The sequence below is a fragment of the Castanea sativa genome, chromosome 4 (genome assembly GCF_040712315.1).
Source record: "Castanea sativa cultivar Marrone di Chiusa Pesio chromosome 4, ASM4071231v1".
Classification (NCBI taxonomy): domain Eukaryota; kingdom Viridiplantae; phylum Streptophyta; class Magnoliopsida; order Fagales; family Fagaceae; genus Castanea; species Castanea sativa.
In genome coordinates this window covers 1,133,959-1,206,047 of record NC_134016.1, presented here as the reverse complement: position 1 = coordinate 1,206,047, position 72,089 = coordinate 1,133,959, and the positions used below count along the sequence as shown (strand labels likewise).

The 72,089-nt window shown below is 33.0% G+C and overlaps 3 protein-coding genes, 1 long non-coding RNA gene and 1 pseudogene across 6 annotated transcripts; 1 reads left to right on the top strand and 4 right to left on the bottom strand.

Moving 5' to 3' along the window:
* Positions 1-17,006: 17,006 nt before the first annotated feature.
* Positions 17,007-20,654, bottom strand: LOC142630813 (polygalacturonase-like). Its single transcript, XM_075804865.1, has 4 exons — positions 20,214-20,654; positions 17,940-18,229; positions 17,607-17,832; positions 17,007-17,228 (listed from the first exon to the last, which is right to left on the bottom strand). The coding sequence occupies exons 1-4, from the start codon at positions 20,652-20,654 to the stop codon at positions 17,007-17,009; spliced, it is 1,179 nt and encodes a 392-aa protein (XP_075660980.1).
* Positions 20,655-28,768: 8,114 nt separating this feature from the next.
* Positions 28,769-44,343, bottom strand: LOC142630811 (probably inactive leucine-rich repeat receptor-like protein kinase At5g48380; annotated as a pseudogene).
* LOC142630814 (uncharacterized) lies at positions 34,503-44,701 on the top strand. 3 transcript variants are annotated; one of them, XR_012843442.1, is made up of 4 exons: positions 34,503-34,642; positions 35,732-35,897; positions 43,577-43,749; positions 43,827-44,701. It is a non-coding gene; the product is annotated as an uncharacterized LOC142630814 (long non-coding RNA). The 3 variants fall into 3 exon arrangements; XR_012843444.1 differs by having other exon boundaries at positions 43,824-44,701; XR_012843443.1 differs by lacking the exons at positions 43,577-43,749; positions 43,827-44,701 and adding an exon at positions 36,889-38,145.
* Positions 44,702-54,634: 9,933 nt separating this feature from the next.
* On the bottom strand, positions 54,635-56,967 carry LOC142630603 (FT-interacting protein 3-like). Its single transcript, XM_075804623.1, has one exon. The coding sequence runs from the start codon at positions 56,965-56,967 to the stop codon at positions 54,652-54,654; it is 2,316 nt and encodes a 771-aa protein (XP_075660738.1). The 3' UTR covers positions 54,635-54,651.
* Positions 56,968-65,648: 8,681 nt separating this feature from the next.
* LOC142633109 (polygalacturonase-like) lies at positions 65,649-68,215 on the bottom strand. Its single transcript, XM_075807381.1, has 4 exons — positions 67,760-68,215; positions 66,527-66,816; positions 66,178-66,406; positions 65,649-65,867 (listed from the first exon to the last, which is right to left on the bottom strand). Exons 1-4 carry the CDS (start codon positions 68,195-68,197, stop codon positions 65,649-65,651), a joined length of 1,176 nt encoding a protein of 391 aa, XP_075663496.1. The 5' UTR covers positions 68,198-68,215.
* Positions 68,216-72,089: the final 3,874 nt, after the last annotated feature.

Genomic DNA, 72,089 nt, shown 5'->3' with positions numbered 1-72,089 from the left:
AAACTTCTGAGCGAAGTACGTGGTTTAAGTCAGCGACGTTGCAATGGCTCAAGTGTGGACAAACGTGCTGTTTGTTTGCGAAAAAGACACCCAAAAAGGCAAATGTGGTCAGATTTGCAATGCATGTGACAAATCGGAGTTAGACAGGTTGTGAAAGTAAATAAACATTCAAGGAGTTTGAGAGGGAATCACAGGGTTGGGAAATTAGATCCTAAGGAGTCACACCTGGATCTCCCCATACGACTGGGCAGTGAGGGCCGTCGTGCCAGTTGCCTAAGGCGATGAGGTAGTCGTCCTTCATGCCTTTATTAGACTTGGGCAGATAAGAAATTAATCTAACTACACTAGACCTGGATTTGATGTAATAGCCTACGCTTTTAAGCTTGTGGCATTCGTACATGAAGACAACGTCATGCCAAGTAAGGTTCAAGCCCATCTGCTCGTTCAGGGCGTCGACGCTTCCTAAAACTCTAAATACATTGGGTGCGCACTGGTCAGGGCACAACCTGTGGTTGCGAAGGTATTCCCTAGTTACGCTTCTCATAAGGAGGGTCATTCCCCCTTCTATGAAGGCAATCATGGGGATGATAACCTCTCCCGTTTTCCTAGAACTACCTATGGCTTCTGCCGGACAATATTTCAACCTTACGTCGTTGGGAATATGGTATTTGGCCCTAAAGCCTTCCATCCCAGCAGCGGTGTCGACTAAACACTTAAATCTACCCATCTATGAGAAAGAGAAGGTCAAGTTTTAAGAAGGAAAGTGGTTAAGAAGGGAGCCGAGGATAAAATCCGAGGAGAAAGGAGTAAAAGAAAAAGTAGGAACTTACGAGTTTGTAGTTATGCGAGTTTCCACGGGTTTTTGGAGGAAAAAAAAAAAGAAAAAAAAAAAAGCAATGACTGATGTTTTGATGTGATTAAGCTCTGAAGAAATAAATGAAGGCGCAGATCTCCAAGCGTCATGACATGCGGGAAGCGGCCTCGAAATTGGATTCGTCCCGCCAAAATTTCAAGAGGCAACGCGGACCGTTGGATGTTCATCTCACCGTTGAACGTGGGGAACAAGTTGTAACTTGCGGTCATAAATGCGCGCGTCGTTTTGAAATTCGAAGCGCCAGACGGCATCTTATGAGGAACAAAACGATTTCTACACGTGTGGTGAAATACGAAATGTGTGGGGGAAGTTCTGGTCGGATCAAAACCCTATTTTTCTCCTCGGAAGGGGAAAAATAAAGTTTTGAGGGGGTATTATGGGGAGTTAAAAGACCTGGGTAGGTATTTGGGTCTTTGGGCTCTGTTAAGAAGGGTCAGTTCGTTCTTGACTAAAGGCCTTTAGGACTGCAAGTTGGCCCGCAAGCTGAGGGTCCGAGGATTCATCCGAGGAAGAATCTCTCCTTGGACAGACCCGTGATGGCTTGGAGATTCGCTAGAAAGATCAAGGCAGAGTTCTGAAAAGACTGTAGGTTAAAGAGGGGATCCAAGAATCCTCTGGACGCACTGGTGTGAGAGAAATATCTCAGAAAAAAGCTGCTACCTCCACATTAAAGACCCTGCACCTACCTCCCTGGCCGCATTAATAGGGAAGTGACCCCTGAGCAGTATAATTAAACCTTCTGGCTATTATTTAAATATTTGAAGAAGGTGGCGGAAGGGGATTGGAGGGGACGCGTGGACAAAGGAAAAAGAATAAGTATTTAAAAAGAGAAGAGAGCAAAGAGAAGGGGGGGGGGGGAAAGAAGGGCCAAGAACTATAACCTTTAAGAAAGAAAGAGAGATAATAGAGAAATAGTCCTCGGCTTACGTCCAAGGAGGTTCATTTGTTATAATCGTTTGCTATTAGCAAATACTATAACACTTAAGCCTATTTGTCAAGTCTCCAACACCCCTACAGTTAGATTTCAAATCCACACTCTACAAATTTTATTGTTTAAGGCTCATTGGGCCTGAGCCCGCTTTGTCTTTGGGTCCAGGTGCAATTGTGCACTTACATTACATATTTTGTATATACCAATATATACATCACACACATAACATTCATATGTAGTTAACTATTCTTTTGCTATTTTGCTTGAAAAAGGTGAGCAAAATTTTTTATATTTTGCGTGGAAACTAACTAAAATTTATAGAAAAATTTTTATTCAATTTTTTTACAAGTTATAACAACATAAATTTATATACTCATTTCTTTTATATAAAATTAAATGTGTCATAAGTTATTAACAGTTTTATATAAAAACCTATAAAAAAAAAAGTAGTATATATAACATATTAAATTTAAATTGAACATATTTGTAATGTATTTTAGTTTTGCTTTAGTAATATTTTTAAGCATTTGAAATTTTACTTCAAAGAAATAATTTCATCTATCACTAACAATATTAAAAAATTCGTGGAATAGACTAAATGCTGTGTATATATATATATATAACAATTATTTGAGCCCCAACAAATAACAAAGCAATACACTAATCACGAATCACTGTAAGAAACTGTCATTTCAACTAATTTCTCAAAAAAAAAAAAAAACTGATTTTTCTCTACAATCAATATCTCATGTAACTTTGCACTCCTCCTTATTATATAATGGAGTGAGAAAAAGTACCTTCATCAATTGGGTAACTTGATCAACTTTTTCAGCGATGTTCTTCCTGGTCGCTATCAATTCTGTAGTATTTGTTGGCATTATCTTATTCCTCTTGTTTGATCCCACACAAAGATTAAAATAGTAGGTAAAAAAATGCTGAAAAGGCAAAAACCACAAAACCAGCTACAAACCCACTCCTGAAAGAAATTTCAAAGCTCCATCTATGCTTTTTACGGCAATATTCCAAAGGCCCTCCACATAGTCCACTGTTATTTACATAGCTCTCCGGCTTGATTGTAGTGATGTTGACAAAGTCTGGCACTGGCCCTGACAACAAATTGTTAGCAACAAACAAAATTCTAAGCCTTCGGAACTCGCTGAGTTGCTGAGGAATTTGACCAGATAACCTGTTGCTGTTGAGTTTAAGAACCTCCAGATTAGAGCAATTACCCATACTCCACTACAACAAAATGTATTTTTAGTGACGAAAATTAGTGAGGAAATATTTTTCGTCGCTAAAAATATAGCTTTAGTGACGAAATATGAATTTCGTCACTAATAATGAAAAAAATTATAACATTTAGTGACGAAAAATAAATTTCGTCACTATTGTGATCTGAAAAATGGGCACCAAGGGAGGGAAACTTTGGCGTGAGTTTAATTAATCTATAGTGACGAAATATTTCGTCACTAAAAGTTGAAATTTTTAGTGACGAAATATTTTGTCATTGTAGGTTTTGCACTTACATGTTTTTAGTGACGAAATCACAATTCGTCACTAAAAGTATGCTTTAGTGACGAAATATGAATTTCGTCTCTAAAAACCTTAACAAAGCCTTGGTTCTGTAGTGACAAAACTGACATTCGCCACTAAAAACATAAAAATCTAATACCTTTAGCGACGACAAAGTAGGCATTAGCGACAGAAAAGGTTTGTCACTAAAGAGCTAAGTATATTAGGTCACTTAACCCTTTCATTTTGTCATTTCTCTCTTTTATTTTAGCTCCCAAAAGCCTCCCACACAAAAGAACCTTCAGACCAAATATGTCGAACCTTCAGATCAACACACAATCGGTGACGGTTCCTATCGACGATGGCGACGCTTCCATTTGGCGGTTTCTATCGGCGACGGTTCCCATTCGTCGCCGATTTCATGTCCATCGCGACGATTCAGATGCCAGCGATGCTTCAGCTAGCAATCGCAACGATTCAGACGCCAGCCCCGATCGCGACTCTTCAGCTCGCCGGCGACACTTCTCTCCCAATCGCGACGATTCAGACGCCGGCCCCGATCGCGACGCTTCAGCTCCCAATCGCCAGCGACGCTTCAGTTCACACCATCCAGCGACGCTTCCGGCGACGCTTCAGTTCACGACGCTTCCAAGTATTTTTCTTTCTTTTTTTTTCGTTTTTGAGTTACTTTTTTTTTAAATTTTTTTTTCTAAATGCTTGATGTTAATTTTTCTGCTTGATGTTAATTTTTTTTTCCTTTTTGTTTTTTTTTCAAGAAAATAGGAGAACATAAAGTTTTAGAAATAATAATAATAATAATTTGTTTTGTGATTGTATTTCCTCTACTATCTAATTACTTCTATAGTTCTATAGAAGATTGGGGGTTTTGTTATTGTCTTATTGATGATGTTTTCTTATGGTTGATGATTATTTGTACGATCTCAGTTAATTATCTTATTCTTTTCAATGACTACATGATTGTTATATGATTAGAGAATCACTCTGTGGGAAAAATTCTTATGGAGTTAGGATCACTTTTAATCCAATCTCTCTTTGGTTCTTGAGTGAACATGGGAAATTTAGATGTATGACTATGATGTTAGATTGTTAATTAGATAGTTAAAGGACTCTCCTTTGTCTTTTTGTTTGGGTAAGCAATTCTATTTTCAAAAAAGTGGAGCTGTGTTAACTAAGCTGATAAATTGAAAGAACTAGACTTAGGAGAGTGGATGATTCTGTTTGATGGCTGAAACACTGAATAAATTCAGTCAATATTTTCTGTTAGAGATTTGTTCTCTATGGTGGGACGGTTTGTCTAAGTTTGAATAGAGACCGTTCTCATTTTATATAGATTGTTTTGGATAAGGGATGTGCTGTTGTTGTTTGTAAACTGGAATGGTGGTTGTGGTTGTGGAATGGTGATTCTTTTAGCATTTTGGTGACTTTGATGGTACCCTTTTTGGATTAGCTGAAATTGTTGTGAAATGTTTTTGGGTCTCAGTTTTGGGTCTTCACTTTGATAAAGCCAGATTATTGTTTTATGGTTTAGTTAGTTATTTTAGATTATTGTTTGTGTTCCACAATTTTCAATTTTGTTTCTCTTTCTGTAGGAAAGCATTTCAACAGTAAGTGTCCCTTTGGCAAAAACTAGTGATTGATCACTCCTGGCCTGGTGCCTTCGCTTCTTTTTATTATGAGAGCATCATTTTCAAGATTGAAGTACTTATAAATTTAACTTTTCTTTTGCAGGCTAAATACACATTATTTGCAATAACTTTGGATTTTTTTCTGAAAGTTGTAAGCTTAGCTTGAGCAAAGTAAGTAAATTTTAGTTGAAAACCTTCTAAAACTCTATACGTGTGATGTTGGAAATTATATTTGTGGTGGTATGTTGTGTTGGGGCAAGTGAGTGGCTTGCATGGTGCTATAAGGTGGGTTAAACTAATATTGGGAGTGTTTTTCATTTCTTGCAAATGTTAATGAGTATTGTTGATTAGATGTGATGAATAATATTTTATTTGATTTAAATACTTGTAAAACTCTATACTTGTGATGTTTATGATTGGTTTTGTGGTGGTATGTTGTGTTGGAGCAAGCAGATGGCTTGCATGGTGTTATAAGGTGGGTTAAACTATTATTGGGAGTGTTTTTCATTTCTTGCAAATGTTAATGAGTATTGTTGATTAGATGTGATGAATAGTATTTTATTTGATTTAAATACTTGTAAAACTCTATACTTGTGATGTTTGTGATTGGTTTTGTGGTGGTATGTTGTGTTGGAGTAAGCGGGTGGCTTGCATGGTATTATAAGGTGGGTTAAACTATTATTGGGAGTGTTTTTCATTTCTTGCAAATGTTAATGAGTATTGTTGATTAGATGTGATGAATAGTATTTTATTTGATTTAAATACTTGTAAAACTCTATACTTGTGATGTTTGTGATTGGTTTTGTGGTGGTATGTTGTGTTGGAGCAAGCCGGTGGCTTGCATGGTGTTATAAGGTGGGTTAAACTATTATTGGGAGTGTTTTTTATTTCTTGCAAATGTTAATGAGTATTGTTGATTGGATGTGATGAATAATATTTTATTTGATTTAAGTACTTGTAAAACTCTATACTTGTGATGTTTATTATTGGTTTTATGGTGGTATGTTGTGTTGGAGCAAGCGGGTGGCTTGCATGGTGTTATAAGGTGGGTTAAACTAATATTGGAAGTGTTTTTCATTTCTTGCAAATGTGAATGAGTATTGTTGATTAGATGTGATGAATAGTATTTTATTTGATTTCAATACTTTTGCATTCATGAATGAGATAAAAGTTTATCTAAGTAGCTTATAGACTTAGATGTTAGAATACATTATGCATGAGTTATTCTTATTTTACTAAAGTAGCATTTACCTTATTGTAGTCAAACATGGATAAAAGTTGGATGTCAATGGCTAAGACACTTGATGGCAGATTAAGTCGTGCATATATTGAAAGGGTCAATACATTTATTAATTTTGCGAGATGGGTTGTGGACTTGAGTGGTAATATTCTGTGCCCGTGTATTCACTAAGTGAGTTGCTATCGACGATCTCTTCAAATTGTGCGTATCCATTTGCTTCATCGTGGGATTATGCAATCTTACATTAATTGGTATAATCATGGAGAACCTCGTGTATTGAACAAGAACATTCATGATAATGAAATGTCGGATGGTGATCATATGGATGGTATCGATGCCTTGGTAGGTGACCGAATTAGAGGGGAACCAAGAAATGCAACCGAAGATGAGGAGGTGTGTCATTTTGACAAACTTAAGGAAGATGCAAAGCATGAGTTGTATCCGGGTTGCACTGATTATAGTATCTTGAAGTTTGTTATTGAGATGTTGAATGTAAAGGTAATGACCAACTTGAGTAATAAGGGACTTGATATGATGCTAGAATTGTTGACAAAAGTTTTACCAAAAGATAACTTGGTTCCAAGGTCAACTTATGAAGCAAAGAAGATATTATATGACTTGGGCATATCATATGAGCATATAGATGCATGCAAAAATGATTGTGCACTATTTTGGAAGGAAAATGAAAACCTTGATAAATGTCCGGTGTGTGAGACGCCTAGGTACAAGGATACACGTGCCCAAGGTAAAAAGATTCCTCATAAGGTATTGCATTTCTTCCTTTTAACACCGAGATTGAGGAGATTGTACATGTTAGGCAAAGAGCTAAGGACATGAAATGGTATATAGACAAACGAGTGGATGATGGGATAATGAGGCATCCGGCTGATAGTGAGGAGTGGAAGGAGTTTGATTTGCAACATCCTGATTTTGCCCTCGAACCTCGCAATGTAAGGTTGGGGTTGGCTACAGATGGATTTAACCCTTTTGGGAATATGAACAACAACTATAGTATGTGGCCTCTCATACTTATCCCTTATAACCTACCGCCTTGGCTAGTTATGAAGGAGCCATATTTTATGTTGTTCTTGCTTATTCCTGATCCCCATCAACCAGGAAATAAGATTGATACTTACTTGAAACCATTAGTTGACGAGTTGAAGGAGTTGTGAGAAGAAGTTGTAGAAACTTATGATGCTTATAGTAAAGAGCATTTTTAGATGCATGCAATTTTGTTGTGGACAATACATGACTATCCTAGATTTGGTAACGTGTTTGGGTAGAGGACAAAGGGTTATCATTCTTGTTACACTTGCAACGATGAACCATATTCAGAAGCTTTGGAAAATAAAATTGGATACATTAACCATCGAGCTTATTTGCCTATGGAACATCGTTGGAGACATAATTGGTTGCATAATGGTTTATCGGAGAAACGGAAGAGATCTTTAGAGTTACAAGTGGGAAAGATACAAGAGCAGTTAGATAGAATGCCAAATATCCAAGTAATAAGAAGAGACAACTTATTGGGGAGCCAAATTGGTCAAAGGTAAGTATTTTGTATAAGCTTTCATATTGGAAGAATAAGAAGCTTAAGCGCAACATTGATGTCATGCATGTGGAGAAGAACATTAGTGAGAGTACTTATGGTACTTTGTTGGGCATTGAGGGGAGAAACAAGGATACTGGCAAGGCACGGATAGACTTGCAAAATATGAACTTTAGGCACACGTTGCATTTGAAACAACGTCCTAATGGATCATATGACAAGCCTCGGGCTTTTTTTTCATTAAGCCCAAATGAAAGGGATGGTTTTTATGACATTTTGAAATCAGTTAAGTATCCGGATGGCTATGCAGCCAACATATCAAGCTCAATGAATGCAAAAAATGGTAGATTATCTGGTTTGAGAAGCCACGACTGTCATGTGCTACTACAATGAATTCTTCCAATTGGGTTGCGAGGGTTTGCACATAAAGATATTAGTATTGTATTGTTTGAGTTGGGCAGCTTCTTTCAAGACTTATGCTCAAGGACCATAAAGCGGAGTGAATTGGAGAAACTAGAAGAACGTATAGTTCTTATACTATGCAAGCTTGAGAGGTTCTTTCCTCCAGCATTCTTTGATGTTATGGTCCACCTTGCTGTTCACTTGCCTCGAGAAGCAATTCTAGGAGGCTCGGTACAATATCGATAGATGTACCCAATTGAAAGGTAATTAGACCATTTAATGCATCCATCAATTGTATCTTTCTCACGTGGTATAAAATCACATAATGTGTGTATTTTTTTCTTCGTAGGTACCTTGGAAAATTGAAAAGATACGTTTCGAATCGAGCTCGACCAGAAGGTTCGATTGCAGAGGCTTACATTCTCAAAGAATGTATTAACAACTGGTCTTTGTATATTGATGGGATCGAAACTGTGCATAATCGAAGAGAAAGAAATGAAGATTTTGGTGAATCTAGTAAAGGATTGATAGTTTTTTCACAGACTGCCCAACCTACAAGTGGTAGGCGAAATGATGGCAACTTGTCTCGTGTATTGCTTGATACTGCTCATTGGTACTTATTGTACAATAGTCCTGAGCTAGAGCCTTATTTAAAGTATGTGATTTCATATGCATGTATTGTTTGATCAAGTTTTGAATATTATTTGCAATGCTTAGCTGAAAATAAATCACCTTATTTTTAACAATGAACACAAAAGTTCATTGCATAATCCTACTGGAGAAGCCATAACTCAAATCCAACGACAAGAGTTTCCCAAGTGGTTCAGAGAACGTGTAAGACATTTGAAATTTAATCACACACTAATAAAAATTAAACATTTAAATAGTTTCATCATTACTTATTACTAATTAATATCACTTGTTGTATGTCATTATATATGAATAGATTGAAAGTTAACGAGTCACCAGAAGCTACTAAAGAGTTATGGTCATTAGCAAATGGTCCTAAGTTGCATGTGAAGGATTACACAGTTTGTATGGTCAATGGTGTAAAGTTCTATACAAGGGACTTAGACAATCGTCGTGTAACCCAAAACAGTGGTGTATGTACTGAAGGGAACCATGAGGGAGAAATGCACGACTTCTATAGTCATGTGTGCAAAATTTGGGAATTGAAGTATGTGTTTCGCCATAAAGTTGTTTTGTTCCAATGTGAATGGTACAATACTGGTACCAATGGCTGAAGGAGAACGATAAGAACCGATGCACACTGCACAAGCATTGATGTTACAAGTCGGTGGTATGAAAATGACCCTTTTATACTTCCTAGTCAAGCGAGACAAGTTTTTTACCTTCAAGATACCAAATTGGGTGAACCTTGGAAAATTGTGCAATCCATCCAACATAGGGGAGTGTTTGATGTCCCGAAAGTCGGGGGTGGAGAATCCAATGACAATACAAAAGATAGTGACGCATTTCAACAAGAAGCGATTGTTGATGTTGTCTCTATCAATGTTAATGACAATATTATTGACTATTGTATGGGTAATGTTGAAACTGAAGTTGTTCTTGAAGGTGGAACTTAAAGAGATGCTAATCAAAATGAAGAGCATGACATACCTGATGTTGATCTTGATATGGATTATGATATCTAGAGTTCATAACAATTGTCTTAAATGTTGTGTGCTTATCTTAAAGTTTTATGCTTGTCTAAGTAGCAATTGTTTTGTACTTACCTTGAACTTGATATGGATATTGATGTGGTCATTTGTTGTGTTGAGTTAGTAGTAATTGTTTTCAAATTTTGCACTTGTGAATTGCTTGATATGGATAATGGCGTAGACTATGATATGTAAAGTTAGTAGTAATTGTTATTGAGATGTTTTGTACTTATCTTGAACTTGAAGACATCAATACATAGTTTCAAAAAATGCCCAAAAAGGTCAAATACACTTATAACATACCGAGGTATGAGATGGCAAGATTGGATAAAATGAGGCAAAACCAAGAGAGAATTGATGCTTTGGGATTGAAGCACATCTCAACTTTTCTAAAGCATACTGCTCAGTCCAATTGTGCAAAAGGGAAAAGAAGTAGAGCTAGTGTTGTGGTAGATGATGATTATGTACCACCTATTGGTGATGATGACAATGATGATGAGTCATCTAATTCTGTAATCCATAAGGTACAATAGATATTCCAAAGGATACAATAGATGATAATAATTTTATTATTCCATTACTTGTAATGACTTTTTTGTTCCATTATATGTATGTTTGTTAGTTACAGATGGCACCAGGACGACTTACACACTCACGAGGTGAGGCATCTATCCCGGTGGTCCAATCTATGGAAACACCTCCTAAAGCAAATCTTCCCATCCAAAGTTCTTCTAGTGCGGAGGCGCAGACTACTAGCGCATTAACTAGCACAACTGGTAATTACATAAAACATACTTAATTACAACTGCACCCTGTTTTTACTATTGAGATTATACTTCACTTAATTTAGTTATAATATACATGGAATGTATAATTTCTTAACATTAATAATGTTTAAATAGGATCTGCCAGCAGAAATACCCGTGGAACAACACGTGGTATAGCAATACGGGCACTTGTTGAAAAAAATGGTTAAGTTGCCAGTACGTATAGCTACAGAATATGATGTTCCTGTTTGGAAGAATACGTGCAAGCTTGTCAATCAAACTGGCTTACAAGTGCAAAGTAATTTGTCTAGTAACAACGTGAAAAATTGGAAAAATGTTGATGCTGCTACTAGAGATGTGGTGCTTCAAAATATCGCGGTAAATTTACATTGATAACGTCTTACTCGTCTTTGTTGTCACTAAACATATTAAATTCATATAATAGTATTTTTATAATACATATACTCTTCATTTTACAAGATTAGTTTGAGCTACAACGGGATTCCAACTTGGTAACGAAAACATTAAATACAAAATGTGGAAGATTATTGAGTTCCAGCTCCTACAAGTTGCATCAAGCTTATAATACAATCTCATGGTACTGACTATGCAAGAAGCCACCCGCCAAAGAATGCCAAACTTGAGCTGTGGACTGAACTCATTGATGAGAGATGGACCAATAAGGATTGGCTGGTAAATTATTTATGCATATATTATTATTATCCGATGTTTACTATATTATGTTGTAAACTAATTAGATTAATACTTAGATAAAGTAAATGTATATTGTTTTATTCATGATCTAATAGATATCTTGAATGTTATTTATTAGGAAAAATCAATAAAGAACTCTAAAAATAGGAAGAAAACTTCACATAGATGCAGGACAAAGGCACTTGCCGTTAGGGTTGATGAGGAGGTGCGTATTTTTTCATTTTTCTTAAACTTTAGTATATTACATATTGTGATTAATTAAGTATAACTATCTAACACTTGAATGTTAATTAATTAGACAAATAGTAATGACAGTCAAGTTCCTAAATTGGCAAAAATCTTCAAAGATGTTCATTTCAATCCAAATACAAATATGTGGATACACCATGAGGATGAAGCGACATATGTATGTATATCATTCCATCCTTATCATTCCATCTCTATCATGTTTGTAAAGCTATAACATATGTATTATTAATGTTGTGATTGTTTGTTTCTTTCTCTTTTTCAAATGATAGGAAAATATTCTCAAAGTGCATGAGGATCACTGTCAAGATCCTAATGCAATTCCCTTTACACAAGAGGAGATCTCAAACTTGGTTTTTAAGAAGAAGTTCGGTATTGTAAAAGGACTTGGCATGAGACCTTCCTCTTCTCTAGTAACCACCGCCTCATATAAATCCTCGATGGAGTATATTCAACGGTTAGAAAATGAGATCATTGAGCTCAAAGAGGCAAGAGTTAGGGACCAAGAGGAGCAAGCCAGGGACCAAGAGGCACGAGCTAGGGACCAAGAGGCATGAGCTAAGCAAGGAAAGGTCCAAAAGAATATTCTTAACTTTTTAAGGAGGAATGGTTATGATGATGCTCTTACCTATGGGGGGGCTCAACTTCAAGTTAAAACATTTTTTGGTTAGTACTTTCTTTTAGCAATTGACCCACATTACATGGTGTGACTACTCATAATGCATTGTTAGAAATGTTTCTTCTAACATAATTAATGTTTTTACTTTACGATTTTAATGTAGTATTGTTTTTATATTTGTACAGATTTCTTATTGGTGGTTTTAAGGAGATTTACTTTTGGCATTACTTGAAGACATATGAGGACATCTTCCGTTAATTTTAATTATATTATGCTACACTTTTTGTATTGTTATAAAGCATCTTGAGTTATTGTATATGTTGAAAACAATTATTGTATGGAAGGAGTTTGAATTAGATACTTGTTTTATTTTTTACTTGTGGAATGTATGGATCTTTTTTTATAAATGTGTTGTTGAAATAAATGTATTATTCAAATGTGAGATTTTAGTAATGTAATAACAGGTTACAAGTTAATATCAAAACCATGAAAAAAATAAAAACAGAAAATAAGTTATAGTGACGAAATATTTCGTCACTAAATGTAACAAAATTTTGTAAGAAATGGTTTTAGTGACGAAAATTTTTGTCACTATATGTGCATGGATTTTCTTAAAAATAGTTTTAGTGACGAACTTTTTTGTCACTATATGTACCCAATAAAAAGTTTTAGTGACGAAATTATTCGTCACTAAATATGATTTAATAAACTAAAGTGTTTTTAGTGAGGAAAACATTTAGTGACGAAACGTTTTTGTCTCTAAAAGTTTTTTTTTTTAAATCAAATCGGACTTTTAGTGACGAAATTTTTCGTCACCAGGACTTTTAGTGACAGGGTTTCAGTGACAAAATGAATTTCGTCACTAAAAGTCCAATTTCGTCACTAAGAACCTTTAGTGACGAAATACTGGACTTTTAGTGACGAATTTTTTCGTTACTGAAAATACATTTTGTTGTAGTGCTCGATGGGATTTCTCCAGACAAGTTATTGTTTGAAAGGTTGAGCACTTCTAAATTCGACAGTATTTCATTGATATACTGTGGGATTGATCCTGAAATTACATTACCTAAAAGGTCTAAGATTATAAGTTTTCTACATCCCACAAGGCCCCTAGGGAACTTGCCCCTGAGCCCCATGTTGGCCAGTTGTACACCTCAAACCCTATTCACAAATGTGTACCAATAATTGACCCCGTACATATCCACAGATAGAACCTTCTGTGAGGTTGTTAAAGGTCCAAGAAGTGGCTATGTGATTTTGAGGGTCTTCCAAGGAATCTCTAATAGATTATTTTGAGGGTCTTCCAAGGAATCTCTAATAGATTTCAAGCAAGAGATATCGCTCAGGGTACCAGAACTTAGGCTAAATGTATCTGGCAATGACCAGACAAGAATGTAAAGCAAAACCAGAGCTCTTGAATTAAGAACCATTTGGGTTTGAGATTTTAGCAACATGAGTATTGACACGTACAAAATAAGATGACAGGAATTAGATGGAATAATAAAAGGAACTAGATTGTAAAATCTTTTGCTTATGTAATCAATACTCAAAGAAGTAAGACCAATGTGAACCACTTTACGCTTATTCTTGGCTATAATAATAAAAGAGACAGCGCGTGGTCCCTTGCATCTTGAAAAAAGGACAAGCCTCTTACATAAGCTAACAACATTTTCTTCTATCAAATGGTCAGTTACAGAGACAATGCGGGTCACAATCTTTATAGTTACAAAGAAATGAAGCCGGTGTCTAACAAAAAGATCCGTGTGGACCCAAATTTCTCTTTATTGAGTGAAGCCCAACACATGTTTAGCAAAACATATATTCGAGCCTAACACAAAAAAAGTTGTTAACTGTTTTTTTATTTATTTTTTAAAAAAACATCAAGTTCTTAACTTTAAAAGGGAATTATAAAATAAAGTATAACATATCAAAGACCAACGCTAGTAAAAAATGATGGTCCATTGGCAACTAAGTACCTAGGAGTTGAAGGTGGAGGGGAGGGGTTTGGATTGTGATAGGAATTTCCAATCATTCTTAAAAAAAGAAATTTTAAAATGGGTTTATAATTAATGATATATTTAATCTTGTCAGAAACACGCTTAATTAAGTTTAGCTATTGAGATAATGGACAAGTGGGCATCCTAACTAACCATTTTTTTTTTCATAGCCAACTTGAAACCATTCAAAAATACATTTACAATTCTATCTCAAATCCTAGTAAAGATAGACCTTGTATCATTTTCCACAAGCTTGTGTCACCAAGGTCTTGCCATTGGATATCCAAAAAAAAAAAATCCTTCCCTACCTATGCAATCCTAAGGCCCTCCACAAAGTCCACCATTATTGATGTGGGGGGTAAAAGTGCTTGAATATGCGTTTGGGCTTTGAGTCTGATTAGTTGGTACAAATCTGTTCAATCAGAGTCCCTAGGCCCATAGGTCCGTTCGCACTATAGTGATTCGAGGAGTTGTCTGAGGAGGAGTATCTTTTCAGATGGGCTCGGCAAAGGCCCTGGGACTTGCTAAAAGGTTTAAAGGCAGAATTTTGGAAGATTTATTGGGTAAAGGTGTAATCCAAGCACCCTTTAGAAGCAGGAACGTGTGAGAAATATCTGAGGAAAAAACTGCTACCACTGCATTAAAGGCCCTGCATCTACCTCCCTAGCCGCATTAATGGAGAAATAACCTTCGAACAGTAAAATTCAGCCTTCCAGCTATTACTTGAAGACTTTAAGAAGGTGGTGGATGGGACAAGTATCTAGGAGGAAGATTTGTTTTACACGTAGATGAAACAGGGAAGGAGAAGGATATAAGAAAAGGAGAGGGGAAAGAAAAGGGGGATCTCTCTTCTTCTTGGGAAAAGAACTAAAAATTGTAATATTTTGCTTAGAAAAAGAAATACTATACAAATTGTCCTCGGCTCACGTCCGAGGAGGTTTTTTTTGTTACGTCCATCTATTACTTGCATAGACAGCGGCATTCTAGCCTGTTGTTCAATCTTCCAACATCCCAAACCTAAGTTTCAAGCCCATACTCTACAAATTTCATTGTATAAGGCTCTTTGGGCCTGGGCCCATCACTTGTTTTTGGGTCGAGGTACAAATTGTGCACTTACAATTGACATATAGTTCTCGGGCGTGATTGTATTCATATCCACGCTAACAAAGTCTGGTACTGGCCCTGACAAGAAATTGTTAGCAACATTAAAAATTCTTAGCTGTACGAGCTGGCCGAGTTGCTAAGGGATTTGACCCTTAAGCCTATTGTTTTCAAGTTGCAGGATCTCCATAATAGAGCAATAAGAGCAACCACATCAGTCCCTCTATTTTACACATCTATTTTTACACTAAAAACCTACTTTTTCTATTTTACACATCTATTTTTACAAAACCCCCCACATCCGTTCATCTATTCTATCCCCTCTTTTAATTAAATAATCAATTTCCTCACATTTTTTATTATATCTCTCAACTACCTATATACGCACGCTCTCTTTCTTTCTCTCTCTCTTTACCCATATCTGATTTGTTGCTCTCTCTCTATACCCATCTCTCCCTCTCGTTCAACTCTCACTATCCCTCTCTATACCCCACTCTCCCTCTCGATCAACTCTCCCCAACTTTGATCAACAATCACCGAGCTACGATCCACGATCTCTCCCTCTCAATTAACTCTCCCTAGCTCTAATCAACAATCATCGAGCTCCGATCCGATCCAATCCACGATCCACGAGCTTCGAGCTCCGATCCAAGTTCCGATCCACGAGCTCCGATCCACGATCTCTCCCTCTCAATCAACTCTCCCCAGCTCTAATCAACAATCATCGAGCTTCGATCCACGAGCTCCGATCCGATCCGATCCAATACACGATCCACGAGTTTCGAGCTCCGATCCAAGTTCCGATCCACGAGCTCCGATCCGATCCAGTCAAGCACCGATCTGTGTTTGTGTATCTCTATTTTTTTTTTGAGCAAGTGTATCTCTGTGTTGATTCTTTGTGTTGATTTGTTTGTGTGGATGTATTTTTGTGTGGGTGTGTTTGTGTGCATTTGAGGAAAAAGAAGAAGATGAGAAGAGACTGAGTTTGATGAGCATGGAGAAGAGAGAGAAAAAAAGGAGCGAATGGAAATCAACAAAATAATGTATGAACGAGCTACAATAGCCGTGTAAATTTACACGGTTACTGTAGCTCGTGGATAGATTTGCACCATTTTAGAAAGTTTTACACCCACTGATGTAGGAGTTTTTTTTTTATACCAAAATGTGTAAAATGGAGGTTTTTTTGTATTATAGAAGACTTTAAAGGGACTGATGTGGTTGCTCTAAGCGAGAGCATTTCTATAGAAGGTAATATTTCGTTGATATCTTCTGGCCCTCTGGGATTGACCAAAATTCTTGAAAAATGTGCCTTGAGGTTTCTTCTATACTTAGCTTGAAAGGCATAATGGGTTTCTCCAATAGACTCAATATTGTGTTTTAAAAATTACAAATAAAGTATATATGGAGAATTTCTCTAAATTAACGATTAGCATTTTTTTTCCAGAAGAATTAAAGATGAACCATTAGTGCAAGCAAAAAAAGTTTAATTAAGCAACATGTAATTTGAACTAATACATTGGGTTAATGTATTTAGTTAAATATTTGGTCATATGAAATTTGAAGATTTAAATTATATGTTTGTAAACATATAACTAAGTAAATACATACAAACATATAAATATGTATGTATGTATGTATATAAATAGCTCTAACTTTGAAATAGTACACTGCTATTAACCAAGACTAAAATATTTTATTTCTTTGACAAAACCAAAATTGTCTTTAATGCAAAATTGACTCCCTTGCTCTATAAGCAATTGATCGCAGGTTGAACACTACCAGAAGATGTGACAGATGCATGGTTACATGAAGATTTGGCTACTTGATTCTTGTAAGTGAGCATTATGCTCTCCATTATTATTATGGAGCATGGGTTTCTTGAACTACAATTTAAATTCACAGCAACCTCTGTTGCTGAAGTTCCATGAATGTCTTGGTATGTCACATTACTAATTTTTACACCAGAAGCCTGTTGAAATGGAAAAAAAATTCACACATCAATTTTCTACTTATTAGTAGTGGTAGTATGCAACCTCTAACCTATAAAATTAAAAAACTAACATCACAACTTTTTATTTATCTAAATTTTGAAAGATGTATTATAAAGATAAAACTGAAAAATTAAAAATTTTCTTCTTCCAGAGAAGAGGGGTTCAATCAGGGCCCAAAACTAATGTGCATGAATAGTTTCTAAGGTCTAAGTCAGGGGCCAACGAAACTGAAATTTACAAGAATCTATATTGTGCAATCTTCTTGAATATGTTAAGGATTTTCATAAGTATACTAAAACATATTATAGTTTAAAATTTAAACAACATTTGCATAAATATCCTTCAAAATATCGTACCTGATTAGGGCAACCTCCAGAGGGGCAGTAATTTTGATCAATTATAATGGGATTTTGGACATTCATCATATTTACATGTTGGAAAATAACGTTCCTAGCAAACCCATTACTAGGCCTTGCCCAAGACTTAATCCTCACCCCATTCTGTGTATCGGTAAAATTAGTTGTTTTAACTGTCACGTTCTGGACACCAGCCTCTTGCTGATTTTGGCCTAAACTCCCAATGCTGCACCAACCAATCACACCCATGACCAATTTGGCATCACCATATAATATTTTTATTATAGTCACATAATATTTTAATAGATAAAAAAATTAATAAAATTTCTTTACCTAATTCCATGTCCAGGTCCACATGCTACATTTTCAATCCATAAATTAGTGGTACCGGGGCCAATTGAGATGCAATCATCACCAGTTTGGATATTAGAGTTAAGAATTGTGACATTGGAAGATGATTCAACATGAATGCCATTGGTGTTTGGGCTATTTCCGGCGGCAATGATCCTGACACCTTGCATATTCACATTATTGCAAGCATTGACGACAATGTGAAACATCTGGCTGTTTACGGAAGTTAATCCACTAACTACAACGTTGTTTGAGTTGGTAAATTCCAATGTCTGCTTACATACACAAAAGAAAATGTTCTAATTATTATTGTTTTTTTTTTTAAATTACAAATAAAGAGTATATAGAGTATTTCTCTAAAATTGAAAATGAACATGACTATATAGGGCTATTCAATTCAAAAGTTCAAGCCAGACATAAATAAGTGTTAGCAAACATCGTAGGCACATTACAAATCAATATTGAGCAAGGAGCTTTCACACAAAAACTAAGTCAAAATAGAAAATACACTTAAAAAGTATTAAAATGTGCAATAAATGACTATAATGGGAATATTCTTGGGAAGAAAAGAAATAAGCCTACAAGAGTCCATAACTCCTAAGTTTCATCTAAGAGGAAACCAAATGTAATCTCAATTTTTTTTTCCCTTACGATTCTTCAATACAACGTTTTGCTTACTGCTTGGATTCCCTTCAAAAAATCTGGAATTTATCTAAAAAATGATCATCTTTGAATAACTAATGGAAAGGAGAATGGTGAGTCCAACTCTAGAATCCAAAATGGGAATGCAGTAGGAGATGGGGGTGGGCTTAATCTTCCTATCAAACTATATGCCAAGCTCCTCTTAGCTCTATTGTCTTTCTCCTTCCCAAATTTTGCCAAATGATTTAAGACCTGAACTGAAAGAGACTCTTCAAACAAAGCTTACTGACTCGACCTTAAGAAGCTTTTATCCTTGGTTTATTTGGACCTAACGGTATTCTCTAAATTAACGATGAACATGATTATATAGGGCTATTTAAGTAAATATGTGGACCTTATGGGATGGCCCGTTAATGTAAGCAACAAAAGCTTAAGCTTGTTGTTTGACCTTTGACATTCCCATAAATTTTTAAGCATGTTTACTTGTACACAAAAATAAATATTATACTCCAGAACAAGTGATTATTGTACACTTCAAGAGTATACTTCTTCCCTTTCACAAAGGGATAAATATCATGATTTGTGGGATCTATCCCTCTGTGAGAGAGAGGGAGTATATTCTCAAAGTATACAATAATTTTCCCTCCCGATCATAAGATTATTTCCAAGTGTCCTATATGTGATTTTCTTAGAAATGGTTTATTGTGGCATTATTGAAATATTTCAAATGTGACCAAAATCCCCTCCAAAACCTGGAAGAACGAAAACAGTTCATAGTCTAAACCAAAAATCAAATGATAAAGCACACCACTTTCCATTAGAAAATCCAAACGAGTCCCAGTTGGTTACCTAGAAAATAGAGGAAATTTATTTTAAAGACTAAAAGGGAGCAAATCAAGATATCTTAGGACCTAAAAGATCACCATAGATTGGGTCAGGTTGGGTTCAGGTCCAAAACTTGTCAACTTAAATGGGTTGCAAGTGGGCTAGGTAGATCAGATTAGGTTATACCCTTACAGGTTGATCCATATTTTTTCACAAACAAAAAATAAATAAGTAAATTAACAAAAAGTTACTAAGGTTTTGTTTGAAAACGGCTTATTTAACTGAAACTGAAAACTTTTTGTTAAAAGAAAGCAAATCAAGATATCAGAGGACCTAAAAGACCACCATAAAGACCTGGCAAATAGATTGGGTCAGGTTGGGTTCAGGTCAAAAACTTGTCAACTTAAATGAGTTGCAAGTGGGCTAGGTAGATCAGATTGGGTTACAGCCCTACAGGTAGATTCATATTTTTTACAAACAAAAAACAAATAAGTAAATTAACAAAAAGTTACTAAGGATTCATTTGAAAACTACTTATTTAACTAAAACTGAAAACTTTTTGTTAAAAATATGCTAAAGTATACTTATATCTTAAAAAAATTTTGAAAATGTGAAAAAACATGAGAAAAAGTGAGGTTTTAAAAATCTATACAATAAAGCTAAAAACTGAGCTTATAAACTCATACCAAACACATGCTAAATGTCAAAAAAAAATAATAATAATAATAAAAGTTCAATAACACTCATATTCTTAATTTTACGCTGTTTATTGTGGCGTTAGTCACATACCGTGGCTCCCAAAGGACAACTTTTGCCAGAGGCCTTGCAAGCCCACAAGCTAGTACCTTGCCCATCAAGAATCCCATTACCAGATACTGTAAGCCCATCAACATGCTGAAACAATACCCAGTATGTTTTATTTCCGAGGACTGTATAGTCCGATGGGGCCACAAGGGTCCCATTAAGCATAACATTAACTTTGTTGCTGCAAGGTCCAATAAAAATCACTTGCCCGAGAGCGAACTTTCCTGCTGGTACATAAATAGTGGCAGGCTGCATAGAGGCACAAGCTTTTGTCCATGCACTAAGGAAAGCCTGAGCTGAGTCTGTTTGCCCATCTGGTTTGGCTCCAAAACTCACTACATTGTATATCGTTGGAGCAGATAGCACTAAGGAAATGAACATAGAGAGAAGTGTAAGGACAAGACAGCTTATGGCAGGGAATGCCATTTTGGTTTTGTTTGGATGTGAAACTAATGTGTGTTTGTGACTTTGTGTGTGTCAAAGAGAGAAGAAGTGCCTTGGGCAGTTTAGCTGTTGAGGGAGTTTAAACTTGAGAGGGTATTTATTGCATTTGAATGCACATTTGGTTTTGAGAAAGTATATACATAAATTAAAATTTTGACAACAAATTTCCACTTGGCTAATGTGATAGATTGTTAGTAATTGGTAAACAAAATGACATCAATGGTAGGTTTAGATAAGAATTAATAAAAAATTACCAACTCAAATTTTGTGAAAAATATTTTGAAAATTTTTGTGTTGGTAACATTGCTCTTTAATTCTTACCTTTTAGAGTGTTAGTCAGCAAAATTTCAATAAAATATTATTTTATCTATTAAAAAAATGATTCTTTTTTTCTTATAATTCGATAGCTACAATAAGAGAGGTGCTAATTGAACTACGAAGATCCGAAAAAATTTCTCTCTTTTATTTTGTATATAGATATGAAACGTGATAATCATGATAGTTATTTATAGACATTTATTTTGGTTGTGATTGTATATGTAGTATTAATTTGAATTTTGATAATTATTGTAGTCATTAATAAGTGTTTTAACTACACTTCTTAATCTCTCTTTCCCCAACTCTTAATTATTGTAGTCATTACCAACTATGTTCTTCCTTTCCTAATCTCTTTCCCCACTTCTTAATTAGTATATAGGTTTGGTTAATATATGTCTTTAAGTCATTCATTAATCATTTATTTTAGAAAAATGTTTTATGAAAAATTGAAAAAAATGTAATAAAAAGTTAGTCACTTTTTCAATTTTTCATAAAAGATTTCCAAAAATGGTTTACATATATACCATAAATTATCTACTATAAAAGATGATACATATGCTTTCTTTTTTTTCTTTTTTCTTTTTTTGAGAACATATGCTTTCTTAATATCATTATAACAATCATTAATTTCTTTTTTTTAGCAAAAATATTAATTAATTTCTTTTTAAAAAAGTGATCATTTATGTTTTTTTTTCCACTCTCTCTCTCTCTCTCTCATTACTATATACCATTATTTGATGAAATAAATTGCTAAAGAATGATATTTTATATTATTTATTTTGCTTAAACCTTATATATCTATCTATCTACTACCTAACTGTATTTTATGATAGGATTTTTATATAATTATGATAGTTAATCTAGGCTCAATTTTAATTATATAGTATATATAATTTATTTTGGTGATTATTGTTAATAGATATTTCTCATGTAATTAATAAGAAGTATTTATTATATTTTTTCAATATATAATTACAAAAATTAGTAATAGATATTTATTACAATTGTGTTTGTATATAGAACTATAGATTCTATCAATAAAGAAAATATGATGTTGCTTTTCTCTTTCTCATAAAAAAAATAGTTACTTTTATCTTATGTGTGACTTTGTTTTAGTTATTTTCAATGCAACTAAATTTGAGTAAAAATATCATATCCTAAATTAATTTTTTTTATATAAATCTTAGAAAATTAAAATGTAACATTTTTAAGTCGTGATTACAAGTAATTTTTATTCGAGTATAAAATTTGTTTCCTAATTTTATGAAATTTGAAATTGACTTCCAAAATTTTAAATTTAACTTAATATCCATAAAATTTCTTATTTACCTAGTTTTTATGGAATTGGATTTTAAATATTAAATGTTTTAGTTTAAATTTACATCCATAATTTGTTTTACTATTAAATTATTTTCGACTATATAGCTTCTTCTTTTTTGGAGAAGATAACTGAGTTAATTTTGGAAGTATAAAAAATTGGACACAAAAGAAATCTATTCTAATTTTATTTATATTAATAATTATTCTAAGATATTTAAAAGATGATATTAAACGAATTTATTATCTCATTCAAAAAAATTCATTAGTAATATTTTGACATAAATGTAAAGTTGGTGAGATGGAAATGAAAAGAATTCTAAAAAATGCATCATATGGTAGAACCTTTTACTCTTCCAAATGACGTCTCACACACACACACACACACACACACACTAGTAGAATATTCATGTGTTCCATGAATTAATTAAAAATTCTATATTGAAATATACACACACACACACTAGTAGAATATTCATGTGTTCCACGAATTAATTAAAAATTCTATATTGATATATATATATATATATATATATTCTAAAACAATTATCAAAACTTTATTGGTCCACTAAAGATTTTAATAGGGTTTGATCTATATTAAGGGCACGTTTAGTATACTAATTGGAGATTACGATAAGAATGCTAATTTTTATTATTGGGAATAGAATGTATTGTAATGGAATAACTAAATTTATTCATAAGCTTAGTATTGAGTTGTAACATCAAGATCAAACTAAAGATATATTTTAGGAAATATTTTACTCAAACAATCATATTTCCAAACCAAAAATAATTATATTTCCTAAAAAAATATTTTTAAAATTTAAGAGGGAGATTGGTTATTTTTGATGATTTTTTATTTTCATAATTTTTATATGCATAAGGAAATTTTTTTATTTGAAATTAAATAAAAATTTGAAACAATTTGAAAATATTTTACTCAAGAATAACTATTACAACCCTATTAGAGAGTAATTTTTTTTAGAAACAATTTTACATAACCAAATTACCACCGAGCACCATTGGTGTGATAATCACTACTTATACACTTAGATTAGGTTAGAGCAGAATTTCTATCTTGTATTAAAAAAAACACAACCAAATAATTAAACCATAGGAATAAATACTATATTATAGTGTCCATTACGGTCTACCAAATATATCCTAAGCTATCAATATGCAAACATATATTGAGCTACTTGGAATAAGGATGACATAAAACATGTAAAGTTTGTTATATTTAAATACATAATTATCACATATGATTAAAATAATTTTAAATTTTATTTTGAAATTCCTAAAAATTTTGAAATAGAATTGTTGTTGGAGTAGAATTTTAAATATCTACCAACTCATATTTACTTAACTTGAGCCATAGTGAGAGTAGAATTCTAAATTCTTGAAACTTTGTTTATAACTTTTTACCTAATTCCCTAATTAATGAGAATTTAAACATTTTTCCTAAAGAGTATATAATTAAGAACTTGGCACAGTGCATTATATAATAATGTATGATATATTACAAATTACTATGCAAAAATAATTAATACTTGATAAGAATTTATCTATACCATTAAAACATAATAATTAATTAGTAATAGTTTGATATAAATGCAAGGTTTGGTGATGTGAAAGCTTAAATAAAGAGAATTTAATAACAACATTGATTTTTTTTTTTAGATAGAAAAGCGGTCGATGACAAAATTGATGTTAAGGTTGATGAACCTAGGGTCTTTGTTCAACAAAAAAAACAAAAAAAAATAACAATTGAGTTTATTAAAACCCATTATGATGAATAATTTATTAATTATTAAAAAAAAAAGATAATAACATAACACTAATACCATTAATGATAAAAACATGAAAAAAATTTGTATCGATTACTTAAATTAATTAGTGGAGGAGATTAAACATCTCCAAAACCAGCTTGATAGACTAAATAGGGCTGACACTATGGATGAAAGTAAGGCTGAGTATTTGGAGGTTAGTAAAAAATTGGATGATCTTTTGTTAAAACAGGAGATTTACTGGGCACAATGGTCAAGAGTTGCTCAGCTGAAACATTGGGATAGAAATACAAAATTCTTTAATTCAAAAGCATCACAACGGCGAAGACAAAACCATATAAAGGGTATTAAAAATTCACAGGATCATTGGGTAGAGAAGGTGGAGGATATTGCCAAGGTAGCAATTGATTACTTTGATAATCTATTTTGTGTAGGTTCATGCAATCAAATGGAGGAGTGTTTGAATAGTTTCGGCCAAAGTAACACCAGATATGCAGGATATCCTATCCAGGGATTTTAATGCTGATGAGATCAAGGTAGCAATGTTCTAGATGGGACCAACAAAGGCTCCTAGCCTTGATGGTATGAATGCTCTATTTTATCAAAAATTCTGGTATATTGTAGGTGATGATGTTGTGAATGCTGTGTTAGAGTTCTTAAATGATGGAATTATGTTGTCTGCTTTAAATCATACCAATATTGTGCTCATTCCTAAAGTGAAGAATCCAGAGAAAATGTCTGAGGTTAGACCAATTAGCCTATGTAATGTTATTTATAAGACTATTTCCAAAGTCCTTGCAAACAGGTTGAAACAAGTGCTCCCTGATATTATATCCCCCACTCAGAGTGCATTTGTGCCAGGTCGTCTTATTATAAATAATGTTCTAGTGGCATATGAGACACTGCATACAATGCATGCCAGGAAGAAAGTCAGGACAGGTTCTCTGGCTTTGAAATTAGATGTTAGCAAAGCTTAAGATGGGGTGGAATGACTTTTTTACAAGGCATAATGTAGAAAATGGGTTTTCTAGAAAAGTGGATTGATAGAGTGATGACTTGTGTTACCACTCCATCATTCTCTATCTTAATTAATGGAAAACCATATGGGAATGTGCTTCCATCTCGAGGAATTCGTCAAGGAGACCCTCTTTCATCATATTTGTTTTTGTTGTGTGCAGAGGGTTTTAAATCTCTTTTGGCAAAGATAGAGAATGATGCAAAAATTCATGGAGCTTTCATTTGTAAAGGAGCACCCACAGTCTCTAATCTATTATTTGCAGATGATTCTCTTGTGTTTTGTAGGGCAACACAAAATGAGATGGAGGCCGTTTTTGAGATTCTTCAGACCTATGTCAATGCTTCAGGACAGTGCATAAATTTGGAGAAGTCATCGGTCTATTTTAGTAGTAATACTTCAGATAGTCAAAAGCAAGATATTCTGAGGATTTTGGGGGTTTAGGAGGTAAATAGATTTGAGCCATATTTAGGGCTGCCTACATTAATAGGGAGAACTAAATATCATACTTTTTCATACTTGAAAGATAGAATATGGAAAAAATTGCAGGATTGGAAAGGTAAGATGCTGTCTAAGGCTAGTAAAGAAGTGCTTATTAAGGCGGTAGCTCAATCTATTCCCACTTACACCATGAGTATATTTCAACTCCCCATGAAACTCTGTGATGAACTAGATGCGATGTGTTGCAAATTTTGGTGAGGTCAAGTAGGTAATGAACGGAAAATTCACTGGCGAAATTGGGAGAAGTTGACACTTTTAAAGAAGGATGGAGGAATGGGTTTTAGGGAACTAAGGGCTTTTAATTTAGCTATGTTAGTTAAGCAAGGGTGGAAGTTGCTGCATGATACTAATTCCTTAGTGTATCAATGCCTTAAAGCAAGATATTTCCCAAGATCTCATTTTCTTAATGCCAAGGAGTCCTCTAATTGTTCCTCTGTGTGGAAGAGCATTATGGCAGCTTTACCTATCTTGACGTTTGGGTGTAGTTGGAGAGTTAGAAGTGGCCACTCCATTCGGGTTTTAGGGGATAAATGGGTACCTAATTATCCAAAAAATGCTATCTTGCATTCGGTTAAGGAGGATGTTAGGGATGTGTCAGTTGCAGAGCTTATTAACCAAGAGTTGCATTCATGGAGGACTGATTTCATTATGGAAATGTTCAAGAAGGAAGATGCTGAACCTATTTGCAGAATCCAACTAAGTAGGAGATATGTGGAAGACTCTATAGTCTGGCTGCATAATAAGAAGGGGGTGTTCAATTTCAAATCGACATACAAAGTAGCGAGGGAGGTGATGAGGGGAGGAAATGTGGCCGAGAGTTCAAGGGTCTGCTGGAAAAAGAGTTTGGGCTGCTATTTGGAAGCTTCGAATTCCAAATAAAATCAAAGTGTTTGGTTGGAGAGCTTGTAATGAAATCTTGCCAACAAAGATGAACCTGACAAAGCGAAGGATTATAAATGATGCAGCATGTCCAATTTGTATAAGGTTCCCAGAGATAGCTATCCATGTGTTATGGGAATGTGATGTGGCTCAGGATGTTTCAGCCAGGAGCTTGAAAATTATGCAAAAAGGTATTACGGGTATGATTGATTTACAGGAACTAGAGGTGGTGTTGGATTGGGTTGATTTATAGGAACTAGAGGTGGTGTTGGTCCAAGCATGGTTTATCTAGAATCAGAGAAATAGGTTTCTTCATGGTGGAAAGTATCATGACCCGAACTGGTTGAAAAAAAGTGCATTGGATTATTTGGAGGAATTTTGGATTGCATGTGATCAGATGACAGCAGAACCGGTGATGCAAGTCAGTCGGGATACCTAGAAGCCCCCTCCAAATTTGGAATTCAAACTTAATTTTGATGCAGCTTTGTTTTGGGCTTAGACAAATTGGGTTTCAAAGCAGTCATAAGAAATGATTAAGGGGAGGTAATGGCAGCCACGGTAGCCAAGGGGCCAGAGGTTTTTTGCAATGAGGAAGCCGAGTTGCTTGCGTGTAGAAAGGCAATTGAGTTTGCAATGGATGCTGGCTTCTCTGAGTTGGTCATTGAAGGGGAGGGAAGATCAGTCAATGCTTGGAAATGTGATAGGGGATATTCAACACATGATTAGAGGACTACATTGGGTGAGTATAGAATTTACTAGCAGAAGGGGAAATAGGGTGGCTCATGTGTTAGCTCAATATGCAAGAAATATTATAGATGACATGTATTGGATGGAAGAATTACCTCCAATAGTTAGGGAAGCTTTGTATCAAGATGCAAATTTTACTAATTAAATGAATGAAATGTTTTGCTTCAAAAAAAAAATTAGGTATTCATAAAATCATAATAAAGACCTAGTTATCAAAAAAATGATCTCAACAATAAAGAGGAAAAACAAATAATGTTTTAGTCCATATATTTTATGAATTTTAATTGAAATAAAGATACTTAACTTTTCTATTATAGTTCATTTTTGTATTTGTCTATTACCTAAATGATTGTTAATCAGAAATAGGTTAAAAATTCAAACCCTTTTGTCAATATTTACCCAATTAACATTTGCAAGAGAAAACATAGGGACAAATTGAGAGTGTGTAGAATGAGAAATGCATGAAAAAAAATATTCTCAGCCAGTTTTGATATCTGTTATTATTAAGATAATTAATTTACATTAGGTATTAAAGAGGAATTTAAGAGAATGAGTACCAATTATGCTTTGATCTAAATCATAAAATAGATCTGTTTCAAATAGAGATGACGCTTTACCTTAAGAGTTTTGGACTGACCTTACAATAGTGGTAATGATGCAATAAAAAACTCTAATAAAGTAAAAAGCAAAAAACAAAAAGATCTCTTGAAAGTTTGTAGGGTCAATGGGTCATCCGGTTTTAATGATCCCAAGATCATATTTGCTAATTTAATCCATGATCAATTTTAATTGGGATCAACTAGAAAAAAGTCAGCCAAAAAATTTAATTTCCATTAACTACTACAACAAAATGCTTCTTAATCAAATATGCACAAGAACCTGATCCTCAACGTGGGTAGAAAGCTTGGTATGGTTAATATTTTTAAATATGCAATGATCAACTATAGCATGGTTATTATGTCCTCATAGACTAGGGTAACGTAATTTTTCAAATCATATGGTCAATGGTTATAGATCTAGAATGATTAAACAGTGGCCCATGCAAACAAAGAAATACAAATTGAGAGGGTAACTCTTTATTATCATAAACGATAACTGAGTATTGCCCATAACCAGTTGGTCATACCCTTACAAATAGTAGCTATACAAGTAGTCCATCAACAGGGTACGAAGATGCATCTGATTTCGACAAAGAAAAAAAAAATCTATTTTGGAAATTTGAACAGTTATTTTAAATGCATATATAAATGCCAGATTGCAAATAACCAGGACAACAGATACACATATAGAAAAAGCATGATCTTTCTTTTTTTTTTTTAAAGTGATCTGTGCTTCGATGCATATATACGACTTTATTTGCCATTATATATAGATTCAATACAACTTATAGTTATTTGCTTTTTTTACAACAAAAAAAGATTACAGCAAGCAAACGAAGCCCAAGGTAACAACGTCTGGACCGCAGCAAATTAATATGTTACATATTTTTCTCAATACAATAGTTACAATTTGAATCTCATACTTCAGTTGGTCTACGTAATTTCTACCTCAACAATTTCATTTGAGGTACTTGGAGTAGCAATTTCAGATTGCCTCAATATCTCAGTGTCATTTGTGATGCTATGTCTCTCCCCCAAAATACTAATTTTAGTGTATAATTCAAGCATTGTAGGCCTTCGACCAGGAAAAGGGTTCAGGCACGTATATGCAATTCTAAGTAACTGAAAGATTTCACCATCAAACCCTCGGCCAGTCAAAGATTTATCAATGACACTGTAGAGATTAGAAGAACTAGTCAAAAGATGAGTAATCCAGTCAAGCAAACTCCCATTCAAACTTTTCGAATAATTATTGATTTCAATGGGTTCCTTTCCTATAATTAGCTCAAGCAATAAAATTCCAAAGTCATACACATCCTTTTTAACAAAACCCAACTCCCAAACTCCACTGTCTACAAAAGAGCTATTGCTTGGGTCAATGTCAATAGAATCCAAGAACAATGCCCCTTCAGAACTTGATATTTTTGCCCCTCCAAAATTTGATATCTTGGGCTCAAAATTCTTATCTAGTAAGATAGATGTAGAACTCAAGTTAAGATGGACTACTCGAAAATCGCACTTATGGTGAAGCCATGCTAGGCCTCTTGCTATCCCTGTTGCAATTTTAATCCTCAAATGCCACTCCAAGATCTTATCATTGCCCTCCATTGCATGTAGCCAATCATAAAGGTTACCATTCAATATCATTGCCCTCGATATATATATTGTGTCTTAATCTACCAAGAGCACATAGCTCAGATACAAATTGCTTTTCAAAAGATGGAGATTCATAGAACCTCTTAACTGCAATTGGCCAACCATTTGGAAGCACTGCCTTGTACATAATCCCAATCTTTCCCAACCCGATGAAATTATGTGTGTTGAAGTTGCCAGTTGCCTCTCTAAGTTCTGTAAAGCTCATTCTAGTGATCGTTCTCTCCAATTGAGAAATTTGTGAATCAATCATCATTTTTGCATGCTGCGTTAGTGTTGAACGGAAAATAAATCAGATTTTAACACATGGTTGTTTGTTTAAAGTGGTAGAGAATTGTTGAACGAAAGGGCTATTTGGCTATATTAGTATTACAACTTTTTACATTTGCTAAAGCACTGCTGAGTTGGAGATAGACACCAAAATCCACTATAGAATTGTCAACGTCAGACTAAATACATGGCAGTGACATACTAGAATATTTGGCTATGTACTTGTTTTGATAGAAGTCTTGTCTTGTGGAGTCATTAGGAAAACATTTGCATATTATGTGAAAGCCATAGTGCTATTTATCTAACAAATAATCAAGAACATTGATTTCTGCTTCCTCTTTGTTCATGAAATTATTCATGAGAGAGATATTTTGCTTTAGAAAATTTGGCCTATAGATAATCCAGTAGACACTATGACTAAGTTCCCTCATACTAGAGGTGTTAGGTTTATGTAGACATGATGACTAAGTTCTTAGAGGTGTTAGATTTATCTGTATAGGCCAAAGAAGTCAATTTCGTATAGGAGGCTGTACTGATTTGACCAGTGGAACGATATATTTCGATACCGGTCAATACCGGTATATTGTTTTGAGTTTACTGTTATTTTTTATATTTATAAATATATATATATATATGTGTGTGTGTGTGTGTGTGTGTGTTATAATAAATATAAAAGTTTACCATAAAACATTTCCTCAATTCAGAACAAATTATTCATGGTTTTAGACTTTAGTATCAATTAAAAGAAAAAAAAACACAATATAAAAAATAGAAAGCTTAAAAGTTACCATTGCATACTAAGAAAACAAATAATACTAATAAGTTAATGCAAAAAAGTTACCATTCTACCCTAAAAAAAATTCAAAAATTACAAAACTTAAAAAAAAAAAAAAATTTCTGTATTGGTCAGTATTGCCCAAAATTAACCAATATAGCCGGTACGGCCGGTATTTAAACCGGTACGAAAAGTTGATGTTTCGATACTGATATACATACCGATATGGTATATACCAGTCAGTACATGTACAGTATTGACTACCTTGGTATAAGGCCAAGATGCCAATTTTATTGTAAGTCCATGCATATTTAACCCCTTCCTATATAAAATTTACTTAAGGTTTATTGTAATTGAGTGAATTGAAATTATAGTGAATATATGGCTGTCTAGAATTTGTACTATACTTTCATATAAAAAAAAATAAAACACTTAATAAAAATTTCTTCTATGAACGTAAGTCGTTAAGCTGAATCACATAATTCTCTTTTCTTTTCTTTTTGTACTTTATTTTGTACCTCCTCTTCCCCATAATCTTAATTCATTCCGTCACAATGAACCGTTTATACCTACAGTTCCTTTGTACAAATTCAAGCTTTTGACTAGTCTTTTTGCGTTTGAGTTTGCCCTTAATTATGATTTTGGATGGAGGTGATAGATCTAGAAGTGTCGTTTATGTGACTTCACTCGAAGGTCAAGGTGGAGATTCTTTAGACAGTTGTGTGAATTGCCACACGTTTATTCTTTTTGGCTTTGCCTTAAATTCTCACACACACAACAACAACAACAACAACACACTACAAAAAAACTGGCCTATTGCGGCGGGCCTATTGCGGCGGGTACGAAAACTGCCGGTATAGGTCGCCTATTGCAGCGCTTTTTCGGCCCGCCGCAGTACATGAGATCTATTGGCCCGCCGCAATAGACCTAGTATATTGCGGCGTACTATTGCGGCAGGCCAGTGACCCGCCGCAATAGACCTCTTTTAGCGGCCTTCAGCTTAGATATAGCGGCGGGTCAGGGTCAATGACCCGCCGCAATAGACCCTGAAATTGCAGCAGGCCTATTGCGGCGGGTGCAAAAACTGCCGCTATATGTCACCTATTGCGGCGTGATTTTGGCCCGCCGCTGTAGATGAGATCTATTGCGACGTTTTTTGTGACCGCCGCTATAGGTAAGGTTTTTGTATAAAATTAAGTTTTTGTAGTTTACAATAACGCATAAAAGATGAGTTTCAATATCAAATGGTAAATTACATCCGATTGGCATGAAAATTGGCATGCATATTAAGAACATATAGAAAATGTGATCCAACGGATAGATTTTTAAAATATGAATTCAACAATAAGTTATTGGTTGGTATAACATTTTATAGAGTTACGTCAAGTGTAACTTGAACCCAACCCTATATTTTTTAATTCAATGTGAATTTTGACAAATCTACCGTTAGATTACATTATCTTCATATATTTTTCAGGCTTAAAAAATTTCAAGGTGATCAAAGATTAATAGCCATGTCATCAATCAATTGTTTAAATTCAAGTTTTTGTAATTTAAAATAACGTATAAAAGATGATTTTAAAAATCAAATGGTAAATTACATCCGTTAGGCATGAAAATTGGCATGTATGTTAAGAACATATAGAAAATGTGATCTAACGGTTGGATTTTCAAAATATAAATTCAACTATAAGTTATTTTTTGGTGTAACATTTTTTAGAGTTACATCAAGTGTAACTTGAACCCAACCCTATATTTCTTAATTCGATGTGAATTTTGATAAATATACCGTTAGATTACATCATCTTCATATATTTTTCATGCCTAAAAAATTTCAAGGTGATCAAAGATTAATAGTCATGTCATCAATCAATTGTTTAAATTCAAGTTTTTGTAATTTAAACTAACGCATAAAAGATGAGTTTGAAGATCAAATGGTAAATTACATCCGCTAGGCATGAAAATTGGCATGTATGTTAAGAACATATAGAAAATGTGATCCAACGGTTGGAGTTTCAAAATATGAATTCAACTATAAGTTATTGGTTGGTGTAACATTTTTTAGAGTTACATCAAGTGTAACTTGAACCCAACCCTATATTTCTTAATTCAATATGAATTTTGACAAATCTACCGTTAGATTACATTATCTTCATATATTTTTCATTCTTAAAAAATTTCAAGGTGATCAAATATTAATAGCCATGTCATCAATCAATTGTTTAAATTCAAGTTTTTGTACTTTAAAGTAACGCATAAAAGATGAGTTTGAAGATCAAATGGTAAATTACATCCAATTGGCATTAAAATTGGCATGCATGTTAAGAACATATAGAAAATGTGATCAACGGTTGGATTTTCAAAATATGAATTCAACAATAAGTTATTGGTTGGTGTAACATTTTTTAGAGTTATGTCAAGCGTAACTTGAACCCAACCCTATATTTATTAATTCGATGTGAATTTTGACAAATCTACCGTTAGATTACATTATCTTCATATATTTTTCATGCTTAAAAAATTTCAAGGTGATCAAAGATTAATAGCCATGTCATTAATCAATTGTTTAAATTCAAGTTTTTGTAGTTTAAAGTAACGCATAAAAGATGAGTTTGAAGATCAAATGGTAAATTACATCCAATTGGCATTAAAATAGGCATGCTTGTTAAGAACATATAGAAAATGTGATCCAACGGTGGGATTTTCAAAATATGAATTCAATAATAAGTTATTGGTTGGTGTAACATTTTTTAGAGTTACGTCAAGTGTAACTTGAACCCAACCCTATATTTATTAATTCGATGTGAATTTTGACAAATCTACAGTTAGATTACATTATCTTCATATACTTTTCATGCTTAAAAAATTTCAAGGTGATCAAAGATTAATAGCCATGTCATTAATCAATTGTTTAAATTCATGTTTTTGTAGTTTAAAATAATGCATAAAAGATAAGTTTAAAGATCAAATGGTAAATTACACCCGATTGGCATGAAAATTGGCATGTATGTTAAGAACATATGGAAAATGTAATCCAACGGTTGGATTTTCAAAATATGAATTTAATAATAAGTTATTGGTTGGTGTAACATTCAATAATAAGTTATTGACCGCGCCTTTCTCTAAATCCAACTATTTGATTGTGACTAATCTTTACCAGAATTAACCTTTCATTACACTCTTCAAATCCAACGGTTAGATTTCAAATATAAGTATGGCATGTGATGGACATGTGTAACAGCTATGATCATTTAATATATAATAGCTATGATCATTTTTTTTTTAATTTTCAATAAGATAGAACATGTGATAATTTTTGTTGTGTGGTATTTTTTTTAGAAAGTTGTATGGTGATTTTTATTGAGTATATCTGATTGTTTTTTGTTTTTAAATTTTATTTCATAACTCATTAATATTATATTTTTAATATTTTGCACTCGTTAACTCACTTAGATATATAGATGTGTTTGATTCATGTACAATTACAAAATGTATGACAAAATGGTAATTGCGAGTCAAAAATGGTAATGTATTTACTATAATAATTTATTATAATTTATATATTTATTATTATATTTTATATAAATTAAAAAATATAATTTATATAAATTATTATAATATATATTAATTATAATTACAATAATATATATATATATATATTTATTATAATAATTTATATAATAATAATTATACATTTTAAATTATATTTATTTAAATTGTAATAAAAAATATATAATTTATTATAATATAATGAAATATATTTATTATATATTTATTTATGTAACTTTAGTGTATACTCGCAACACTAGCTTAGTGGTGTGCAGCCCGCGTTTTGCCCAAATGGTCTCTAGTTCGAGATTGAGTTTACTTATAATTTTTTTAAAATCTTAAAACTCTTATTTCAGATTTTAAAACCCTAGAGAGCATCATATAAATATGTCTTTTCTTTTCTCCCTAGCCTCTTTGCCTCTTAGTTTCAGCCGTTTTTCCTCATAAAAGAAAAAAAATCAGCAATCTCTTCCAATATCCCCAAACTCTCTCTCTCTCTCTTCTCACGAACCCTAATCTTTTTCTTCAAGAATATTCGATCCCTTCAATCCAGGCTACAGGTTTGTTCTTTAATTCAATCTTTTTCCAATTCAAGATTCACGTATTTGTTTCTTGCTCTCTATATTATTGTGTTCCTCAAATTTTTAAAGTTTTTTGAAAAATCAGATTTGAATCGATCTTTGGTTTTTCTTTTCTTTCTTTTTACTTTTTTTTCTTGGTCTGCAACCATTCTATGGCAGTTTTTGTTGAAAGGTAGAACCGCAGTTGCTGTTAAAAACTGTTTCAGTATCAAACAGGAAAAATTTGGGGCTTTTAGAATAATGACTTAGAGATTTGAGATTTTAAAGTAGAGAGAAAAATCAGAGTCTTCACACAAAGTCAGATTGCCGAAATAGTTACCTGTAAAGTTCTGTTTTTAATTTTAAAATCTTTGAAATACTTTGGTTTGATAGGAGCACATTGCATTAGAAGAAATTTTTGAAGAACGAAGTGGATTTTTAACAGAAAATGCTAAAGCCCAACTGAAGATTTTTGGCAAAAACAAGTTTGAAGAGAAGCCAGGAAGCACCACAATTTTGAAATTTTCTAATTTGAATTTTTTTATAGAATAATGTTCATAAGTTCATGATTTTTTTTTGAAGCAATTTGAAGATTTAATTGCGCTAACTAGCTTGGCTCTTGATTAAAATTTATCTTTATATTAATATAAGCAACAACATGTACTAATTAAATAGCAAGTGTTGGGTGTTTTGTTATTTGATGAATTGCCTTGAATGTGTTTGATTATGGTTGTCAATCGGCCTTAAATGCATTAAAAATTATTTAAAACATTGTCTTATACTATTATAGATTAGAGAAATTACTAAAAAAGATTCACCCTAAAGTGTTCAAAATAGAAAATCTTAAAGATATCTTTTGGATCAAATAAGCTTTCTTTCAAAATTTTATTTTAGTTTTTCTTTTTGGTTATGTTATACATCTTTAATTATTGGTTTTTTTGTTTCTCTAATGGACTGTGTCAAGGTTTCTGTACAAAGTGTTGCATTCTCTTAATTAATTTGGAATGTGTTGTGGTTTTCTTAATTAATTTCGATCGTGTTGGGGTTTTCTTAAAATTGTATATTTCTCACAAAAGCCACTGTTTTCAGTGATATCCAGTTTCCATGAAGAAGAAGGAGATAGAAGTGGTGAAAGTAGAGTTAGTGTTGCCAGCCCACCTTTGTTTCAAGCAAATCCAAAGGCAGGCACTAGAAACATCTGAAGCAAATCTTTCAGGCCGAGAATTAGAAGAATTTCCCTCCTTAAGAACCACCTGTAAGTTCTTGGAATGAAAGAAAATGAGGGGAATCTTTTCTTTCATTGGCTTTCCTTCATTTTCGAAAAAGCATATATATTAATTGTTAGAAGGAATGATGAGAATGCACTATGCTAAACTTTTTATTACTCATGGTAGAAAGTGGTATTTGCTAAACGAACTGACTATGGCTTTATATATTATATTAAATAGCTCAGGATTTATATATAAATTATATTATTTTACTGTGGAAGTTGTCTACTGATTCAAGTACTCAAATTCTCTATTTTACCAATGTTAATTAGAGAAAACAGAATTGATGGAAACAGTCTTCTTCTTTTACTTCAAGTTAGCAGTTAGGACTTCTAACGCTACAATGTTGTTTTGATTTTTTTAATATGTTTTTAGTATGTAATGAACAATTGAAGTTTTATCATCATGGGTTTTATTTGGATGCCACAGTATTGATTGTAAATTTGTGACTATTAAGACTTGATTTTACACAAATCTTTGAGTTTTTCCTGTTGGGTGATTTCATAAATGTTAGAATTGAAAAGAGTTGAAAAATAAGGATATAGAAAATTTGGATTTGGGAGAAACCTGAAACAAGAATGACAGGCCTAAAAGGAAGCAACTGAAGCACATATCGTGATTTCATTAACAATTAATTGATGATGTAAATTATTGCCTTAGAAATTTATCCTTTTCCATATTTACCAATAAAAGTTGTTTTCCTAATTTATCAGTTAAGAGTACTCTTGCAACAGTGGTTGGAATCTACAAACAAACACTTACACTTCTTAAAAATGTAACAACCAAAAGTCTTGATTGATTCTGCAGTTATAAGTGTCAAGAACCTGGATGATAGCAACTAATATGGTCCCATTAAGTACTTGGAAGATTCATTAGTATCACATGTTCCCTCTCTCTTTTTCTCTCTAAAAAAATTGGTTAATTCAGTTTAAATTCATATAATTTCCTACTAATATAGATTGTGCTTTAAAATTGCAGAATTTGTAGCAATGTATAGATCTTCTAAAGTTAGATATGCGACTATTATGTACCTCTCTACAAGTTAATATATTTACTTCATTAAAATTTTACATGATTAATGATGTTTTTTTAATGGATTGTGGCAACATGGTTGAGATATCTATGCGAACTATAGATGAAGTAAATGCTAAAAGAAAGTTAGAGATAATGGATGCAACCAAAGTATTTGGTTTTGTGTTTGTAAAATAGAGAAAAAAGAAAGTTTATTAATGGCATAGTATGTGGAGGTTGTCAAGCATTAGAAACCTCAGTGCAAGTATATATAATTTGTTAGTGTTACTTATTCATTTGTGCATCTAGGTTTGTTTCTATTTCAGTTTCTAGAAATCAGGTTGTTATTTGGTGGATTATTTTTGTGTTTTGGGGGAGTGATGGTGTGAATATGTAGCTGATGATTTTTGTCTGAAATGCGTTTGTGGATTTGGTTGTGTGTGAATTTAAGGTAATGGGTTGTTGTTGGTAGTGATGGTGGTTGTGGCCTTACCCTTCATGAATGTGTTTTTCTATTTATTGTGTTTCTGTTATTTTGTGTTTCCATCTACGTTTCACTGTTTTTTTTTTTGGGTAGATAAGCTTTGGCTTTGGGAAAATTTTTGTCTATTAATTTAGTTATCCAACCTGGTAAATGCTATGCTTATGTCTTTTGGAGATTAATATATGCTTTTTGGGGATATTAGATTTGCTTAAGAATTCTAAATCATGGGAACTATTTACCTATGTCATAACATGCATGCCACCAATTAATTAATTCACAAATTTAGCTTGCACTTATGGTAGTGTGTATATATATTGCGTTTTTAGCTTCCTTGATGGTGGCAATCTAAGGGCAAGCTCATATTTATATCATTTTTAGCATAGCTTGATGGTGTGATGCAGGTTTTTATAGACATGAGAGCTGTATTTTGCATCAGAATCACCAACTGATGAGTTGCAATCATAAGAAAGCTTTTTCATTGCTTTATAGAAGAATTTAAAGTTAGGAGTAGTCTAGGATATGTACTCTGTTATATGTTTATTTGGATATATTATTCTAGGATATGTACTTTATGGTTATAGACAATATTATATGTATTTGATAATATATTTCTATGTTAATATTATATTAGTTTGGAGACATTTGTGGTGTTGTTAATTAATTACATTTGTGATATTGTGTTAGTAGAGCTAAAACTATTATAGGTTCTTTGTAACAGGTTCGAATGGAAAAAAAAAGAAAAAAAAAGAACCTATAGCGGCGGTCAAAAAGCGCCGCAATAGGTTCCCATTTTATAGATAAAATGGGAACCTATTGCGGCGCTTTTTGACCGCCGCTATATGTTTGAACTATAGCGGCGGGCTATAAGCGCCGCAATAGGGTTTCATTTAATAGATAAAATGGGAACCTATTGCGGCGCTTTTTGACCGCCGCTAAAAGTCATTTGAAACAAATTCGAACGTTGTATAGCGGCGGTTTTATGCCCGCCGCAATAAACTAAAACCGCTGCTAAAAAGCGTATCTATAGCGGCGGGTTTTTGTACCGCCGCAATAGAGATACTGCGACGCGACAAGCCTGGCGGGTAGAACCGCCGCAATAGCCCCCGCCGCAATAGGTGAAATGTACCTATAGCGGCGGTTTTTGGTGCTTTAGCGGCGGTTTTGGCCCGCCGCAGTAGCCCAGTTTTCTTGTAGTGACAACAACAAAAAAGGACTTTGTCTTAAATTGGGTTAATATTTTACGTGTGTAGCACAATATTTCGTCCTACAAAGGATAGGCACCATGCCGACTTTGAAATTTTATAGATACTAGGTTTCTTTGTATTTTGAGTTATGATGTGCCCTAATTAGACTAGAGCAAACCAAAATTACTCTACTTTTTTTTTTTTTTTTTTTTTAAATATGTCACAAGTTGAAACTCTATGAAAAGAATGTTAAGTTTTTAGGAAAGTACATTTATATTACTTTTGTAATCTCCATATTTTTAGTGAAATTTGATCTTTGTCTCCCCCTAGCTTATATGTAAGCCTAATATTTGAACACATAAATTAATTAATATTTTCTTGTGTGATCATCCCTAATGTTCTTTCAATTTTCTTCTTTTGTATTATTTGTTTGTAAAATATTTTTAAACCTCATTATACTTTTCTCAATTAATCTTATGTGAATTTCGTGCAACAATATAATTTTCCTATAAAATACCTAAAATTAAATAAAAAATAAAAAATAAAATCAAACACATAGCTTTTTGAGGTTAGTGGAGATCGAGTATAAAATGGAACGCTAGTAATGAAATAGAGGGCATCTATTTTGCGCAGCCGTCCCTGTCTGTGCATTATGTCTATCATGTATTAATGTCAAAACATAAGCGGTGGTGGCTCCACATGCAAGCCAGGGTCACAGGACACCTGACTTATATATATATATATATATATATATATATATATATATATATTTATTTATTTATTTATTTATTGTAGGGACACGATTTTCAGACCAAGCCCAAAATGTAAGGGATCTTGGCCCAGTGAACCCAGTACAATAAATTTGTAGAAAGTGGGTCAAAGAGCTAGGCTTTAGTGCATGGATAACAGTTAGTATGGTTTCGGATGATGAGCTAACAAGAATTGTACTCGGTTTGTGCAAGGAAGTTTGTCCTCGGCACAATCCGAGGAGCTCTGTTCTAGCATATATTGGATGACAATGGTTACAAGAGTTATTGAGATTGCTACAATGCTTTCTCTTCTCCTTTTTTCGTTTTCCTCTCTCGGGGATCTCTATCCTTATTTATATTACATCTCTCCATTCATCCTTACCCTACATGTGGACAGTTGATGGTTTATGCTGATACTTGTCCCATCAGCCCCCTCTAAAAGTCTTCTAGGGTGGTTGTAAGGCTGCCATAATACTGTTCAGAGATCACTTCCTCATTAATGCGGTGGTAGCAGCTTCCTCTTAGATATTTTTGAGCCCTTATCCCTCTTGTACATTCATGGTGCTCGTCGCTATCATTAGAACTTCCTGAAAGGTCATCTTTGATCATTAGGATCTATACTAAATTTGTGTTTAACTTTAGTCCAAGGAAATAGTATTCTTCGGACTCGGACGACCCATGCTTCTCAGCCAAAACCACATGCTCTCGGCCAAATCCCAAAATCCATGACCCCACAATAGCCCCTCAAAACTCTGGTTTTCTCCTCGCATCCGAGGAGAAAAGTGGGGTTTTGAATTCTTAAGAGTCAATTCTGCTTTGATCCTTTGATTTACACCTGAGGGAGTGTCGTTTCATGCGCCCCATATTTATACTATGAATTGCTTCTTTCAGAGCTACCAATCTAAGGATTTGGTTATAATATTGGGCCTGTCTTGACACTTAGTGAGAAACAAATAGATGTTGTGGAATGATAATTCCCCAAAGTATGGGATCCGAGGACCGAGGCATAATTGAGTTATAGTTTAAACACTTTGAAGAGAAATGTTATGAAGTTTTAACTTTCTCATATCATCTGGTCCGAGGACCGAGGCATGATTGAGTTATAGTTTAAACACTTTGAAGAGAAATGTTATGAAGTTTTAACTTTCTCATATCATCTGGTCCGAGGACCGAGGCATGATTGAGTTATAGTTTAAACACTTTGAAGAGAAATGTTATGAAGTGTTTATCTTTCTCATATCATCTGGTCCGAGGACCGATGCATGATTGAGTTATAGTTTAAACACTTTGAAGAGAAATGTTATGAAGTTTTAACTTTCTCATATCATTTGGTCCGAGGACCGAGGCATGATTGAGTTATAGTTTAAACACTTTGAAGAGAAATGTTATGAAGTGTTTATCTTTCTCATATCATCTGGTCCGAGGACCGAGGCATGATTGAGTTATAGTTTAAACACTTTGAAGAGAAATGTTATGAAGTGTTTATCTTTCTCATATCATCTGGTCCGAGGACCGAGGCATGATTGAGTTATAGTTTAAACACTTTGAAGAGAAATGTTATTATGTGTTAATTTCCCCAAAGCAGGAGGTTTGAGGACCCGGCATAGCTAAGGTTCTGTTTAACCACTTCAATGGATGTCAGTGTGCGTTAATTTCCCCAAAGCAGGAGGTCCGAAATCCGTCATAGCTAAGGTTCTGTTTAACCACTTCAATAGATGTCAGTGTGTGTTAATTTCCCTAAAGCAAGAGGTCCGAGGACCCGTCATAGCTAAGGTTCTGTTTAACCACTTCAATAGATGTCAGTGTGCGTTAATTTCCCCAAAGCAAGAGGTCCGAGGACCCGTCATAGCTAAGGTTCTGTTTAACCACTTCAATAGATGTCAGTGTGCGCTAATTTCCCCAAAGCAGGAGGTCCGAGGATCCGTCATAGCTAAGATTTTGTTTAACCACTTCAATAGATGTCAGTGTGTGCTAATTTCCCCAAAGCAGGAGGTCCGAAGACCCGTCATAGCTAAGGTTATGTTTAACCACTTCAATAGATGTCAGTGTGTGTTAATTTCCCCAAAGCAGGAGGTCCGAGGACCCGGCATAGCTAAGGTTCTGTTTAACCACTTCAATGGATGTCAGTGTGTGTTAATTTCCCCAAAGTAAGAGGTCCGAGGACCCGTCATAGCTAAGGTTCTGTTTAACCACTTCAATGGATTAGAAGATATTAATATATACCTTCAAGAACTAGCCCCGCCGCAGAGCCCCTTCTCATGTGTTGCTGCCATTTCTTCTAATGGAAGCTCAGCGAACTCGGCCACCAGATTTGCGAGGACTTGACCCTTGACAAAGGTACGAGGCATATACTTGATGTCAGAAGCCCCTAGAACTGTGCCCCATTCAGTAGTCCTCCCCATATAATCCGCACTTCGTCGTATAGACCTGAGCGAAAGCTAAGTTAGGACAACAATCGTGTGTGCCCCACGTAGTGACTTGCTCACATAGTAAACTAGCCACAATAATGGCTATCCCCAATGACTTTTGCTGATGGGGGCCTAAGCCCACCATATTCACCATATTTAACCGTTACACTTACTATTACACAAGCTCTTCCCACAGACGGCGCCAATTGTAGGGACACGATTTTCAGACCAAGCCCAAAATATAAGGGATCTTGGCCCAGTGAACCCAGTACAATAAATTTGTAGAGAGTGAGTCAAAGAGCTAGGCTTTAGTGCATGGATAACAGTTAGTATGGTTTCGGACGATGAGCTAACAAGAATTGTACCTGGTTTGTGCAAGGAAGTTTGTTCTCGGCACAATCCGAGGATTTTTGTTCTAGTATATATTAGATGACAATGGTTACAAGAGTTATTGAGATTGTTACAGTGCTTTCTCTTCTCCTTTTTTCGTTTTCCTCTCTCTGAGATCTCTACCCTTATTTATATTACATCTCTTCCTTCATCCTTACCCTACATGTGGACAGTTGATGGTTTATGCTGATACTTGTCCCATCAACTCCCTCTAAAAGTCTTCTGGGGTGGCTGTAAGGCTGCCATAATACTGTTCAAAGATCACTTCCTCATTAATGCGGTGGTAGCAGCTTCCTCTTAGATATTTTTGAGCCCTTATCCCTCTTGTACATTCATGGTGCTCGTTGCTATCATTAGAACTTCCTGAAAGGTCATCTTTGATCATTAGGATCTATACTAAATTTGCGTTTAACTTTAGTCCGAGGAAATAGTATTCTTCGGACTCGGACGACCCATGCTTCTCGGCCAAAATCACATGCTCTCGGCCAAATCCCAAAATCCATGACCCCACATTTATATTTATATTTATATTTATAGACTTTTCAAAAAAACTTATTTGCTAAACTAACATATTGTAACTATTATAATAAAATGTTAAATACCCTGATTTGACAATTACAAAAATTTGAGTTCAACCAAAATAAATTCATAACAGTTTCACAATAATTTCAAAAAAAAAAAATCAATGTAATAAGTTGTTACTGATTCTAATTTGAACCTTATACTAATATTATTTTTTACACACCAATAAATAGCTTTTTACACAGAATTTATTGTAAAAATATTGTGGATGTAGTATTACTCTAAAATTAATTCTGCCCCCTAAACATAATTCTTAATCCCTTTCTCTAAATTAAAAAAAGCTTAAATAACAACAGTTAATATTAGCTCAAATAATAACAAACATAAACCAAACAAAAACAGGACAAGACCAAGTTATTAAAAAAAAAAAAAGATAAAAATTGTTAATCATTCAAATTTGTAGCTCGTTCAACCTATTTGATAAAAATAATCTCTAATTTCATTTTTCCTTAAAAAATAGTACCAATAAAGATATTATAGTTGTGACTTTTCCTTGATGGTGATAATAGTTATATTCTTTTTGGCTTTATAATACAACAATTTAGCTTTCATTAGCGATTCAATTTGTAATTGTAGTAAATATTCAATTTATTACTTTATTAGATTTTATATAATTTAAAGTTCTTAGTGCCATTCTAAAATAGACGAAGAAGTAATTCTCTGATATTTTAAAAAGAAAAAAAAATTGAGTTGGATTGTGGTTACTAGACAAATAGTCACATAAATTTTAAAATAGAAACAAACAGGCCTGAGAGATTACCTTTACGTTCTTGCTTCTTTCGGTTGTTGTGGAGCCTTGGCTTCCATCAATTGCTTCTTTCATTCTTTTGTTGTTCTTGATTGTTGCATTCTGTAAAGGCACCCAGGAAGTATAAAGAAATATAACCACCACCACCGACACCATGGAGAAAACCCAGCCTACCAAAAATCCTTGTTTGAAGAAAACATGAAACTTCGCAGGAGCAGCCATGCATGGGTCCAATGGAGCCCCACAAAGTCCCGGATTGTTTGCATAGCTTTCTGCAGGAAAGGTAATATTTTTAAACATAGGCACCGGCCCTGACAACCGATTGTTAGCAACACTGAAGTTTTTTATCCTATGTAGCAGGACAAGATCTGGAGGAATAAGTCCAGTTAGCTGGTTGTTTTCAAGTCGAAGGACATTCAAATAAGTGCAATTCACTATGCTCTTCGGGATTTCACCCGAAAAACTGTTGGAGGAGAGATCAAGGGTAGTCGCGTAGCCGAACAAATAAGAGATGTTAGATGGGATGGTGCCTGTAAGCTCGTTACCTGAGAGGTCTAGATGGTTCAAATAAGAGCAATTACGGATTCCCAGAGGGAACTGGCCTTTGAGCCTCATGTTCCCGAGTTCGATACCAATAATCCTGTTGTCATCAAAATTCCAGCAAGTGGCCCCCAATAAATTTACACATGGAACCTATCGTGGTGTTGCCGAAGTTCCATGAATGTTTGAATTTGTTTTAAGGGTCTTCTAGTGACTCTTTAATGGACCTCAAGCAGCTGATATCATATTCGGAACCGTTGCTTATTTCAAGAATGTTCAGAAATGACAAAGCAAATATGTGAAGTAGAGCTATGACGAGACTAGTATTATGAGCCATTTGCTTGCGAGTGTTTATCAAGAAAGCTCAGAGGTAGTGAAGCCATATATACCCAGTGAAAAAGCGGAAAATGGAAACACAATCAATTCAGGAAATTTCAAATTGGAAAATTGATCATTTCGATATTAGATTCAAAGAACATGTAAGACAAATCTGTTTGGAAGACATGCCTACATTGAACCAAGTCTATACCATCAAGAATAAATAAGTAATTTTGATTACCGTGTACTAATAAAGTGCTTGATGAGTCGTTCATCAAAAAAAAAAAAAAAAGGTAGTTGATGAGTTTAATTTTCCAAGTCATGTGCTTTGAAGAACTCTGGCTAGAGCACGACAAACGAAGTCAATAAACAAAGGTGTCAAATCAAACATTAATCGATCCTATAAATGAAACTTCGGAGCGAAAGGGCTCATGTAACTTCGGAGGAGAGAGTCTCCAGCAATTGTTGCTTTTGTTCTTTTCGTTTCTCTTCATCATTTTACAAAGTCCGGTTCTGTTTTTCCACGGTCTTAAAGTACTCCCTTTTGGTTATGGATTTCAAGTACGACTAGATGTGGCCTACACTATCTTTATATATATTAATAGTATTTCATCAATCAATTATTTAAATTTATATTTTTTAAAGTAAATAATATATAAAAAATGAATTTATTGATAAAATAATAAATAATATTTTATTAGTATAAAAATTGACATGTATGTTAAGAATATATAAAACATATAATCTAATGGAAAGATTTTCAAAATACGAATTTAAAATATGAATTTAAAAAAGGAGAATGTTAACAAGCACCGGAGATTGCTATGAAAATTGTTATTACGTAGAGGAGAATGTCACTAGTAGATCCAGATGAGAACTAATAACAACTTATTACGTAAACTTTATTATGAAATTGTTATGAAAATATTGTGTAAATAGCACAATTTTCTTTTCTAAAAAACATAGCACTAATTTAAAAAATTTGGAGATACAATAAAAGACAAAGTTTAGCTAAAAAAGTAATTATAGCTTAAAGTTACAACTTTACTCAGTAAAATAAATATTATTATATATTTTGAAAATCTAACCGTTGAATTGCATATGCTACATGCTCTTAATACACGTGTCAAATTTTGTATCAATCAAATATTATTTACTATATGATTTATAAGTTTATATATTATACATAATTTTTTTTTTGAGGAAATAAAGTGCATATATTATGCATACTTTTAAATAACAAAAACTTTGAATTTAAAAAATTTATTGGTGACATTGCTATCGATCTTTAATTTTCTATGAATTTTGCAAGTATGAAAAAAAAAAGATATAATTCAATGATAGATATATCAAAATTCACCTTCAATAAAAAAATATCACAACTAATTTTGTAGTCTAAAATTACAATTAATTTCGTAACTAAAAATTGTCCTACAATAAAATGTGATAATATTTTTTGTTTTTAGTTGTGGTCAATCCTAATATAATATTTTATTATTTTATTTTCACATATGAAAGATTTCACAGCCAATTATTGTAAAAATTTGTTATATTGTAATACAATTTGTAATTTTTATTTTGTAAAATTCCTTCCATGATAAACACGTATCCCATCAGGTACCTTTTACTTTAATTTATTTTTTTTTAGTTCTCCTTTTTCTTTTCTTTTTTCTCCACCGCACGTTTTGTTTCACCATTACACTTATCTTCTCCGAAGGCCCATCCGGTTGCTTCTCCTCTCTGCATGTCCTTTCTCATCTTTTAAAATTTTTATGTTCTCCCATATGAAACTTTTGGTTCAACTTCCTTGTCTACTATTTTTTTTTTTCACGGCTTTTTTTTCTAACTCAGTTCGTCTCTTCCTTGATTTCCCCTCCATCAACCCAGTTCGGCTCCCTCACAAAAATTTTTATGTTCTCCCATATGTTCTTATGGGTTTTTTTTTTTTAGGGATGTATTGATGTTAACTGTTTCTCTGTGAGATGGTTTTTTTTTTTTTTTTTTCCTGTAAGATGTTTGGTGTTGTTTTCCTGTGAAAGACGCATGAGTTTTCAAATTTTCTTGTGTGAGACGCTTGACTAAGGCTTGAGTTGGTGAGAGACCAAGCAGCTGATATCACTCGTAGCCATTGCTTATTTCAATAATGTCAAGCAATGACCAAGCAATTATGTGGAGTAAAGCTGTGACGAGTCTGGTACTATACGAGCCAGTTGCTTGCGGGTGTCTATCAAGAAAACTCAGATGTAGAAATTAAGTCATATATGGAGTATGTAACAAGTTAAAAAGAGAAAGAAACAAAATCATCTTCAGGAATTTCAAGTTGGAAAACAGATCATTTCCCAATAAATTCTTGAAGAAAGAACATATATAACAAAACCGATTTAGAAGACATGGCCCAAGCATGAACCAAGTCTATATATACTATCAACAATAGATAATTAATGATATAGTTTTCTGATTACCGTGTGATAATAAAGTGGTTAATATGTTGACTAAGAGTCTAGTTTTCAAAGTCATGCACCGTTAACTCTGGTAGAAACTCTGGAGTCCGGAGCATAGAAAACGTAGTCAATAAATAAAGCTGTCAATTCAATCATCAATGCATGTAAGCCACATTTCCATGAGTGCCTTGTCCAATAATTGTCTATGAAAGGTCTAAGTTTACTACTCTTATTATCTCATACAATCTTTAACGCCCCTACGGAACTCGACCTCGAGCCCATGTTCTCGTCAGATGGAAAACTGTTCATGGCTCTAGTTAATTTATGCCTTTAGCACATAAATTAACTAGTTATTTTGAGAAAATTTTTATAAAAAATTTTCAAAATAGTTAATCATTTTCACATTTTTCTATAAAAAAATTTATACTCTAAAGGCACACTTTAATAAAACCCAATTTTCATATGTGCCGGGCGAACTACACATGAGCTCGACTTAATTATGTGACGTAATTTTACACCCGTATATTATTATTATTATTATTTTGAAAAATACACCCGTATATTATTGTACTTATTAAGAATAAGGCAGAAATCTAACAAAAAGAGTATAGACTCAAATCTCCGGTCATTGAGTGGAGTCCAACTTATATTTGGGAAAATACATGGACCCTAACACATAAATCTGTTAACTTTAAATGGGATTTTTTTTATATGATAAATGGGATTTATAATATGAAGTATTATAGATCAATGACCTCAAATTCTAAGATCATGTTTTTGCTAGAAAAGCGAAGTCCATAGTTGATTATCAGGTTAGGTTAGAAGATGTCCACTTGATGTCATATCTTTTTTTATCAAAAAGAGGGAAAATAAGGGTTGACCCTGAAAAATTAATCTTTATATTAAAAAAAAAAAGTGAATTTTATCATTTTAGGTGAAAGTTTAACTTAGTTTGAGTGTTGGTTAACTTGGTTAAAGATTGGTCAACAGGGAATTTTAGTCATTTTAACCTTAAACATAAAAATAAAAAAATAAAAAAAAATTGGGTAATTTGACTTCCAATTAGGATAAATTCCCACTTTTAAACATTTTCATGATACCATTAATGATAATTAAGTTTTATAAAATTAAAATAAAATTCGTCGTATATGTGTATGTAGAGTTACAATATTATTCTTAGTCATAAGTTGTTTGAATGGGTTACTAAAATTAATTAGATATTCATAAAATCACAATGAAGACCTAATTATCGAAAAAGTTATCTCAACAATAAAGAGAAAAAACAAATAATGTTTTAGTCTATATATTTTATGGATTTTAATTGAAATAAAGATACTTAGGTTTTCTATTATAGTTTATTTTTATATTTGTCTATTACCTAAATGATTGTTGAACAAAGATAGGTTAAAAATTCAAATCGTTTTATCAATTTTTAAAACGCGGCTATAGTTCCTAAAAACGTGGCTATAGGATGATTTGGCCTATAGCCGCGTTTTCAGCCGCGGTCTAAAGCCCCTAACCATAGACCTGATGCGGTTTACAAATGCGGCTATAGCCCTTTTTTTTTTTTGAATTTGGTTATAGCCGCATTTTTAAAACGCGGCTATAGCTTCTCCCCCCGCCCACGGGGGCATAATGAAACACAAGCAGGCAGAATAACACTCAGAGATAGAAAAAGGCAAAATCATGCCAAAACTTAGATCGGTAAAATTCAAGTTAGTTGAAAAGGTTTAAAAAAAAAAAAAACATACAATTTTGGCTGCTGCTTCCTCATTAACAGGTTTCCCATCTTTATGTGTGTGGGTTAATATATAAACCTCATCCCTAGTTGGCTCCTCCCCATTTGACCTCTTCTCCCTCTACCCTCACATAGAGAACAAGTTAAGGGTACATTATGGATGAATGTAAAAAAATATGGAGCACATAGAGGCAACAAAAATTTACAAAAATATAAGTTACCTCCTCCTCGCGTAACCTCGCGCAGCTCTTACTCCCTAAAGTATGCACATCCTTCATCTTTGCGCGGCAAGCCTTATTTATAGCAGTTCGCACCTACAAAGTTTAGTGTTTGTTGTTTAAAATCAGGCCGGAGGTAATTTCAAAACCATCATTTTGAAAATGGTTTTTTGAACAATGTTTTCCAAACAACCCTGAACAAGAATGGATAACCAAACACGTTTTTTGGTTTTTGGACACTAGTGTTCAGTGTTTAAACATTGAACACTAATGTTTAAAATGGATGACCAAAGACACTCTACATTTTTTTTTTTTTTGGTTTTATTTTTTTGAGTGTCGGGTTTATGACTTTTTTTTTATATATAGTTTTGCTTTTATTTTTTTTAAATATTGTGTTAATGTGAAAAATTGTGGGAGTTTCAGATACTTCGGTTATATATATATATATATATTATCCTTACTTTGGTGAACAGTAAACTTAGCGCACAAAATCTTAAAGCTTCTTGTGCATGCAATAGTTAGTCAAGTTCTCATGAAGGTGAATATGAATTTGAATCTCTTTCCCCTACTTATTGATGTAAGAAAGAAAAAAGACAAATTGAAATCATGCTTAAATTACCAAATATGCTTGCATGAACCATGAACTTACATAAATTCTGCCACTTGATGATGAAAGAAGAGCATACCCAAATTCTAATAAGTGCAGTTGCAATCCAAATTGTGTGAGACTAAAAACAAAGACGAAGGGAGTACGTTCTCTTGCTCTTGGTCTAACTTGTTAACCTAACCCTAAAAACTATTCCTTATATACGTAGGAGGTGAAGGTTAAATTAATGTTGCGGCAAGAAAGAAAAAAACCATGAAGTGAATATAGTGCCGCCTTTCTTTAATTTGGGTTGTTCCGAATCTCATGAAGTGCACGTGGTAATAAATGAATATTAATTAATTGGAATCTTCTAAAATAAAAAGAAATATTAATTGGAAAACTCCTAACCGACATTGAATTTTACTAAGTACAATATATTATGAGAGAGAGAATTTTACTTCGCTATTTTTAATTCAATCCTAAATATATAGTCTAACATAAATTAACTGCAGGTCAAAATTCTATTTCTACATATTGATGGTGTCATATGCTTTTTTATTCATCATTTCTTTTTTAATAGTGTCAAGTCAAATCGAGGGTATTTAGCTAAAAAAAAGTCAAGGGTACTTTTGATGGTGTCCCTATTGGTGTCATATGCTTGATAGGGAGAGGCAGAGAGCTCTCAAAAATTATACGTACATATAGTTTATTTCTCTTGTACAAGATTTCAAAATAAATAAAAAATTATTTTTAGTGTAATTAGTTTCCTAACTATTGTAGGCTTTTAGTAGTATTTAAAGATAGATTACGATCAATGGTCCTAAAAACGCTCAATTACTCATCTTCAATCACCCCACTACTAACAATTCATATCAAGCTTAGTTTTAAATTGAACTCAAATTTAAATCTACTTATCAAATAACTCATGTAAACGATTCATAAATTGTGGGTTATGGCTCAAGTCAAATCTGACCCAGTTACTCACAAGTTGCAATTTTAGAAACATATCTTGGCTACCTCCTGTTATATAGGGAGGGAGAATAAGCAAGCTTTTGACTATATGAAAGCACATGTAGCAAAACAATTCATGGCTAGAAGGGGAAGTTTCTATCCCAAGCCATACGTGAAATATTGATAAAAGTCATAGCTTAAGAAATTCTAGTGTATTCAATGAGTTGTTTCTTGCTTCTTGAAAATTTATGTAAGGAACTAAAATTTAAGATCAGCCAATTTTGGTGGGATCAAAGAGAGGAGGAGAACAAAATTCATGGGATAAGGTGGAACAATTTGTGCAAACCAAAACAGGATTGTCGTATTGGTTTTTGAGATATTAAGAAATTTATTTTGGCTCATTACTTTCCTACATGCTATCTCCTTGAAGCTACTATGCCAAATTGCCTCATTCACGTGGAGAAGCATAGCTCAAGCATGTCACATAATCTGAATATGGTCTAGAATCTAGATGGTGAATTGGTAATGGGGGAGAAGGTGAGAATTTGGGAGGAGTATTGGCTCTTCCCAAATTCATGCAACTGGTTAAGTTGCATGATGAAAGAGGCAATTTTGTCACAGCTACATGCGAATAACTCCCCATGATTACTAACACTTTGTTGATGGATTCCCATGCACTCATTCAATCTCATCAATTTGGCCTTAGTCTACAAATATCGCAAGAGACTTGTTTATTAAAATCTCAAGAGACTTATTTATTGGAAATTGTAAATAGTTCGATTTCCAGCACATCTCCTTTTGACAAATTGGCATCCACCGATCCACATGAAGAATATATGCATTTCAAATTTATATTTTTAAAAAAAAAACAACATGATATGCAAAATAAACACAAAAACGTAACAGTACCACCTTTCTTTTTTGTTATTGTATAGAGCAACACGTTGGGCCCAAGCCCAATGCCTCTCTAGTCTCCATCTTCTTAAAATAATTTTTTTATATGATAAATATGTTTTTTTTAAAAACCTTAATAGATAAATTTAATTCTAAAAAGGAAAAAATTATATTTTTATGTAATATATTAAATAAATTATATTTGATTCCTATTTAAAATTAATTTTAAGAAAAAGCTTCAGGTAAAATTGTAGTATTAAACCTCAAATTGCATCAAATTATCCCTACTTTGTCTTTGGTGAAATATGAACTTCATGCACAAAAGCTTAAACGTTATTTGTGATGTTATTCGTGATGTGGTAATTAGAAGAATTGACAAGCATACATGCATCAAGTTCTTGATCTCATGGAAGAGAATCTGGATTTGAATCCATCTCCCTCTCCCCTACTAATTATTGTAAGAAAATAATAGGCTAAACTAGAATCATGCTTAAATTACCATGCATGCATGTTAGACATTAAAGTATGTAGGTAAATAAAAAATTAAAAAAAGAAACGAGGCATGAAGACTGGTCGCATTGATGATTAATAAAAAATCTAGGATATGTTTATTTGAGGAGGAAGGAGGAAAAATCAGAGTAAAATTGGCTAAAAATTGGTTAAATGCTTATTAAAAAAAAAATAAAAGTCAAATGGGCCCTAAAAGGCTACATCTAAAATGGTTATGTTTTTTGGGCCAAGCTACTGTTTATATGTGAACCTATTGCATCTTTTGTGTTTGTGTGTGTGTGTGTGTGTGTGTGTGTGTGTGTTAGTTGATGAATGATTAGCCTTATTGGACTCGCTGAAGTCAAGTTTAGAATACGGCAAATCAGTAACGGCCCAAACAAAAAGAGATGGCTACCAATATATTTTTATAGTTACAAAGAAATCAAGCCTGAGCCCAACAAAAAGAGTATGGACTCGAATTTCTGATCATTGAGTGAAGCCCAACACATATTTGCAATATATATTGGATCCCAACGCATAAAGTTAACTTCAAGTGGGAATTATAAAATAAAGTATAATAATTCATAAATAAATCAAATAAGTAAGCTAATATAATAAAAAATAATAAATTTTAAACGATTAACCAATATACATGTCCTAACTTACCATTTTTTATTTTGCTTACACATTTGACTATTTGAGATTATTTTGGAAGTTGTAACTTCTATAGCGGAGTTTTTAAAAATGCTGAAAAAAAATGCCGGCATAAACCAGGTTTTTTTTTTTTAGTGTATTTATGTTTTTGTTCTTAGAGCACTCACAGCAGTGGTGGTATATTGGTATATTGATATTTTTTAGCTCTTCAAACACCAAAAAGTATGCTCCAGCAGTGGAGCTAAATCTAATTTTTTTTAGCTCTAATGAACAGTGCACATCTATAGATAGATGTGCACTGTTCATGAGAGCTAAACAAAAAAAATATTATTTTATTGTAGTTGGTGTTGTGAATGTTTTTTGAGTTGTGGGATATATTATTTTATTGTAGAAGATATATTATTTTATTGTGATATTTATATTATTTTATTGTGTTGAAAGCTAAAATAGATCCACTGCTGCAGCATGTGTATAAATATGTATAGGTAAAATAGATAAAGTAACTTTTGATAGAGTTAAAAAGTTAATTTTTTAGCTCTACTGTTGTGGATGCTCTTATATATTATCATATTTTTATGTTTGTGCGTGATAGCATATTTTTGTGATGGATATTTCTGGGATTTTTTTTAAAAAAATTTCTTGGCCCAAGGGCCGAGGTTTTGGCAAATCACATTTATCAGCTGTTCAGGTTTCAGAGGCTGACACAATATAGGCGTTAAATAGACCACTTCACTGTAGCCATTATAAAATGTCTTTGAATTTTTTTTCTCTTTTTCTTTTCTTTTCATTCTCTTTTTTTTTTTTTTTCTTCCTTGATAAAATTATTCTCATGATATAGCTAAATATGCTTTATGTGTCTTGTCATTACAAAATGGAAGGATAAAAATTTCTGATTAATTGAGGTCCAACGTCAAATTGTTTAAAATATGAAAATAATACATAAAACGCAACCATACATTTTACAAAAATTCGCACACAAACATCCACATAGCTACTATTTGAGAAATGCATGAGAAAAATAATCTTAGCCAGATTTAATATCTGTTATTATTAAAATAATTAGTTTACATTAGGTAATCAAAGATGAATTTAAGAGCACAAGTACCAACTATGCTTTGATCTAAATCATAAATAGATCCATTTCAAACAAAGATGACGCTTTTCCTTTATTTAGAGAGTTTAGGGCTGACCTTGCAAGTTGCAATAATGGTAATGATGCATTAGAAAAAACTCTAATTAAGAAAAAAAAAAAAAGATCTCTTGAAAATTTTGTAGGGTCATCCGGTTTTAATGATCCCAAAATCATATTTGCTAATTTAATCCATTGATTAATTAAGTTGGGACCAACCACACAAAAGTCAGCCAAGAAAATTAGTTTCCATTAACTACTGCAGCAGCATACTTTTTAAATAATCAAATAAGACCTGATCTTCAACATGGGTACAAAGCTTGGTATGATTTAACAATTAGAATTTTTAAACTCATTTCCTTTCCTGCGGCAATGATCAAGTATAGCGAGGTTAATTTTTCAAATCATGTGGTCAATGGTTACAGATCTAAAATAATTTAACAGTGGCCCATGCAATACAAATTGATAGGGTAACTCTTTATTATTAAAAACGATGGCTGAGTATTGCCCATAAGCAGTTGATCATACCCTTACAAATGGTAGCTACACAAGTAGTCCACCAACAGATCTAGAATATGAAGATGCATCTGATTTTTAAAATAAAAAAAAAAATTATCTAGGAAATTTGAACAATTATTCTAAACGCATAAATACCAAATAGTTAAGTGATTCGTGCTTCGATGCATATATTATTTACCATTATATATAGATTCAATACAACTTTGTTATTTCCCTTTCTACAATATATATATATATATATATATATATTTTAGAAAGCAAGCGTACTTTAACAACGTCCGGAGACCACAGCAAATATGTTACATAATTTTCTCAATTCAATAATTTCTACCTCAACAATTTGATTCTAGGTACTAGGAGTAGCAATTTCAGATTTCCTCAGTGTCTCAGGGTAATTAATTTGTGTTGCCATATCTCTTCCCAAAATACTGATTGCATTACCTAATTCAAGCATTGTAGGCCTTTGGCTAGCAGAGGGGTTAAGACAAGCACATGCAATTCTAAAGAACTGAAAGATTTTGCCTTCAAACTCTCGGCCTAAAACTTAAAAATGCAATACAAAATCCATTAAAAATAAAAAGAAAAAACAACACCAACCACCAAAGAAATAAAACAATATTTCCACAAATTGTGCCTAATCCAATGCAAAATCCATTAAAAATAAAGTGAAATGGAACATCCCAAAATTAGCAAAAAATATTTGAGTTCTCAAAACATGGTATCAGTTTTTGCAGACATCCTCCGCAAGAAGTTTTTGGGAACTGAAGGAAAATCGACACGAAGTCTTGGATGCATTAGCACATGAGTACCTGTAAGAACAATCATATAGTGGAACGGAATCTTATATGTCACCAAGCAAACAATCAAAGAGAAACACACAAAGATAGCTGTAGCTCTAGGATCTCGCCAACTCAACAAAGACTGCAGCCTCTCCCCTTGTGTTGCCAAGTCACCCAACACCGTTTGCATCCTTGCAGCAATGATCCTCAATCGATCATATCTCCATTTAAGAACTTCACCTGTCTTCCTAGATGGTATTGGATCAAACTCTTCATCAAGTTCATCTTCATTTGTTGTATAAGCATGAGACAAGTTGGCATCTACATGAGGAGGAAGTCTTGGTCTCTTTCTATAGCGCCAAAGCCCAGTTAAGAAAAAGAAGAGAAACATTGCAGGTAATATTACTTGTGGAAAAAAAACAACCAGTAGGAATAATATGTAAATGAAGATAGTAGTGGCAGGATTTGTCCAATTGCGTATCTTCTTAAACCAGTTGATCATAGCAAGAAAACCAGTCAAGAGTGTTGTGACTCTGTCATAATTCGCTTTGCTTTTCCGTATGCTCCATGTTTGTGATCCAACATCTAGTATGTAGCCAATGACCTCCTTCCTTAATGGTGGCTGAGAATTGCTTAAGTTCAAGGAGATCAAGTAAACAGCTTGTTGCCTTAAAGTATCAAGCTGATATACTGACAATGGGCTTAAGTAGTGCATCTTGGGGAGTAGTGGTTGCGAATAAATATTAATCGTATTAATCAAAGATGAACAAGAAAATCTCACAGCCAATTGAACTTCTCCCATCTTTTTTAACCCAGAAGGTTGTAGGATAACAAGCGGATAAGAAAGTACATAAACACGATTCATCTCAAGCGTGGATAGGCGAATCCTTACCTTCCCAATCCTTTGATGCCATGGCCCTCGAACTGTATCCACTCCTTGTATATGACCATTATCAAACACTCCAATTGAAATGACAGTACATGGATCATAAACATCCCATGTATATTGTTCGTTCCATTGTGGAGCAAGACTATTAATAATTGTCCTTGTTTGCACCCACCGTGAACCATATTTAGCCACACAATATGCATCTGTGCGTTTCTCCATTGGTTTCATTTCTGGCAGCCCAGTAGCTTTCAAGATTCCCAAATGCAAAACACCAATGACAGGTCTCCACAATGGTTTTGCAGTAGGCCTAAGATCACTGCTATATTGGGTGCACTCATCAAGAACATGGTACCCACCATCCAAAGATATCCTCATATTAAGCTTACTAGCAAACTTGACTTGCTTTTGTTCAATCTTTAATTCTTCTGGCATATCAAGATTATACCACTTGCTAGATGCGGGTGCATTATTCATCCTCTTTTGCACATTTGACAAAGCCATTACATACCTTCCTAAACTCACACTTTCCTCCTTCTTTGGATGCAACTTATTCTCTACACTCAAAACCAAAGAATCATCAAAAGGTTCTGCTGCAACAAACATAATGTCTTCATTCCATGTGGGATTCACATTCTTCTTTGGCGATACTTTACTCCTCACAACCACACTCCCAAGTGTAGCCTTCACAAAGATTTCTGGGTCTTTCATATTCTTATCTCTAAGTACCAAGTCTTGAGCTTGAATCACATTAACTCTAAGATACCAAAGCCTAGGTGAATAATATTGCTGGGAACGTGTTAAAGCAACACCATCATTGTTGATGATTGTTGAATCAGATTGCCAAGCACCGGAAAAGGCTTCATCCACCTGCGTTCCCATCCAAAAAGACATCATCACCTCTGCTGTAACCTTCTTCTTGTTCTTATCCTCCAATCTATACCATTGTGGTGCCAAACAACTATCAGGTGGAACACGTAAAGGGGCATCACTAACCAAGAATGAAACTTTACCAATGATTTCATTTGTTATGTTAGCTCTATCCTTGACTATAACCTCCACTTCAGCTGTTTGAATGTGTTCTTTCTTAAAAGCAAAAACTTGATACCATTCTGGGTTTGACTTCTTTTGAAGGAATCTAGTGGTAGCCTTATAGTTTCCGAGCTTCACTTCAATATAAGGGTCACAAGTATTAGGCCCACCGAGTCCTATCAAATTTCTAGCTTGTAAAATATTTACAAACAAGTAGTTCATGTGCTCGACAAGATCATAGGCAGTTGCAGGACCTATAGTAAACTTTGTGGCACTAATGTTTGCTGAGGTCTCCTTAATGGAGAAATCTTCTTTTGGCTTTGTCATTGCTTAATCTGCAAAAATAGCTGGGTGTTCAAAAGTGGTTCTAAACATAAATATAAAGCATATGATCCTTAGAAAATTTTGAATTGGATATATGGAAAAAAAAAGTTTGACTTATTTCTAGTACTTAATAAAAAGGAATCTTTTTATTTTAATGAGAAACTGTCACATCACTCACTAATTAAATAAAATGTGAAAATTAAAAATTACTACTACTTGTCATTGTATGTTTAAAATAAAATAATGTATTCAGTTAAAAAAGTACTAAAAATAAGTTAAACTAAAAAAAAAAAAAAAGTTATACAAGCTAGCACTTCAGAATACAAGAATACTAAACTAAACTAAAGTTATGTATTAAAGTTGTTATGTAAATGAAAGGGATGATACTGTAGTAGCGATGGCGAGAGTAATAGTATATATAGCGGTTAAAGGGCTTGGAACAAACTACAAAAATGCAAGAACAACTATGTCAGAAACAATTAATAGAAAATCAATCCAAAAAAAAAAGAAAAAGAATGCCATATTGAAATCTGAGTAGAAGTAAAAGCTTGAACTACTTTAAAATCTTGTTCTTGTGGGGGAAAAAAATAATACCATGTTGCAATGACATACTGTACATGGTGAAAATAAAAGATTGAAACTCTACCATTAATTATACCTAATTGGGGAACAATAAATTTCATGCACAAAAGCCTTAAGCTTCTTGCTACGTTACTCATGAGGTTAGAATGATACATATGCATGCAAAGGCTAAATTAAATCGTGCTTGAAGTATAATGCATCCATCGACAAAATAGAGCCAATCCATGAAGTTACATCAATTCTAGTATTGATCATTGCAAGTGGCATTGTCCTAAACCATTAATTGAAGGAGAAAAAGCAACCAACCTCATCACCAATTTTTGCTATATATAGATGCCCTGGGAATCACTTTATTTTTAAATAAATAGATAACTTCATTACAGGATTCCTCTCCTCCCCCAAAAAAGAATCATACATGTATGGTTTGCTTTGTCAATATGGTAACTTCTGATTAGAGATATTAAGGTCACTTTTAATTTATCTCTATCTCCACTTATTTTAACATTAATCTCAACATATTACTCAACAATTGGAGATCAAAATTACTACAACTACTCAATGAGAGTAACCATTAAAAAGATTCACTACTTTGGTGAATAATAACTTCATGCACAACTGCTTAAAGCTTCTTGTGACGTTACTTAAGTGATTAGAAGGATTGATAAGCTTCCAATGGGTAGCGAAGAGCCTCAAGTTCTCTCATGAAGAAGAATCTAGATTTTCCTCTTCCTTACTTATTGTAAGAAAAAAAAAAAGGGTAAATTAAAATCATGTTTAAAGTACCATGCATTCATGAACCATGTAAACGTAGGAGTAAACATAGATGATCAATGACATATTCTGAAAATAAAACAAAGAAAAAAGACCTGGTAAGACAGAATCCAATAAAATTGAAGTGATAAAAACATGAGAATTCTGGTACTTGATGATGATGGAAGTAGAGTTAATATAATGCAAGTTACATAAATTCTAAACAGTTGCAAGACAAATTGTGGCATATAAGGTTGTGAGGGAAAAAAAAAAAAAAAGATACCTGAAGGAGAAGGGAGCACCAATTGAGGCTCTTCCAAACGAATGTTGTGTTGCTTTGAAACCTTTCCTTTTATATAGAGGTTAAGGTTGAAGGCTGCGGCTAGGGAAAAGCTCAACAACAGCACCGCCTATAACATAAGCTATATTCCACAGCCAATGTGGATCCCTACAATAGTAATGAAACAAAAAATTAATTAATTATGAATATAAAATAACCCAAAAGAATTCTGCACAGAATATATTAAGTGAAGACTAGTATTATAATCGTATGATGTAAAACTTATTAATTATTAATTTAAGAAAATATAAATTTAATTATCATATATAAATAATTTAAAATGGGCACTAACCTTTTTCTTAAATTTGAGGTCTTGAGAATATCTAAATTCATATATTTAAATTATAAATAATTGTGCCAACTTTTTTTTTTTTCTTAAATTTGCTATCTTTTGAGTATTTAAATTCACATACAAGTATACAACTTTGAAGGGTTTGTAACAGACAACTTGCTAATTTGTTGCAAAACACACCCAACAGAACCGCTTAATTATATATGATTCAGTATGGATCGACTAACATAGATTGTTTGGGTAGGTCTGAATCTCATGAAATGCGACATGGTAAAAAAATAAATAATACATTAGGACGGTTTAAGCTTGGATTCAAATTGGTTTAATAGATCAATGATTTCAATTGAAAGGTAAAAAATTCACTTTTGATTTCAACACTTGGATCAAACATCGTGTTTTTTTCTTTTTTTTTAATAATTTTTTTACCTTTTTAACACAATAATTGCATTGGATTCAAATCCGTTTAGACTCCAAGACAGAATATGAGGTGCAAAGAAGAACCGTGTTCATTTTTATTTTTATTTTTTGGGAGGGAGGGGAAACTAAAACTAAAAGATAAGTATGTTTGGTAACTGTTTTTTTACCTTATTTTCTATTTTTAAAAATAATTTTCTATTTTTGAAACTAAAAAACTTGTTCGGCAATTCAAAACGGATAGAAAACAAAAACTATTATCAAAACTCAATTTGTGAAGGAAACTGTAAACACGCAAAAGATTGTTTTTAATTTTTAATTTTCAAAAGTCAATAAAACTACGCATTTAATTTAATGAATCTAACTCATTTAATGAGTTATCATTAGAGTTCAAATCTTTATAACAACATATTTTAGAATTTTCTATTTTTTTTCTTTAAAAAATTATTTTTTTAATTTCAAGTAACCAAACAAGTTTTTGATTTCAAAAATACAAGAAATTTTTTTTTCTTTATATTCTCAAAAACAAAAATTGAAAATAGAAAACAAAAACTGTTCCTGTGGGGGGTAAAAAGATCTTAATAGGGATATGGGCCGTTGGGCCTTACTAAGGAAGGCCGACCTGCTCTTGGGTTTAGGGCTTGTTGGTACTTTAGGTCGGCCCATGCGCCGAGGATCCGAGGATCCAGCCGAGGATGTTTTTCTCCTCGGACTAACACCAGAGAACCCGGGACTTCATGGTACAGGTTAGTGAATGACACGGTCAAGACCAGTGGTTAAAGGGGGTGAACCCTTGAATGTCCTAGAAGCACCGATGTTGGGAAAGTGTCAAAAGTAAAGGCTGCTACCTCCACATTAAAGACCCTGCACCTACCACCCTGGCCGCATTAATGGGGAGGTGACACTTGAACAGTGGAAGGGAAACTTCTAGTTACTGTTCAAAGACACTAAGAAAAGAAATATCTAGGCTAAGGGAGGAGTTGGGGCAACACGTGTATAAAGTATTAAAAAGAAGAGTATTTAAGGGGAGATCTAGAACAGAAATGGGGACGGGACTTTTTGTAACCTAAAAAGAAAAAGGACAAAGAGAGAGAGATAATATAAGAACAGCTCTCGGCCTACGTCCGAGGAGACCTATTTATATTACTTTGCCGTTTCCAAATACGGCAATCTTTAGTTTGTCATTTAATCTTCACTCACTTCTAACCTGGGTTTCAAGCCCACTCTCTACAAATTTTTATTGTTTAAGGCTCATTGGGCCTGAGCCAAAAACTGTTCTTGGGTCCAGGTGCAATTGTGCACTTACAATTCCTAAACATAACCAAAATTTAGGAACACAAGAAATTCTCAAAATATTTTCACAACACCCCTTAGTTTTGCATTGTGGTGGGTCCTAATATAATTTTTTTATTTCATTTTATTGAGAAACTTCTATGTTACCCTTATAATTCATACAAAAATAAATAAATTAAAAAAAAGAAAGAAAAAATTAAATTTACTGCCTGATGCTAAATTTACCAATACCCATAGAACTCATTCTAATATAGGCAGTTGCAAGCCAAATTGTTCTTTATAAGGTTGCAAAAAAACAAAAGACTGAAAACATAGACTTGAATTGAAAGAGTATTACCTGAAGGAGAGAAGGAATTGTACGTTGTCTGACGTCTAGTCTAAAACCCTGATATGCAAAACAAACTCAACAACATCAGTTAATCATATATAATTCAGTGTGGGTTAACATAGATTCTTTGGAATTCTCCACAAAAAAAAAAAAAAACATAGATTCTGTGGGTATGTCCGAATCACAACTTTTTTAAAAAAAGAAATTTTTTTTATTATAAATATTTACCAGAAACTAAGATTCTAAATATGAAAATTTTGAACACACACAAACAAAAAGAGAGAGTATAACAGAAAAAATCAATTGAACCTTAAAAAAAAATTGCTAATTTTTTTTACAAGCAATAAACAAAATATTTTTAAAAACCTTAATTATTAAATTTAATTTTGAAAAGTGAAAAAATTATTTTTATATAAAAACATTAAATAAATTTTATTTATTAATATTCAAATAAAAGAAAATACTGCACTTAAAATTATTGTCTTAGACATCAAATTGTATTTAATTATCCTTACTTTGGTGAAAAGTGAACTTAGCGCACAAAATCTTAAAGCTTCTTGAGCATACAATAGTTAGTCAAGTTCTCATGAAGGTGAATATGAATTTGAATCTCTTTCCCCTACTTATTAATGTAAGAAAGAAAAAGAAAATTGAAATCATGCTTAAAGTACCAAATATGCTTGCATGAACCGTGAACTTATATAAATTCTGCCACTTGATGATGAAAGAAGAGCTTACCCAAATTCTAATAAGTGCAGTTGCAACTTGCAAGCCAAATTGTGAGAGACTAAAAACAAAGACGAAGGGAGTACGTTCTCTTGCTCTTGGTCCAACCTGTTAACCCTAAAAACTATTCCTTATATATATAGGAGGTGAAGGTTAGATTAATGTTGCGGCAAGAAAGAAAAAAAACCATGAAGTGAATAGTGCCGCCTTTCTGTAATTTGGGTTGGTCCGAATCTCATGAAGTGCACGTGGTAATAAAGGAATATTAATTGGAAAACCCCTAACCGACATTGAATTTTACTAAGTACAATATATTATGAGAGAAAATTTTACTTCGCTATTTTTAATTCAATGCTAAATATATGTAGTCCAACATAAATTAACTGCAGGTCAATATTCTATTTCTACATATTGATGGTGTCATATGTTTTTTTATTCATCATTTCTTTCTTAATAGTGTCAAGTCAATTTGAGGGGTACTTTTGATGGTCTTCCTATTGGTGTCATATGCTTGATAGGAAGAGGCAGAGAGCTCTCAAAAATTATACATACATATAGATATTTCTCTCATACATGATTTCAAAAGAAATAAAAATTTATCTTTAGAGTAAAGCAGGCTTCAAGGAGATAGCATGTAGGAAAGTATTTGGCTAAATACTTTCCTACATGCTATCTCCTTGAAGCTTCTATGCCACTTAGACCACCGCCTAGGGCCCCTACTAGAGGAAGGTCCCAAATTTTATGTCAAAAATTGATATATTTAAAAAATAAAATTGGAGATATAGAAAAAAAAATAGTTTTTATAATTTTCCTCTACTTTTAAGAAGTCCCAAAGAATTGAGTAATGCTAGAGATAATACAATTTTAAATACATAGGTCTTACAAATAGAGTAATGCTAAAGTTACAAACTATTTTACAATATTTTTACAAACTGTTGTTGTGGGCAACTTCTTACTAGTTCTCATCTAGACCCACCGATAACATCACTTTTTTATTTATCTATAATCATTTACCACATCATCAATTTGTAAAAGTTTTTGTAAAAGAATTTGTATATCTAGCATTTTCCCTTCCAAATATATGTGTCACTTATCGTAAAAAATAATTCAAATAGGAAAATGTTAGAAATATTATTAATTTTACTTGAAAACTTTACAAATTGATGTGACAATTAATATAATATGTGAACATCAATAACCTATTAAATGCATTTTTAAATTATTTTTTGTGATTAATGATACATCTTTGTAAGCCTTATGTTGTAAAATTTATAATATCTCTAATATTATTTATTCAAATACTTGTTTACTATCATCTTGAAGTGTCACTAATCGCATTAGTTTCTACATCGTTTGAAAGTTTTTTTTAGTAAAATTTGTTATAACTTTAGCATTTTCCCCCAAAAACAAAGCAAATTACAAAATAAAAGGAGTAGATTTTTGTTATAAAAAATTATGATATTAAATACTAGTTAAATATTATTTTTTTAGAGAAAAAGTTAAATATTATTTAAATGATAATAAAAATACCTCATTTAAATATATCGCGTTAGGCCTTCAAATTTATTGGGCCGCCCCCGAGAGAAGCATAGCTCAAGCACATCACATAATTCGAATAGGGTCTAGAATCTAGATGGTGAATTGGTAATGGGGGAGAAGGTGAGAATTTGGGAGGAGTACTGGCTCATTGACTCCATTTTCTTATCCTTCGAAGCAGAGTGTATTAAGTCATGCAACCAGTTAAGTTGCGTGATGAAGGAGGCAATTTTGTCGCAGCTACATGCGAATAACTCCCCATGATTGTTGACACTTTGTTGATGGGTTCCTATGCACTCATTTGATCTCATCAATTTGGCCTTAGTCTACAAATATCGCTAGAGACTTGTTTATTAAAATCTCAAGAGACTTATTTATTGGGAATTGCAAACAGTTCGATTTCTAGTACATCTCCTTTTGAAGAATATATGCAGTTCAAATTTATATTAAAAACAAAAACATGATATGCAAAACAAACCCAACAATGTAACGATACCACCTTTCTTTTTTGTTATTGTATAGACCCACGCGTTGGGCCCCCAGCCCAATGCGTCTCCGATCTCCATCTTCTTAAAATAATTTTTAATGATAAATATTTTTTTTTTAAAACCTTAATAGATAAATTTAATTCTAAAAAGGAAAAAAAATTTATTTTTATGTAATATATTAAATAAATTTTGTTTGATTTCTATTTAAAATTAATTTTAAGAAAATACTCCATGTAAAGCTGTAGTCTTAAACCACAAATTGTATCAAATTATCCCTACTTTGTCTTTGGTGAACTATGAACTTCATGTGGACAAAAGCTTAAACCTTCTTTGTGATGTTATTCATGATGTGGTAATTAGAAGAATTGACAAGCATACACATGCATCAAGTTCTTGATCTCATGGAAGAGAATCTGGATTTGAATCCATCTCTCTCTCCACTACTAATTATTGTAAGAAAATAAAAGGCTAAATTAAAATCATGCTTAAATTACCATGCATGCATGTTAGACATGAAAATATGTAGGTTAAAAAAAAAAAAAAAAAGTATGAAGACTGGTCAAATAGATGATTAATGTAAATTCCAAAATATGTTTATATTGATGCAGAGGGAGGAAAAACAAAGTAAACTTAGCTAGAAATTGGCCAAACGGGCCCTAAAAGACTACGTCTATAATGGCCATGTTTTCTATAGAATAGTCATGTTTGTTGGGCCAAGCTACTGTTTATATGTGAACCTATTGCATAATTTTTTTTTGGGTGTTAGTTGATGAATGATTGGCCTTGTTGGACTTGCTGAAGGCAAGTTTAGAATACGTCAAGTAGGCAGCGGCCCAAACAAAAAAGAGATGGCTACGAATATATTTTAATATTTACAAAAGAAATAAAGCATGAGCCCAACAGAAAGAGTATGGACTCAAATTTCTCATCATTGAACGAAGCCCAACACATATTTGACCAATTATATATATCGGATCCCAACGCATAAAGTTAATTTCAAGTGGGAATTATAAAATAAAGTATAATAATTCATAAAAAAATCAAATAAGTAAGCTAATGTAATAAAAAAATAATTATTTTTAAACCCTTAACCGATATATATATACATATATATATCCTAACTTACCATTTTTTATTTTGCTTACACATTTGACTATTTGAGACTATTTTGGAAGTTGTAACTTCTATAGCGGGGGTTTTAAAAAATGCTGGAAAAAAAAGCCGGCATAAATCAGTTTATTTTTAGTGTATTTATGTTTATGTTCTTATATATTTTCATATTTTTAATTAATTATATGTTTGTTTTTATATTTGTGCATGATAGCATATTTTGTGATGGATATTTTTGGGATTTTGTTTTTTTTTTATTTTAATTTCTTGGCCCAAGGGCCGGTGTTTTGGCAAACCACATTTATCCATATTCAAGTTCCAAAGGCTGACACAATCTAGGCGTTAAATAGACCACTTCACTATAGCCATTTTAAAATGTCTTTGAAGTTTTATTCTCTTTTCTTTCTCCTTTTTTTTTTCTTCTTTGCTAAAATTATTTTCATGATATAACTAAATATGCTTTATGTGTCTTGACATTGCAAAATAAAATGATAAAAAGTTCTGATTAAGTGAGGTCCAACGTCAAATTGTTTAAAATATGATAATAATACATACGTTTTACAACAATTCGCACATAAACATCCATATATATGAGTTTCAAAATTATATGTTGATTGCAAGGTCAGGCAGGCTTCAAGAAAGCCCAATGGACTAGCACTGCCACCGGCTCAAGCAATTAACTTGTCACTCAATGAGGTATCACACTAACAATCATACTATGAAGCTAAAAAGAAGTATAAATTTTTTCCCCAAGGATGAAAGGACAAGAATGAGGATTCCTTTTCAATCCTTCGTAGATATGGATTTTGAATCATTTTTTCCCCTCTACAGGCAACCCGTGGGTTGGACAAAACCAGCAGATGTCCCGGCAGCATTGACACATGAAGCTTGGGCCACTTGGTTATTGTAAGTGAGTTTTACATTCTCTAATTTTATTCCGGAGCATGGATATCCCGAACTACAATCAAATTTCAAAGCAACCTCTGTAGCTGATGTTCCATGGATGTCTTGGTATGTCACATCACTAATTTGAACACCAGAAACCTGTTTAAAAAAAAAAAAAAACTATACGTCAATTTTCCATTTGATATTGGTATCATGGTATGCAAGCTCCGACTAAAAAAAGAAAAAATAAAAGAAAAATATTGAACAGATTATGAAGTCAAAACATTGAAAATGTTTTGGGGGTACAATTTGGGTTTGAAACTAATGCAAAGTAAGATTTGAGTTTGCGATGATAATGGATCCAACTATATTGTGTGATTTATTTGCACATGTTAAGGCCTTTTTAGAAGTAACCAAATCATGGTTAAAAAAACATTTGCATGTAAAATATGCTTCAAAATTATCTTACCTGACCAGGGCAACCTTGGTTGCTGGGACAGTAATTTTGGTCAATTACAATTGGATTTTGGACATCTTTCATAGTGACATGTTGAAAAAGAATGTTCTTAGCAAACCCATTGCTAGGCCTTCCCCATGATTTAATCCTCGCCCCATTCTGAGTACTGGTAAATGTAACTGTTGTGACTGTTACGTTTTGTACACCAGCCTCTTGTTGGTCCTTGCCTAAACTCCCAATGCTGCACCAATTAATTGAACCAATGAGACCAATGTAGCATCAAAATATAATATATATGGTTGTTCCAATCATGAAACATTTGAATAAAGATTAAAAAAAAAAAGTTTAAAAAGTTATTTACCTAATTCCATGCCCAGGTCCACATGCAACATTCTCAATCCACAAGTTAGTGGTACCAGGGCCAATTGAGATGCAATCATCACCGGACCCAATCTTAGAGTTGAGAATTGTGACACTTGAAGATAATTGAACATGAATGCCATCAGTGTTTGGGCTATTGCCGGGCGCAATGACCTTGACACCTTGCATTTGCACGTTTTGGCAGCCATTTACGACAATGTGGTACAATTGGCTATTTAAGGAGGTTAATGCATTGACCACAATGTTGTTTGAGTTGGAAAATTCCAGTGTCTGCTTGCATACACACAAGAAAATCTTCCAGTTATTATTGTTAAAATATATATGGAGTGTTTCTCTAAATTAATGATGAATATGACTATATGTGGCTATTCAATTAAATATGTGGACCTTAGAGTGAAAATCCATCAATCTAAGCAACAAAAGCCTAAGCAAGTTGTTTGACCTTTGACATTCTCATCAGTTTTTATTTGATCATCACAAGGCTCGAGATTTAATTAAACATTAGTCAGATTGGCATTAAAGGGCTAGATTATATGGATGCACAAAACTGAAATATTCTACAATCCAGAACATGGGATTATTCCATACTCCATAGTCGATACGATTTCCTTAGAAGTCGGCTTGTGATGGCAGTAAGAGGAAGTTATTTTAATTTGACAAAAATCTCGTCCCAAACCCAGAAGAGCAAAATAGCAGTTTAAAGTTTAAACTGAAAATCAGATTGAAAAGCACATCAGTTTCCAGTTTCCAGTTTCCACCAATAAATTAAATCAAATCCCACACCCACTCCCAGTTTAACTACCTAGAAAATGGAGTTATTTTTTTTAATTGAATAAAATGGAAGAATTAAGACAACCATAATGGACGAATTCATCCCAAATGGTGATTAACATTTCAAAATGTTCTTTTCTTTTGCTTTATCTACTAATCTAAGCTAAACCAATAGTAATGCTCATTATAAACACTTTTTTTCTTTCACAAAAACTTTCAACTCTTTTTAACCAATTGAAACTATTAGTGTGCAATATTAATTTTTTTGAGAAAGGATATTTGTTGAAAGTCCGTTAAAGTATATTGTACATAAAAATAAAATAAATAAATAAGCTCTTAAAAAATCATATATATAAAAAATGAACTATAAAAAATAAATAAAGAAGGCGGCATTGTTATACTCTAAAGATAAAAGGCAACTTAATTAGTCATTTTCACATACCGTGGCTCCAGAAGGACAACCATTGCCAGAGGCTTTGCAAGCCCATAAACCAGTGCCTTGGCCATCAAGAATTCCACCAGATATGGTAACCCCATTAACTTGCTCAAACAAAAGCCAGGTTCCTATATTTCCAAGGACCGTATAGTCTGATGGGGCCACAAGTGTCCCAGCTATGCGCACAGTGATAGCATTGTTCTTACATGGTCCACTGAAAACCACTTGCCCGAGATAGAACCTCCCTGCTGGCACATAAATCATGGCAGAACTTACTGAGGCACAAGCTTTTGTCCATGCACTAACAAAAGCCTGAGTTGAGTCAGTTTTTCCATCTGCTATTGCTCCCAAACTCACCACATCGTATGTCACAGAAGAAGCTAACACTAAGGAACTGAACATAGAGAGAAGTGCAAGGACAAGAGAGCTTTTGGGGTATGCCATTTTGGTTGATTTGGGCGAGAAAATAATGTCTGTTTGTGACTTTTTGTATGTAAAAGAGAGAAGAACTGAGTTAGGAGGGAGTTTAGGAGTTGAAAGTTGTGGAGGTGAGGAAGTTGAAACGGTTTGAGAGGGTATTAATAGGGATTTGAATGCATATTTAGTTTCTTACTTTTTTAGCATATAATATCAAACAATTACGCAAAGCTGCGCCGAACTTAAATATTGTTGTTTTACGTTTAATCTTTTTTAATCTCTTCTTTACCAAAATACCTTTACACATACTGATACATGGCTTGAATTTAAGGATTGAATTTGAATGCTACTAATTATTTTAATAGCTAGCATCCAATGACTTGAAAATTGACAAACTATCGTTATCAATTCTAACTAGTGTATAACCAATACATCCTCTTGGATGCACTTGTATAATATTATGACAAAGCTTAAATATAATACTTAGGTGATGTTCTTTAAATTTCTTTCTTAAAATTCAATTACATGGCTTTTTTCTCATAGGATAGAAATATATTTTCAATTAAGAACTACCATATGGCTGAATTTTAAAAGGAAAATTTAAGGATACAATACCTAAGTACTGTACTTAAGTTTTGATCTGAAAATTAAACACGTTCTTGTATCAAAAAATAAAAATTATTAAAAAATGTAAACGTAATTAGTCACGTGTTAAAATTTTTGCCTAAATTTAATAAACTTGTGATCATTTTTTTACTTCTAATTTTTAATAAGAAAGAATGTGTGGTGATTTTTGTTGTATGGTGATTTTTATCGACTAGATTGATTGATTTTTATTTATTTATTTTATAGTTCATTAATATTAGATTTTTAATATTTTGCACTCATTAACTCACTTGACACAAAGATTAAAAAACTTAAGTGGACACATGGTACAAAATTAGTCCACAGTTGAAATCTAATTTGGAATTTAATTGAATTTTCTCTAAATTTTCACTTTATATATATACACTAGTGTATAACTTGTACATATTCGAATTATACCTAGTGTAGAGTTACAAATTTTTAAGTCATAGATATATACACGAGTTTTACTCTCTCTCTTATTTTATTTTATTTTAGTTTTTTTTATACACATAAGTTGACTCTTTTTTTTTATTGGGTTTTTTATGGATTATTTATATAATCTCTTCGTCTTTTGCACAGTATTAACTAATCTAAAAAAAAAAAAATTAAGAAATTAAATATATATGACACATGGCACAAAATTAAACGACAATTAGAATCTAATTGGACTTTCTCTAAATTTTGAATTTGATTATATATATAAATATAGATATTTGTAAAATTTATATTGTCTATAATGTTTATGAGGTCTGTATTATGCCCTCCCCTTGATCTATTTTCTAGATGATCACTCTAAATTGAAATGAAAATTAGGTCATACTTTCGACCGTTAGTCACTGCTTAATTAGAGTTGTCAATTGGATGCACTAATTAATCTCTTTGTTTTCTTTTTCCAGATTTTTTTATTGGACTTTATTTGTTTCTTGTTATGCTATTTCTTTTATAGATATAATAAATTTTAAATTTATGAGTTTTCTCTCCATGATAATTTTTCTTTTATTATTAGACTATGAGAACGGGGATGGCACCATGCCTTACACAGGGTGGTCACTTCTGACTTGAAATTTTTAAAAAAATATATATATATACCTTAAAATTTTTTTTAAATTGATATGAGCTACTGACCACCCTAGAGTACAAGCTTTACAACCCTAAATAAAAGTTTTACTTCTCCAAAATTTTGGTCCATTAAAGGTTGAACAAAAAAATGTAAAAAAATGTTATATTCACAACATTTTCACAATTTTTTTTCAACTTTTTAAAATTAATTTCACAACAAATCCTAAGTTGTAGGTTGTTATAAGTAGACAAAAAATTAATTTCAGTGTAACAACTTGCTATATATTACAATTTTTATCTTCTTTTAGATCCTAGGTTATAAGAAAATGTCTCATATTTTCGTATTAATGATTAGGATGAAATAAAAATAGTATATTGACAAAGATGCTTTTTTCAACCTTTTGGCCATAATTTCTCTAAGAACAAAATTAGTGGAGTACTGCATCGATTTAATCCTGAATTTTATGTATTTGCTCTTCTTTTCTTTTTTTTTTCTTTTTCTTTTTTGTGAAGTCAATATATTCTAGTTTTATTTTTATTAATTTTTTTTAATTTAAGACTTTTAATGACCACTCTAAAAAAACTTTCTAAGCTCACTAATATATGACAACAATTTGTATGGGTGGAGTTCGAACCCAAACCCTTTATTTGACAATAAGAAACTTTACAAATTGTTATGGTATTTTATTGTTATGTGTGTTTTAGGAACTACACCATATGTGATATGTGTATCCCCTAAATTGAAATTGTACAAGATGGATGTGAGTATTTCATTAGTAGTAATTTTTTTTTGTGATAATTATAAGCTATAATAACCATTGACACCGAAAGATGAATTAAGGCGGAGGAGGAGGAGGAGGAGAAGAGGAGAGCGGAGTTAAAATGTTAAAAGATAAAAAATATTGTACGTTTGGCTACACAACCAAGGTTCATCTATATATTCTCTAATACACAGCCTTTCACTGAATTTTCTAGATGGGAGTTGTTTCAAAATTTGACATTTTATTATTGGAGATAAGATACATATCCTCTTAATTGTAGTCGTACTTTCATGGATATGAGGTTCCAATAAGAGAAATCATATCTGTATTGAGAAGGCATTGTCCATCCCTAGCAGTTGTAAGAATAAAGAAAACAAACAAAAGCTTGTTTGTCAAAATAATTCATGAAAACCTAACTACGACAAAGGACCAAGGGTATGGAAAGGCTAAATGCACGTACATGCATGGACCTTGTGGCTTTGGATGTGAGATTTCCTAACAAAAGCTTTGTTATAATATATATATTTGATAAAAGAAGCTTTTTAATAATAAATTGCAGAAGAAGGGAATGAAAGCAGTGACGGTTAACTTACGTACTAAAACTTACAAAACATAAAACTTAAATGATAAATTATTGTTATTATTTTCTCCTAATTTTATATACATTGAATTACTTGAATATCACGACGCCCAATTTATGGAGTATGAACCATATATATATATATAGAAAACAAATTAATCCTTTTGAAGTGATTCCCTGAGTAATTAATACAGGGAAATGTTAATAGTCCTAGTACGGTGCTTGTTGAGGATGATTTGTTGTGAGGTCCATTTACTAAAAAAATTGATATAAATTGATGAAAGAATTGAAAATATTACTGAAGTGACAAGTGAAATTTTTTTCTCAAAAAAAAAAAAAAAAAAAGAGTGACAAGTGAAATTCAAAAATTTAGATTTATTGACTCTACACCATATTAAGATATCAATTATATATACTGTAAGTGCACAATTGCACCTGGACCCAAGAACAGTTATGGGCTCAGGCCCAATGAGCCTTAAACAATAAGAATTTGTAGAGTGTGGGCTTGAAACCCAGGTTAGAAGTATATGAGGATTAAATGACAAACTAAGGATTGCAAGTAATTGAAAATAACAAGGAATATTGTAACTGGGCCTCCTCGGACGTAAGCCGAGAGCTGTTCTTATATTATATCTCACCCTTAGTCTTTTGTCTTTTTAGGTTACAAAACGTTCCGTCCCTATTTCTGTTCCAGATCCCCCTTTAAATACCCTTCTTTTTAGTACTTTATACACGTGTTGCCCCAATCCCTCCCTTAGCCTAGATATTTCTTTTCTTAGTGCCTTTGAACAGTAACTAGAAGTTTCCCTTCCACTGTTCAAGTGTCACCTCCCCATTAATGCGGCCAGGGTGGTAGGTGCAAGGTCTTTAATGTGGAGGTAGCAGCCTTTAT

Excerpts from the sequence above, each read along its gene's own strand:
- LOC142633109 (XM_075807381.1), bottom strand. The coding sequence starts at position 68,197 with ATGGCATACCCCAAAAGCTCTCTTGTCCTTGCACTTCTCTCTATGTTC. Across the intron at positions 66,817-67,759 it reads GTTGTCCTTCTGGAGCCACG|ACACTGGAATTTTCCAACTC; the intron begins GTATGTGAAAAT and ends GTATGCAAGCAG. Across the intron at positions 66,407-66,526 it reads GGACCTGGGCATGGAATTAG|CATTGGGAGTTTAGGCAAGG; the intron begins GTAAATAACTTT and ends TAATTGGTGCAG.
- LOC142630813 (XM_075804865.1), bottom strand. The coding sequence starts at position 20,654 with ATGGCATTCCCTGCCATAAGCTGTCTTGTCCTTACACTTCTCTCTATG. Across the intron at positions 18,230-20,213 it reads GTTGTCCTTTGGGAGCCACG|ACATTGGAATTTACCAACTC; the intron begins GTATGTGACTAA and ends GTATGTAAGCAG. Across the intron at positions 17,229-17,606 it reads CTGGAGGTTGCCCTAATCAG|GCTTCTGGTGTAAAAATTAG; the intron begins GTACGATATTTT and ends CCATTTCAACAG.
- LOC142630603 (XM_075804623.1), bottom strand. The coding sequence starts at position 56,967 with ATGACAAAGCCAAAAGAAGATTTCTCCATTAAGGAGACCTCAGCAAAC.